At 40.6% G+C, this 60,948-nt stretch overlaps 2 protein-coding genes and 2 pseudogenes across 2 annotated transcripts; 1 reads left to right on the top strand and 3 right to left on the bottom strand.

The window, feature by feature from the left end:
• Positions 1-12,553: 12,553 nt before the first annotated feature.
• On the bottom strand, positions 12,554-13,594 carry LOC123649351 (olfactory receptor 2B11). The gene has a single exon (XM_045567429.1). It carries the CDS (start codon positions 13,575-13,577, stop codon positions 12,621-12,623), a length of 957 nt encoding a protein of 318 aa, XP_045423385.1. The 5' UTR covers positions 13,578-13,594; the 3' UTR covers positions 12,554-12,620.
• An 8,848-nt stretch (positions 13,595-22,442) lies between these two features.
• On the bottom strand, positions 22,443-29,611 carry LOC123649437 (annotated as a pseudogene).
• A 5,742-nt stretch (positions 29,612-35,353) lies between these two features.
• LOC123649436 lies at positions 35,354-36,280 on the bottom strand (annotated as a pseudogene).
• Positions 36,281-57,009: 20,729 nt separating this feature from the next.
• LOC123649435 (putative olfactory receptor 2W6) lies at positions 57,010-57,957 on the top strand. The gene has a single exon (XM_045567574.1). The coding sequence runs from the start codon at positions 57,013-57,015 to the stop codon at positions 57,955-57,957; it is 945 nt and encodes a 314-aa protein (XP_045423530.1). The 5' UTR covers positions 57,010-57,012.
• Positions 57,958-60,948: the final 2,991 nt, after the last annotated feature.

Here is a 60,948-nt window from a genome sequence, read left to right as displayed (position 1 = left end):
TTTTATCTTGCGTGACTAAAAATCTATACCTGCTGAACATAAACTCACCACTTCCTCCTTCCTCCAGCCCCTGGCCAACACCATTTTATTTTCTGCTTCTATGAGTTTAAACTGGGGTTCTTTTTTTAATTTAAGAAAATTTTTTAGAGATGGTGTCTTGCTCTGTCACCTAGGCTAGAATGCAGTGGCACAATCATAGTACATTGCAGCCTCAAACTCCTGGGTTCAAGTAATCATCCTGCCTCAGCCTCCGAAGTAGCTGGGAATACAGGTATGTGCCGCCATACCTGGCTATTTTTTCATTTTTTTTTTTTTTTTAGAGAAAGGGTCTCACTGTGTTGTCCAGGCTGGTCTTGAGCTCTTGGGCTCAAGCAATCCTCCTGTATCAGCCTTTCGAGTATCTGGGACTACAAGCTCTTCTGAACATTGGTTTAGGCACAGAATTTATGACTAAAACCTCAAAAACACAGACAACAAAAACAAAAATAGACAAATGGGACTTAATTAAACCAAAAAGCTTCTGCACAACAAAAGCAATAATCAACAGAGTGAACAGATAACCTGAGGAATGGGAGAAAATATTTGCAAACTATGTATTCAACAGGGGACTAATATTCAGAATCTACAAGACACTCAAGCAACTCAACAAAAAAAACCCCAAATAATGTTATTGAAAAGTGGGCAAAAGACACGAATAGACATTTTTCAAAAGAAGAAACACAAATGCCCCAAAATCATATGTAAAGATGCTCAACATCACTAATCATCAGAGAAATGCAAATTAAAACCACAATGAGATATCATCTTACACCAATCAGAAAGCCTGTTATTAAAATGACAAAAAAAGACAGATGTTGGCGAGGATGTGGAGAAAAGGGAGCACTTATGCACTACTGGTGGGAATGTAAATTAGTACAACCTCTTTGGAAAACTAGAACTATAATTTGATCCAGCAATCCTACTACTGGGTATATACCCAAAGGAAAAGAAATCGTTCTATCAAAAAGATGCCTGCACTCATGTGTTTACAGCAGAGATACGGAATCAACCTAAGTATCCATCAATGGATGATTGGATAAAGAAAATGTGATACATATACAAAATGGAATACTTTTTTAGCCATAAAAAATAAAATCATGTCTTAAGTAAAACAATTTAGAAACAGAAAGACAAATACCACATGTTCTCACTTATAAGCAGGAATTAAATAACGTGTACACGTAGACACAGAATATGGAATGATAGACAATGGAGACACAAGAGTGGTGATGTTGGAGCAGGGTGGATGAGGAGAAATTACTTAATAGGTACAGTGTGTGTTATTCAGGTGATGGATACACTATAAGCCATGTAACAAAATTATACTTGTACTCCATAACTCGATACAAATTAAAAAATTAAAAAATAACTATAGCACTATGTTGTGCAATAGATCTCACAAAACTTATTTTTCCTGTCTAATTGAAACTTTGTCCTCTTTCACTAACATCTTTCCGATCTCCCTGCCCTCGGCCCTTGGTGCCATCATTCTACTCTCTTCCATGAGATCAACTTTTCAAAATTCCATATATGAGTGGGATTATGCAACATTTGTCTTTTTGCATCTGATGTATTTCACTTATCCTAATGTAATCCAGGTTCATCCATGTTGTCGCAAATGACAGGATTTCCTTTTTTGAAAGGCAGAATGGTATTCCATTTTGTATATATACCATGTTTTCTTTATCCATTGATGGACACTCAGGTTGCTTCCATATCTTGGCTATTGTGAATAATGCTGCAATGAACACGAGCATGCCAGTATCTCTTCAACATAGTGATTTATTTTCTTTGGATATATACCCAGTAGTGGAATTGCTGGATCATCTGGTAGTTCTATTTTTAATTTTTTGAGGAACTTCCATACTTATTCTCCATAATGGCTGTACTAACTTACATTTCCACCAACAGTGTACAAGAGTTTCCTTTTTTGTCTATCCTCACCAACATTTATCTTTTACTTTTTTGATTATAGCCCTCTAACAGGTGTGAAATGACATTTTATTGTAGTTTTAATATGCATTTTCCTGATGATTAGTGATGTTGAACTTTTTTTAATATATTCATTGGCCATTTTTATGTCTTCTTTTGAGAAATGTCTATTCAGGTGTTTGCTCATTTTGTAATTGGGTAATTTGTTTTTTATTGTTGTTGAGTTGCCTGAGTTCCTTGTATATGTTAGATATTAACCCATTATTAGATGTGTGTCTTGTAAATATTTTCTCCTCTTCCTTAGGTTGTCTCTTTACTATGGTGATTGTTTGCTTTGCTGTGCAGAAGCTTTTTAGTTTGATGCAATCCCACCTGTCTATTTTTGCTTTTCTTGCCTGTGCTTTTGGGGTCATATCCAAAAAAACCTTGCCCACACCAATGTTATAGAGTTTTTCTCCTATGTTTTCTTCTAGTAGTTTTAAAGTTTCAGGTCCTGTAGTTATGTCTTTAAAACATATATCTTTAAAACTCAGAACTCCATTTTTGATTTTTCTGTATAGTTTGAGATAAGGTCTAGATTCATTCTTCTGCATGTGGATATACAGTTTTCCCAACACTTTATTGAACAGTTTGTTTTCTCCTCTATTGTCTTTTTGGCACCTTTGTCAAAAATCAGTTGACAGGCCGGGTGTGGTGGCTCATGCCTATAATCCTAGCACTCTGGGAGGTTGAGGCAGGTAGATCACTTGAGGTCAGGGGTTCGAGACCAGCCTGAGCAAGAGTGAGACCCCGTCTCTACTAAAAATAGAAAGAAATTATCTGGACAACTAAAAATATATATAAGAAAAATTAGCTGGGCATGGTGGCGCATGCCTGTAGTCCCAGCTACTCGGGACGCTGAGGCAGTAGGATCGCTTAAGCCCAGGAGTTTGAGGTTGCTGTGAGCTAGGCTGACGCCACGGCACTCACTCTAGCCTGGGCAACAAAGCAAGACTCTGTCTCAAAAAAAAAAAAAAAAAAAATCAGTTGACCATAAATGTGTGGATATATTTCTAGGCTCTCTATTTTTTCCTATTGGTCTATGTGTCTGTTTTTATGCCAGTACCATGCTGTTTTGAGTGCTATAGTGTTGTAGTATATTTTGAAGTCAATGTGATGCCTCCAGATTTGTTCTTTTTGCTCAAGATTGCTTTGTATATTCAGAGTCTTTTGTGGTTTCTTATGAATTTTAGAGTTGTTTTTTCCATTTCTGTGGAAAATGTCGTTGGAATTTTGGTAGGGATTGCATTGAATCTGTAGATTGCTTTTGGTAGTATGGACATTTCAATGCTATTAATTCTTCTAATCCATGAATATGGAATACCTTTAGAATTATTTGTGTCTGACACAGGGACAATTTAACTTTCTCCTTTCTAATATGGATGCCTTTTATTTCTTTCTCTTGCCTAATGGCTCTGGCTAGGACTTCCTCCTTTTGCTATTAATTTCTAGTTTTATTTCTCTGTGGTCAGAAAAGACACTTGGAATGGTTTAATCTTCTTAAATATATTTGTGTGTGTGTGACCTAGTGTATCCTGTGTCCTGGAGAATATTCTATGCCACTTGAGAAGAAACTATATTCTTCTGCTGTTGGGTGGAATATTCTGTACTTATATGTATGAACCATGTGGTCTATAGTGTTGTTTAAGTCCTCACTTTCCTATTGATCCTCTGTCTGAATGTTCTATCCACTATTGAAAAATGGAATACTAAAATTCTCTGCTATTACATTATTTCTTCCTTCTGTCCATGTTTGTTTCATGTATTTAGGTACTCTGATGTTGCATGTACATATATTTACAATTATTATATTTTTATGATGAATTTACCCTTTTACCATTATATCATGTCCTTCTTTGTCTCTTGTGAGAGGTTTTCATTTAAAGTCTATTTTTGTAATGTAATTATGGCTACCCATGCTCTCTTTTGGTTACCCTTTTTATAAGATTTCTTTTTCATCCTTTCAGTTTCAGCCTACGTATGTCCTTATTCTAAAGTGAATCTTTTGTAGATCATATGTGTTTGCATCTTGTTTTTATATCCATTAAGATACTATTTTTCTTTTTATTGGATATTTGGCCCATTTACACTTCAGTTAATTATTGATAGGGAAGGACTTACTATTGTCATTTTGTTATAATTGTTTTGTTTCTATTCTGCAGCTCTATTGTCCCTTTTTTCTTCTCTTGCTGCCTTCATTTGTGTTTCATTTATTTTTTGTAGTGACATGCATTGAATCCTTCCTTTTCTGAGGGGATCTTCCATAGGTATTTTCTTTTTGGTTATTGTGGGGATTATATTAACCCTCTTGTCGTTATAACAATCAATTTCAAAGTGCATAGAACCTAACTTGAATTTTATGCAAAAACTATACAAGTTTACTTCCCCAACACTTTATTTTTGATGTCACAAATTACATCTTTAATATTGTTAAACCATTAACATATTTTGTAGTTATAATTATTTTTTATACTTTTATCATTTAACATCTATACCGAATTCAAGTGATTTATATGTAATAGTTAAAATATTACAATAATTTGTATTTTCTATATATTTACCTTTATCAACAATCTTTATACTTTCACAAGCTTTTTTGTTGCTGTGTAGCACCTGTTGGTTTCAATTTGAAGCATTTTTTAAAATATTTCTTATGAGGCAGGTCAAGTGGTGATGAATTTTTTTGGCTTTTGTTCATCTGGGAAAGTCTTTATATCTCATTCATTTTTGAAGGACAATTTTGCCAGATATTGTAATCTTGATTGAGCTTTTTCCCTTTTGGCACTTTGAATATATTATTCCACTCCCTTCTGGCTGCAAAGTTTCTGCTGAGAAGTTGGTTTATAGCCTTAAGTGGCTTCCCTTTTATATGACAAGTCACTTTTTTCTAGCCGCTTTCAAAATTCTCTTTTTGTCTTTGAGTTTTGATAGTTTGATTATAATATGTCTAAGTGTGGACTTTTTGAGATTAATTGTGGCTGAGGTCCATTGGGTTTCTCGAATGTGAATGTCCATTTCCTTCCCCAGATTTTGGAAGTTTTGGCTCTCATTTTTTTCAAATAAGCCTTCCAGCACTTTCTCTCTCCTCCTTTTAATTAATTTTTATTAATTTTATAATGCTTATATGGGTCGTTTTCTGGTGTTCCAAAAGTACCTTAGGCTTTGTTCATTCTTTTTCATTCTTTTCACTCCTCTGACTGTTTACTTTCAAAAGTTTTGTCTTCAAGTTTACTGATTCTTTTCTTGGTGAAGTCTGGTTTTGAATGCCCCAATGAATTTTTTATTTCAGTTATTACATTCTTCAGTTCCAAAATTTCTTTTGCTCTTTTTTATATTTTTAATATCTTTTTTGAAACTCTTAATTTTTCATGCATTGTTTCTCTGTGTTTGTTGAATATTTCTGTGATAGTTATTTTGAAATCTTTGTTAGATAATTTATATGCTTCCTTTCCTTTAGGGTTTGATTTCTGGAGGTTTTTTTTCCACTTTGATTGGGCCATTTCCCCCCATTTCTTCCTGTTCCTTGTAACTTTGTGTTGGTATCCATGCACTTGAAAAAAAAAAAAGCCATCTCTCCAAGTCTTTATGAACTCACTTGGGACACCTTTACCAGTCAGCCTGGCTAGAGATTCTGGGGCACTCTCAATCCTTTTTCTGTGGATGTGTCTTCTCTGGACTCATAAATGTAGACTCCTAATTAAAGGAATTTGCTGGTTCCTTTTTCTTAAGGGATTCATACTTTCTCACTCCCACTGGTATTGGTCAATGGTACCAAAAGTCCTTTGAAGCAGTAGCATGCTGCTCAGCTCTTTTTTTCCCTCAGCAGTCTCTAGGCATCCAGGGTATGTCAGTTCCCATCCACACTCCAAACCAAATGAAATAAGACATATTCCTTAGGCAGCCCCTTGTAAAGCTGGACAAAGGCTCCACTCTTATCTTTCCCCCTGAGGGTGACACCTCCAGGCTGGTTCAGCCTCTGTCAGCTGTCCTATGGGACATCTAGAGTATGCCAGCTCCTATCAGTGCTCCGTGACAGGCAAGATAGGAGCCAAATTCTTGGGCACTCCCTCTGCAAATTCAGAATGTTGAGCACATGGTTCAGTCTTCTCTTTTCCTCCCCAGGGATAAGTCAAAACCTGTGGGTTTCCTCCCACTTGCTTGATGTTATGCCTGGAAGAGAGATTACTGTGAGAGAGTGCCATATATTTTTCTACTGGCTTGAACGTGTTTGGTTCCATACTTACACGTGACGCAAGAGCCTCGTAACTGGTTTCCTGTTTCTTACAAAAAGAATTGCTCTACGTACTGTATGTATTGTTGTTGAATTGGTGTCTCTTTGGGAGGAAGGAGGAACTAGTTCTTCCTATTCTGCCATCTTGCTGGCAGATTGTTATAGATTATTATTTAACTTAGATTTTTATTCTTTTTTTATGGATATATTGTGGTAAGTTACCAACTGTGATGTTTTTCCAGAAGTAGAAATACTGCTTTAAACTATTCCCTTTCCATAATGTGACGGTATTTACCTGAGGAATAGCTGCTATTATTTAATTTGGAAAAGGGTGGCACTGAATTATACTCATGGAGGTAAGAGCAATGATCTAAAATGCGTTAACCAGTATTTGTTTTTGGTTTTCCCACTGACTTACCTTTATGCGTTTGCACTTCACTTAGCATTATTCCCTACAAAGGTCCTGTGCTTTTCATTTTCTAAATTGTCTTCGCCCTGTCTTACTTTCTTGAGCTGTGTTTCCTCTTTGTCCATTGTGATGTCTTCTGTCCTTTTCTTGACCTAATCTACCACGTCTTCCACTGACCCCCAGGGGGACTGGAGTAAGTCTCTTGCCCACAGGGGGCCTCGAGGGGCCAGGCAGTGGTCCTTCATGTTTAAGGAGACCTTTAATCAAGCAGGTCCCCACACCCACCTTTGGCATCTTTCGATGTGTTGCTCTGACATTGACCCAGGAGGCAGTATTTTAGGCATTCTCAGAAAGTCATTCTCCCTTTGAGAAATCCAAGCTCAGTGGGAGTGGTGGTTGTGCCCCTATAGAGGCTCATATTTGCTGTTAATCTTGATTAGCGCAGCTCTCTAAATAGTACTCTTTTATATATGTAAAACAGAGATTACAAAATACATATTTCTTAGTGATTTTTAGAAATAAAGATCGCAAAGCACGGAAGGTACTCAGTAACTACTAGCTCCTTTCTTTTTCACTTTTAACGGCTTTTGTTTTTATTTCCTGCTGCACTAGACCCCGTGCAACAGGTACTGCGTGAAGCACTTTTCATGCATCGCCTCACTCAAAATTGACAGGTGAGGTGCCTGCCGTTCCGGCCATGTCTCACAAAACATGGATCCGTGGACTGAGCCATGGTGAGTAGCGTGCCTTCAATCCTGCAGCAGAGACGTTGCTGCCGGGATCTGAATTTAGTCACTCATTTGATATGAATTTACATTTGCCTGGCACTGCTTTAGATGCAGCATGGGACAAAGCAAACAAACCAAAAAACACAAAAAAGCCTCTGCCATTATGGGATGCATATCTTATGAGGACGAGAAAGCACTAAATAAGATTATAAAGAAAAATCATACCGTATGTTTGAAAGTGATAAGGAATGTGGTGGATTAAAAGGTAGGGACACTTTTAAAGAAGAAAAAAAGCCAGGAGGACTTTCCTTACCAGATATTACAATGTGTACGAAGCCAAAGAATTACAACTTGGTGATATTGTTGCAAAGATAGGGACACAGACCAATGAAACTGAATAGGTCCAGAAAGTGACCCAATTGCCTGGACATTTGGAAGTATAATTGCTATTAACTGCATGGAGACAGGTTGAGGTGGGTGACACTAGGAGTTTGGAGAAAATCAGATGTGTCCATCTAGACAGATTCCCGCCGTTGTTATGCCCAGGTGTGGGTTTCTTTTATCCGAGTGGTGCTGGGGCTCCCACATAGCTGGCACCCGCACTGAGACCTGCCCTGGTCCCCCCAGCCACGCCTGGCCTGGGTCTCCTTCCTCTTGTTATAGCAGGCGCTCAGCTCTCGGCGGCAGCTTGCCCCAGCTTTGTTTCACTTAAAGCACTCATTTGAAACACTTCCTTCTGGCTCTACACTAGAGGGTTGCCATTTTGACTTTCTAAATAAATCTGGCTTCTATTCCTACTTCATGTGGGACAATTTAAGTTCTTACCACCTCACAGGAGGTCTTTGCAGTTTAGGCACATGATAAATGGCCAGTATGATGCCCATGACTTATCTTTCTATGAAGTAAGAAAATCATCAGGGATTGGGAACAGCATGAAGAGTCAGTGATGGAATTGTTTGACTTTTTTTTTTTTTTTAATTCTGCTCTCTTGTTCTCAACATTAACAATCACAATCAAGAGAGACAAGGAGGTGACGTCCCCAAGTTCTGGCATTGAAGACCTTCCAGGAAGGCAGCAGCCCCAGTGTGTGTCCCCTGAACCAGGACCCCCTTCACCTCCCAACCGGAGCAAAAGGGCAGCCGTAAAGCTAAGCAGCCTGAGCCCGAAGGGGCTTTTTGAGACCTCAGGTCTGCCAAGGCCCCTGGAGAAAGTTTGTGTTAGGTATTTCCTTCCCCTCTGTGCCTCGTGGAAGCTTAGAGATAAGGATGGAAGAAGCTGAGCTCCTGGAGTCCTCTGGCTTGTTGGAGGGCTAAGCCCAAGACAGATGTGAACTTCTGCACAGAGACGGTTTCTGTCTGAAATGGATTTATTGTTTGGAGACCTTGGAGTTCCTGGGATTTAATCTGAGCTCCTTACTCGGGTTTGACTTCTGCTCAGCAGAGGCATCTGAGATAAGGTGCTCACGGAAGCTCATGGCCTGCAAGTTGGAGGATGGACCCTCACTTCCCTCTCTCCTCTCTGCTGCGTCGCCTGTGCCACTTTATGTCGGCAGCAGCTTTCACTCACCTGGCAGCTAGAAAGTGAAGTCCTGGGTCCCGCGGGGTGCTCCTTGCTGCCCTTGTGGTGGGATCCTCCCCCACCCTCCGTCTGGTTCTCTTTACTTCAAGATACTGCAGTGGGTAAGACGAGACTTCTGGAGTCAGAGTCTGTGGTCAGTGTCTGTCCCTGGTGCGTGGCACAGAGTATCAAAAACTCTTGGAATTTCCTGAGCGATAGGAGTGTCTTTTGGTACTAGTAAAAACACCGTTTACCATACCCGGGTTTATGCTAACATGACTCATGGTGGACCCTTGACTAGTTTCCAGGGAGCGGCTGGCCACAGCAGAAAGACCAAGCACGTGATTGGGGGTTGGAACTTTCAGCTCCGGCTCCTGTCCTCTGGGGAGGGGAAGGTGGCTGGAGCCTGAGCTGAACCGCGGGTCAGTGAGTCATGCGCGCATGCACAAGTGCAGGGAAGCCCAGGTAAAGTCCCTGGATGTGAGCTCTGTGTCCCCCCCGTATACCCGCCCACCAGACATCGCCCTATACATTGCTTCCATTTCACGCTTTTTAAGTCATATTCTTTATACTGAAATAGTAATTGTATAAGTACACTGCCTTCATTGAGTCTATGAGTCATTTTAGGGAATCATCAAACTTGAAGGGTGGTTTGTGGAAAATACCAAATTTCTGGCCAAATCAGTCAGAAGTGTGGGGGGGTGTCCAAGACTTGTGACTAAGGTCTGAAGTGCGGCATTTTGGTGGCACTGCACCCCTTAAACCTGTGGGATCTGTGCCCACTCCAGGAGTCAGTGTCAGAACTAAATTGAATTATTGGACACTCAGTGTTTGGGATGAAGGGGTCTGGGTTCTGCCCTAGGAAAGAAAGAGTATTAACACTTTGTTCTTTGACTATGAAAGGGCAAACAGTATCTGTTTTCAAGCCTTGTGATATATTGTTTAGCAGTATTCAGAATTGCCTTAATAGACATGTAATGTAAATTTTAGGAATTATTATTCATGCTTCAAATATCAGAATCAATAATGTTTCTGTTGTTGTTCATTCATTTGCATTAAGTATCTTTCTGAGCTTTGAACTATGCTACATATTCTAATTAGGGAGTTTTGAGATAAGAGTCATACTCTTTGGCAATTGGGAATAGTGACATCAACATCTAAGTAATATGCAGGTTTATCAGGCATGGTCGAGTCATATAACAGAAACCAGATAGGGTGCTTTGACAAAGGGAATTTAGCATAATAAATTGCTAATTAGGAATTAGCTATCTGAAAAGAGAGAGAACAAAAACCACGTGGGTTTCATGGAAGTAGTGACCTCACCAAGCAGCTAGGTTGGATTTATTATAGCTTGGACATTTGGAAGAGGGGCCCATGGAGTTAAAACCCGCCTCTGAGAAGCGAGAGCTGCGGGACTGATGTTGACATCCCCGAGGGGTATGACGGGCTGGCTCTGAAGGAGTCGGAAGTGGAGTCAGCTGCCGCTTCTGCAGTGCACAGCGTTTCAGCATGTCACTCCGCCGCCGGAGTGAAGAAGGGTTACTGAGAGGGCACTGAGGCACACGGGAAGAAAACAAGGTGGAGTAAGTCTTTCTGTCCTCTCCACCTGGGCAGGCTGACGCTAGGACTTCCAACAGAAGAGTGACAAGCAGCATGTGACAAGTGGAGGACTTAGAGTCCCGGGTCTGCGGCACAGAGAGGTGAGCTAGATGGCGAGGGACGATAGCTTCATGGCTGGCGCAGTGTTATTCAGTGTGAAGTGTGGATCTCAACAAACGCTCGTGAGAACCTAGTGCGTGCATTAAGAGACGATTAAGTGAGGGTCAGGAGTAGCGAGTGGGGGAATAAGAAACCTGGGAGAATCTTTGAAACTTCTTTTTTAATTAGGCCAGTAGGGCTTCGTGTAGTAGATGGGACTAGGGGTTAAAAGGAAGAAGGTGATAATCTCAAGGGTTTCTTTCTTGCTCTTTGTTTCCCACATTATGGAGCAAACAGATATCCTTAGGGAATGACAAAATGAATACTTATGACGCACTGAGAAGACCGTCTATTCCCAACATCACCTGATACCATTAGCTCAAATGCAGAGAACGTGAAAATGTCCATCTGAGCTATGTTCCATTCTCCTTTTTTTTTTTTTTTTTTAGACAAAGTCTTGCTCTGTTGCCCAGGCTGGAGTGCAGTAGTGTCATTATAGCTCACAGCAACCTCAGACTCCTGGGCTCAAGTGATCCTCTTGCCTCAGCCTCCTGGGTAGCTGGGACTACAGGCATGCGCCACCATGCCCGGCTAATTTTTCCTATTTTGGGGAGAGATGAGGGTCTCACTCTTGCTCAGGCTGGTCTTGAACTCCTGGCCTCAAGTGATCCTCCCGCGTCAGCCTCCCAGAGTGCTAGAATTACAGCACTTGAGCCACTGACCCCGGCCCTCCAAAATATAAAATATTATCCCTGACACTGACAGTAAAATAAATACTTTGAGAAATACTATGAACACTTACCTGCACCTCCACACCCAGAATAAAGTGGAAGTAATTAAACTGACATGTTAATATGAAGAAACTTAAGGTGTTTATGCTCATCCACAAGAATTTGGCTACACTTTAAGTAAAATAAAAAATATAGAGTCTTTTTAGTTCGGTATGGTGGCTTGAAGTACAAGGATTGCTTGATGCCAGGAGTTCAAGACCATCCTGGGAAACATAGTGAAACCATGTTTCTTCAAAAAAATTTAAAAACATTAGCCAAGTGTCGTGACACATGCCATTAGTCCCAGCTACTAGGGAGGCTAAGACAGAAGGATCACTTGAGCCCAGGAGTTTGAGGCTACAATGAGCTATGAATGTGCCACTGTTCTCCAGCCTGGGTGGCGGAGTGAGACGTTGTCTCTAGAAATATATATATGTATATATATAAAATTTCTCATCAACTGGAAAAAAGAAGCTGCATTAGAACTTTATGTTTTGAATGTATCCTTCATTTACATGAGTACAACTGCTTTCATTTTAAATTTTCCTCTATGGACATAGGAGAAAATGCCTAATCATAAGCTTTTAAAAATGTAGAGTTATTTCTTTAAAATATTTTAAGATACACAGAGTTAGAGGTTCTGTCTGTTCTCACAAGTAAGTGGAGAGTGGGAAGTGTATTGAGCAGCTTCCATAAACTGGCAGCATTTTTGACTTCTCCTTAATGACAGCTTCATGTTCTAGATTTTTTTTTAAATCTATGGTGAAGAACGTGCATTTATTATAAGTTAAATAAGATTATGTTTCAGTTTCGTGTTATGTACACTTAGGAACAATGGAAAAGGAAGAAGGAAACTTGCAAAAATACAAATGACAGAAAAATAGAAGAACTACAGAAAGAGGAAAAGGGGAAGGAATCAGGAAATTAGAAATTAAATAATTCAACAAATACTTACTGAATATCGGGTCTGTTGAATCAATTTTGAAAACATATGGCCTCCTAGAATTACACCTGTAGAATTGATTTTATTTGTAGATGGGGGTTTAGGCGTTGCGACTACACAGGAAGCCAGATGTTTTGGATGGGGATTTTGAGGCTTTCACATCTCTCCAAGTCCTTACTGTTTGGTTATGACTCCTTGAGAGAAAGGTGCTCTGAGCACACGATACACTTGCTCAGTGCTCATCAGTCGGTGGAGATTGCCACATCTCAGATCGTCATCTTCTGAAGAGCCCCCAGAGTTTTGCCAGGAGTCTTCTCAGAGCTCCCTTCACATCTTTATTCCTCAGGGTGTAGATGAAGGGATTGAGGGTAGGTGTGATTATGGAATAGAAGAGGGAAATGAACTTGCCCTGCTCTTGGGAGTAGCTAGAAGGGGGCTGCAGGTACATGTAGATGGCCGGTAGGTAGAAAAGGGAGACCACCAGCAAGTGGGAGGAACAGGTCCCAAAGGCCTTGCGCCGCCCCCTGGATGACCGGATCCTGAGCACAGCACGGATGATAAAGCCATAGGAGAGGAGGATGAGAGCTAGGGGGACCAGCACAAAGAAGGCCACCAGCACAGCCAGCGTGGCGTCATTCGCAGCCGTGTCGGCACACGACAACTTGATCATGGCTGGCACCTCGCAGAAGAAGTTGTTCAGCACCTGCCGCCCACAGAAAGGCAACTGCACTGTCAGGACTACCTGAACGAGGGAGTTGCCGAAGCCACTGAGCCAGGCCACAGCCACGAGCCGCTGACAGAGAGCGCGGTGCATGACAACGGCATACCGCAGGGGCTCGCAGATGGCCACGTAGCGGTCCAGGGCCATGGCGGCCAGGACAATGCACTCGGTGCATCCCAGCCAGTGGAAAATGGCGTACTGCACTGTGCAGCCACCGTAGCTGATGGTCTTCCTGGAGCTGCCCAGGTTGACTAGCATCTGAGGGGCTGTGGTGGCCGTGTAACAGAGGTCCAGGAAGGACAGGTGGCTGAGGAAGAGGTACATGGGGCTTTGCAGCTGGGGATCCAGCCGGGACACCAGGATGATGGCCATGTTCCCTAACACGGCCAGAACGTAGAACACCAGGAGGACCACAAAGAGAGGGAGCTCCAGCCATGGCCTGTCCGAAACGCCCAGGAGGATGAAGTGTTTGGGGGGATCCCCCAAGAAGCTCTGGTTGTCACTTTTCATGCTGAGGCATTTTCTGGCACCTGGGACAAATCAGAAAAATTGGAATGGATGGATTACACACGAGAGGGGAATGAAGCGATGTCCTCATTCCGTGTCCACTCTTTCTCCGGTGGTTACGCCTTGTCTGACCTTCCTTACCTCTGCAGAGACACTCCAACGCGGCGGGGACAGAACAGCAGCATCCATGTCTTTGCTTGCCTTCCTGCTCTGTGACCTTAACTAAGGCATGTAATCTTTCTGAACTTCAATTTCTGCATCTGTAAAAGGGGGAGGAAACTCCTGCTTCAACTGCAGAGCCTTGGGGACGTAAGGGGCGTGAAGCATGTGAAAGCGTACTGCATGGATGGCAATTTTATTCCAGTTTGGTCTGAGCCTGCCACAGCTCCCATGGCCATCAGCATGTTCACCTTCTCTCTGCAGACACCTTGGCGGGGGATTGTCCACTTCCTTCGGCTTGGTCATTTCCGGAGGTAGTGGTGGGAGGGAGGCGGGACATGGCACGGAGCAGGCAGAAGGGTTTGTGAGCAGCCAGGGGCCTTATTGATGCGGCCGCACTCCACTCACCTCCTCCTGCTTCCATCCCGCTCCGTCGTCAAGAGGAGGTGCGCCCTGGCTCTCGGGGCCGCACTGGCCTCTCCTGTCACCACTGCTCACACGCCGCCAGCTCTAGCGCTCACTCTGGCAGTAAAAGTAGCATGATTCCAGATGCCCCGAGTCCCTGGAGTTGAGGAGTCAAGTCATACGTTACTTTAGCCCCTGAATTGGTCATAGTACCTAATGAGACCCCGGAGCTTAGAATTTGAGCACAAGGAGAAAACTGTTGACCAGTGTAAGAAACATAGCCCCTGGAGTTGTCTACTGAAAGATCAGACTGTGTCTACAGCTAACTGTAATCTCATAGTGTGAGTGGCCCTGGAATTTCCCGGATAACTTCTTTGCCAGGCAGCTGTGGCCTCTCAGTGAGGGAAAACACAGCCAGTTTGATTTCTGAATGCCGTTGCTGTTCAGCAGCAACTGCGCTGCCACCTGCTGATCCATGGGGCCTTCCCACTGAGCCCAGGCTCCTATGCTCTTCAAACACCTTCCATGTGCTCCATGATAGGACTGAAAAGAAATTAAATCCCGTATGCAGATAATTTATGAAGAATTCACTTTTAGTTCTTGATTTGATGCTTCATGCATAGACTGCAAAATTAATGGATATCTGTTCAGCTTAGATGTTACAACAAGCATGCCACCCGCCCCCCACCATTGATATTCTGAAGAACTCTGCTGTTATTTGAAAACAACTCAAACCCCAGGGTTTGAATGGATGAATAAGTGCAAATTTTCTTTTCTCCTTCTGAAGTTTCAAAAATATATACTGCTTTCTATAAAGTTTCCAATATTCTTGTGAAACAATTATTGCACTTTCTTCCAAGATTCTGTCAACAATACTTATGGGATAAACTTCACAGAATACAGTCTTATTGCTAATGAACTCAGGACCCCGGTTCTGACACAGTGAGCCGTGCCTGGGCAGAGTCAGGCTAGCACATTTTTTAAGCCCACTTTTTAAGATGTAAAGGAATCGTGGGTGACATTTCCCTTTCTTAGATTTCTGATTCCAAGGTTTCTTCTCAGAGTCTAAACTGGGAAAGGAAGGGAGAAGATGCAGGAAAGTGAAGAATGAAGTAAAAGGATAGAGAGAGAAAGAAAGTAAGATAGAGGGGTAAATATGTGCCACATTTAATAATAAATGCAAGTTATGAAGCACTCACTGGGAACTAGGTCCTGGCACAATAGCGTTACGTTGCTGTAACATGGCAGCAGGGTACACATTTTCACCTGCGTCCCACTGCTGAGGACACTGCCTCGGGGGCCACTGTCCACCTTGGATTGGTTACGGGGACCGAGTGGTAAAGACAGGGCTGAAAGTCACGCTTCTGCTCTTAACCACTTTTCTCTCCAGCACTTTGCTTTTACTTTTTATTTTATTCTTAAACATTTACTTATTTTTATTTTTTTAGAGATAGGATCTTGCACTGTCATTCAGGCTGGAGTGCTGCGACATGATCCTAGCTCACTGTAGCCTCAGACTCCTGGGCTCAGATGATCCACCCGCCTTAGCCTGATGAGTGGCTGAGACTACAGGCCCGCAGGACCATGCCCAGATAATTTTTCTTATTTTTTGTAGAGATAATTTTTCTTATTTTTTGTAGAGACAGGGTCTTTCTATGTTACCCAGGCCAGTCTTGAAGTCCTGGCCTCAAGGCTCCTCCCACCTTGGCCTCCCAAAATGCAGGGGCATTACAGGTGTAGCCACTGTGTCTGGTTGAGTTATTAGTGGATGCTGAAACCATTTTTTTTTTTTTTTTTTTTTAAGACAAGGTCTCGCCCTGTCATCCAGGCTGGAGTGCAGGGTGCAATCATAGCTCACTGCTGCCTTGAACTCCTGGCCTCAAGAGATCCTCCCGCCTGAGCCTACCAAAGTGCTGGGACAGCCTAATTTTAAAGATTAAAAAAATTCCTAACAAACACTGAGAGGAGAAGGGAAGTCAGTTAGCACTGAATGAGCACCCACTCCCGCTCAGTCAATATGTGTGCTGTCTTACAGCCTAATTTAATAACTCTGGGGAAACCGAGACATTCATAAATGATGATAGGGTCTGACTCCATGGGGTGAGCTGTTGAAACTTCCAGTGCTGGTTTACACAGAGAAGAAGTTACCTCCTCATAAGCCTCCAGGTGCCACAGCCTCTGACTTTCAAAAGTATCAAACGGCCTCCCTTTTACACGCACAAGTTTGTTAAACACCCAGTGAAGCTGAAAAATATTTAATGTCTTGCCTAATGGAAAATTAAATAGCATGCTATATCATTTGCTAATCATTTCCAATATGTTATTTTTCATTTTTTTGGTGGAGATCACAATTTCTTTAAAAACAAGAACCTGTCTTACATATTATGTCATTTATAGCATGAGGAATGCAATTCATTCACAGAACTGATTTAGTTAGAGAACCAAAGAGAGGACATGGCTTCATACCCCTCAGCATGTGGCAGGGGCAGAGACGGGCTCCTTCTACACACGCCTGCCCCCACCACGCTCCATTGCCCTATGATGCAGTTTGAGTATTTCAATTTGCTGCTAAAATTCAGCCTGAAGCTTGTTTTCTCTGGGAACTGATACTATTTGGCTTTACTCACCCCGTTCCCCTCTTCCCATGGCCGTACTTATCTCCATAAGGCTCCTGTGACCACCATCCAGCATCATCAAAAACATGGAAGACAGTGCTCTGAAATATTGCCAAGGGAATTTGCTCCTGCTGTAATTTCCACATGGTTTCTATTTATACATATGACCAAACTCATAAAAGAGCACCACTAATTCACCTGTCTTCAGCCAAAACTGGTTATGAAGCGCTACTTCTTTTAGGCAGTGAACCTGCAGTAATAGGGTGGCCACAAAAGCCTGCCAGAAATCCATCTGAATAGACAGACACATCAATCCATGACAGCAAAGCATTGGCAATGTAGTAAAGAAAGAAACATGTCAGGAAGCAGCAGGAAAGAGGCAGTGTCCGCCTACACTCAGGGCAACATCCACTTACTTCATGAGTATCGGGTACCTTGTCTACCCGCAAGCCACTGTGGCCTGTCTGTTCTTGCCTGTCCTTGCCAGCTGAAGGTACCCGTTTTCACACCTGCTGCTTAGCACATGACCATTGTCCACTGATCCTTCATCCCACACCCCTTTTCTGTCAGGCATAGACCAGCGTTAATGCAGCCGTAGCGTGAGCTATCTCTAACGCACTGCGCAGGTTTCAGCCACTTACCTCCCGGCTTCCCCGGCTTCTGCAGGGGACCGGGTTTGGGAACGGAGGCTCTGTTGCAGTCTGTGCTGGTCTTAGCTGGGGAAGGAAATTTAAGGATAGAGTCACAGGATGTGCTCTTCCTATTCCAGGAAGACACAGCCCGTCTGCTTTGGGGGTCTGTTGAGACCTTGCCCTCCCCTGGACCTTGCCCTCTGAGAGGTCTAGAAGGATTCAGTCTAGAGGAAGAGCCTGCCTTCCATTGCAACAGGCTGGGGAGACTCAGGGCTTTCTGGATTTTCTTCTGGCAATGAGCGAGGTCTGTGGATCTGCCATAACCTTGGTGCCCCAGAGTTCCTGTAGACACTTTGACAGAGTGGAGGCTATTTCCAAGGATAAAGCTTCTAGGCAACAAACCATCCCCGTGTCCCACTCCCTGCTCATTTCAAAGTTATCCCTCGGGGTAAACTGACCTCATCCTTTCCACTCCCGTCTATGAAGGCTCAACTCTTTCTCCCCAGACATTGGGAGTAAAAACTTGTTCTCTTCCAGCTGGGAAGTTATCCCTGATGTCTTGTTTAATTAGCGTCTAAGGGGTTAGCTGATAATTGCGGTGGCGTGTGAGCTTGGAGTACTTGCAATTAATGGTAAATCCTAGAAGACCAGAAGACCAGAGGAAATGGACCAATAATGGGGAATGAGGACCCTGAGTTGTTTTTTTAAAAAAAACTTCTTGAGGGTTGGGGGTGTGGCTGTGATGCTAGAGTGGAGGAGTAACTTGTACAGTGTGTGGCTCAGTTAGAACACGAGACCTGAACTAGCTTCAGCACCAAGCTCAGTCACCCACGGTCTGTGTGTCTTTGAGCAGGTTACCTAACTTAACTGTGCCTCATTTGTGTCATCTATAAAGCACAGAAAGCACCAGCATTCCCTCCACACCCTGTTAAAAGGGAAGAATGAGCTGGTCTTTGTAAAACCTCAGAACAGTGACCGGCACAGGTTAATGCACTTTGAGGTTTTTCCCTAATATTATATACAGTCTCAGAAGCCTATTCTATTTTTCACATGGAGGAGACAAAAAAGGCTTTTGGAAGAGAGCCAGTATGAAGTAGTACACATTTTAATTCATGAGCTGTAACACGTGTGATTAAAAGCTAGTACTAGAGCCACCATGAATAGTGGCACCTTGGTGCAGTTATCTTTCCTCTCTAGGTTTTGACTTGATTATCTTTGGCCTGTAGCTTTAGATGTGCGAGTGCACATGGGTGAATCATAGCAGTGAGTTAAGGTTCCATTTTTACTTTCTGGGGGTTTAGGAAGCATTTTTGTCTAGGGCTAAAGGGAAGAGAAAGGGCATGTCCCAAACAAAGACAGGGAGATTGTGATTTGGTGATAAAGTGGGAACATTCCTTGACTGTAACATTGCTCTGTTGTGCTCTCTCCCACTGAGAGCCAGGTGAGAGATGAGAGACATCTTAGGATCTGTCCTAACAACCCCCTGAGATAATTTCCAGAGATATAGAGACTTATATATCTGTGTGGTTGGGGAAAAATGATGGAATAGGCAGTTTTGTGCTGAGAAAATGCTGGTTTAATTGTAGATGGAAACTCTCATGACTGAAACTGACACAGAGTCCCACTGGCATTATGCTAGTTGTCTTCTTGGTCATCTCCCTTCAAGTATCCGTTCTCCCATTCTTATTGTCAGCACTCACTTTTGCCAGACAGCCAGGTGCCCTGTGAAGTGGTTATATTTTCCAGCTTCCCTAACAGATAGGGGAATCTAATGAGATGAAATGTTGTGAAAGCTTAGAAAAATATTTGCCCATCTTCTTTTCTCCATTTTTGTGGGTGGAATGCAGACTTGATAGCTGGAGACCAAGCAGCCATGTTGGACCTTGAAGCAACTTTAAAGATGAAAGCCACACACTAAGAATGGTGGAACATTTAGAAGGAGCCAAGGTACCCGATGGTCATAGAGGTGCCATGAGCTGTTGCCCTCTAGTTTCTTTGACATGAAAGTAATAAACTTCCATCTTATTTTCAGTACTGATTTGAGTTTTAATCTTAGGATGCTAAATTTAATTCTGACAAAGCTTTCAGGAAGATTTTCTGAAATTTCTTTTTTTAACATTATTATATTATAAGCTATAATAAAGCTTTGATATTAGTAATCCTAACCTCCGAGAGAATGTGATCTAAAGCAGTCTGTGTTGACATTGATGTAGCAGATTAACAGCTGAAGAAAAAGCAAATGGATAAATTTAATGATCAAATAAATGGTAATGAATATTTAATCCAGCTATAGTCAGTGGAGATTGGAGATGAAGGTAGCCAGGAGTTAAAGATGTTTGATATTTTCAGGCACTCTAGAATGAGAAAAGAGAAATCTTGTTCCGCTTGGTATGAACTGGAGGGTTTCTTAGTGGAGGGGGAAGGGTATGATATGGATCACCTGTAATTCTAGACTGACATGTTATGTCAGCTGTGGTTTGAATAAAGGAGAGAAAGATTTACACTGATACCCACAAGAAACATATCTAGGCCAATATTTATTTAATAGTGATGAAAAATGGACTTTTGCAGTCAAATGACTGCAGATGAACTCAATTCAAACCTCAGGCCTCACTTGTTAAGCATTGGACCTTCAATGAGTTACGTAAATCTTCTGAGGCTCACTTTCCTTACCTGTAAAATAGGAATAATAATTTCTGACCACTAGCTTGTTATAAGAATAACTGAAATAATATATGTAAATATTTTAGTACAGTTCCTGATACAAAACTTAGTAAATGGTGGTTCACACTTTCTTTCTTGCTTTCTTTCCTTCCATTCACCCATCAACACATATTTAAGAAATTCTTACTATGTGTCATGCACTATGAAAAATGGTGAGGAGTAGTTAAAAGAATTATTTGTAGTCTCAAGGAAACTTGGAGTGATGGAAGTGTTTGTTCTACACGTTGAGTGGGACGGTAGTTGCCCAACTGCTTACAATGAGCAAAACTCATCAAACTGTGCATTAAAATGAGTGAATTTTGTTGTATGCAAATTACACATGAATAAAGCTATAAAAAAGCATTTGGGCTCACATGGAGCTACCAGAATGGTGTAGAAAAAGAGATAATAAGCGAATCATTGCATGACTATAGAAATATAGTTGTGAGAAATATTAGGAAGGAAAAACAAGGGCAACCGAGAATGCCTAGAAAAGGACTTAGCCCTGGCTGGGAGAGATGGAAGACAGAGAACAGTCCTCTGGAAGACACATTCAACTTGATCATCATTATTCTCATTAAGTTTAATGCCTTCTGGGCTGTCCATTGGTGAACACTAATCGGGACGAAACATAGCCATACCCCTCAGCTATATCTGCCTTAAGCCCATGAAGATAGTAGCATTGACCCATTTCACCAGGACACACAATCTGTGTGTTGCAGTGAGAGAGTTTTGTTGCCCTTCAGTATCCTCAGCTTGCCCTGATACATGGCGATGTCCATAGTATCCATGTCACATGATTTACTGATTGATACAATAATATCTTTACTAAATTTATGGGCAAGATCTTTGCTCAGGAATAAATAAAAAAGATCAAACTATAATTCAGTAACATCTATGATTTGGTCTCTGACATCTATTCTAATCAGTTATAATAAAAAATAACTGAGATTTCTTTTTCAGATAACAAAATTTGATTTTGGTCTCAATAAAAATCACATAAATAATAAAGTCATTGTACATAGATCAGTAACTAATTGCAGGCTATGTCATGCCAGTCATTCTGGGTGCAAATCAGTGGCCATGCTTTCATTCCTGCAAGATATTATAAATATAAAAATGCAGTTAGCTACCAATGAAGGAAAAATGAAAGATTGCTCCAGTGGGAAAATTTTGCAAAAATTAAATTTGATTTATAAGGTGTGCATTTTTAGGTTAACCAAACAGGACAAACCAAGTGGGGAAAAAAATGTAAGATTTGGGAATGAAGAAATATAAATTAAAATAAGATTTAAAGACACAAGATTTTAAAAAAGGGAAAAGATGAGAATAGGAGGACTAGTAAGGAAGGAACTAGAATGATTAAATAGTATCCTTTATGAGAGTCACAGTGTGACAGATAACTTATCCCAATAGATTTTAATTTGTGTTTATGAAACATTATACTTTACAAAGCATTTTCAGATAATTTGAGAGTATGGCCCTGAATTATAAACTATCAGTGACTTTTTTTTTTTTTTGAGGGCTGACACAGAGTTTATTGGATTAGATTTTTCTGTTTACAGCTGAGATCACACCTACATACCATTTCGCTAGTCTGCACATGCACATTGTTTCTAACAAGTTTGACTTACGACGTGTAGGCTAGATCATACAAAAACACACTGACACACTCACACTAATTGTTTTAAAACAGTAGTGCATACGTTATACTTCTATAAAGCCAGCTTTGATTAAAAACTAGTAGTTTCAAAGATCAGTGTCTGATTTTGAAGATGAATGAAGATACATACTGTAGCCATTTTGTACAGTTGCTACCTTATCTGACTGCAGCGTATAGTTTTTAAAAGGACACTGATGAGGGCACCATCTGGTGTTACCTTTAACCAGACAGCTGGCTTGCTCGCCCTCTCTCCCCGGAAACCTTTGGGTAAGAGCTCTCCCTTGTGAAGACTGAAAGGACCTGGTGATGTTTCAGCGCAAGGCCCATTCCTGCTTGGAGGTAACAGAAGCAGGCCCACATCCTTCTTTAATTCTACCGCACTATGTAACTCACAATGGGTTCTGAAATTAGAACATTTACCATCATACTTAAAAACTTAGGTGCATGAAGAAGTCAACTAGTAGAAGGAAAAGGAGAGTCATAAGTGGGCGGGCACATGGAAAGCCAAGCTGCTCTGGCCAACACCAGTGCCACCAGCGCACGTGTGCTTTAACTAACTGAGCTCAGAAGGCCAACAACAGCAGACCTGCTCCATTCGCCTTCCAAATCAGAGAAAGACCAAAAAGCTAGGGCTTGAGTGATCTACTCTGCGTAGGTCTGGCTAGTGATGAGGGCCTCCTAAGCAGGATCTCTACTCCTGCACAGCATGGTGCACGCACACGGCATGACGCATGCACATGGCATGATGCACGCACAGGGCCTGACGCACGCACAGGGCATGACTGCATGCACAGGGCATGACGCACGCACACGGCATGATGCACGCACAGGGCCTGACGCACACACAGGGCACGACTGCATGCGCACGGCATGATGCACGCACAGGGCATGACGCACGCACAGGGCATGACTGCATGCACAGGGCATGACGCACGCACAGGGCATGACTGCATGCGCACAGCATGATGCACGCACAGGGCATGATGCACGCACAGGGCATGACGCACACGCACGGCATTATGCACACACAGGGCATGACTGCATGCACACGGCATGATGCACGTAGAGTGCATGATGCACGCACAGGGCATGACGCACACGCACGGCATTATGCACACACAGGGCATGACTGCATGCGCACGGCATGATGCATGCGCACAGCATGACGCACGCACAGGGCATGACGCACGCGCAGGGCATGCCCAGCAGCTGAATAGCTGCACGTGCAGAGCTGCCCATATAACAGCATCAGGATTTCTTGTACCTTCTTCAGAGCTAGAGCCTCACATCCCTCTGTGGGGGTCAGAGGGATGGGCCAGCCTGCGGTTACAGCCGCGGGCAGTCTCTCTGCAGCAACTAGGAGGCGCACTGTGGTTTTTGGTTTCTTTGAACGAATCTGCATTTTTCCAGTCTTAGTCGTGAGTTGCACAACAACGCAGTTGTCTCTGCACGTAATCAGCAGCTCTGCTGGCAACATCACGGTTGGTTCCAGCGTCGGTCTTACACACTTTCCGAATGCTGCCATGAACCTCATTTTCCACCTGTCCTGTGTAAATGTATCCCGAAACCACTACAACGACTTCTGTGACAAAAAACAAGAGGATAGTGACAAACATGGCAAGTCCGCAGCGACTTTCCGGGATGTGGCGCAGCAGCCAGTTAAGCCCACAGTGGAAAGCGGGGCCCCGCCGCCGGGCCGCTACGGCGGGATGAGGGCGCGCATCCTCCCAGAAGTGGACGCAGTCCCGGTGAGCGACGCAGGCATAAGCGCCCGCGTAGCGTAACATGCCAGCTGCCCCCGGGATCTCACTAAATGCAGATTCTGATCCAGTAGGTCGGGGGGAGGCCTGGGATACTGCGTTTCTAACTGGTCCCCAGGTGCTGCCCCTGCAGCTGGTTCTTGGAACACACTTTGAGCGACAAGGTGCTAGAGAGCCCGAAGACGAGGCGGAGAAAGGCCAGCGCGCTCTTGGAGGCGGCGATGCCGCACTGGCCCGCGGGGCGCGCTCGCCCGGGAGAGGCGCGGTGGCCGCGGCGTCGCCGGCTGGGAGGGGCGCTCGCCGCTCGTCCAGCCCGAATCCAGCGGCCACCTCAACAACTCTTTGTATTTCCTAATGGCTGATAACTACTAGAGATTTTTTTTTCAGAATAATAAATTTACAATTACTTCCAGCTAGCTGCTATAATTATTCAATAAATGACACAGTCCAATAGGCTGCATAAAGAACAAGTCACATGGTTTATATAAATTCCAAAGAAAAATACAAATAATATTCTTATTAGCTTTAGGATGCATTATAACTGGATCACACCGTTTGTCACTTTTCCCGATTAAAATTAAACAGGGCATTGAATTAAAAAAATTCTAGCTCAATAGTTGGATAAGAAGGGTTTGTTTGTTCGTTTAAGACTAGTCAAGTGCAGTAGTGAGGAGGGGAAAGTAGCAGAACGAGGTGACTGTGAGCAATCAAGCGAGATAACTCACTACCTTCCGACCAGCTGAGAAGGTCTTTAAATAAAAACTCTTATTCTTTTTTAAAAAATAAACTTTATTGTGTATATTTAAGGTATACAACATGATGCTATGAAATACATATAGGTGTAGTAAAATGGTTACAATTGTGAAAAAAATTAACATATCCATTATCTCACAGAGTTACCCATCTCCCTCGCCATGTCGAGAGCTTCTATAATCTACTAACTTAGCAAAAATCCAGAGTACAATACACTATTATTGACAATACTCCTCATGTTGTACCTTCAGATCTTAAGACTTGTCGACTTGTTCATCTTACAACATATCTGCTACTTTGTATCCTTTGGCTTACATCTCCCTGTTCTCCTCGCCCTGGCAACCACTGTTTTATTCTCTTCCTATGTTTGCCATTTTTTTTTTTTTTTTTAGATTCCACATATAAGGGTGATCATGCAATATTTTTCTTTTTGTGTCTGGCTTATTTCACTTAGCATTTCCTCCGGGTCCATCCATGCTGTGGCAAATGGCAGAATTTCCTCCTTTTTAAGGCTGAATCATATTCCATTGCATATATGTCCCACAATTACTTTATCCATTTGTTCATTGACAGACACCTTCATTGTTTCCATATCTGGAGTACCATGAATAATGTTGTGACAAATATGGAAGTGGGGATACCTTTACGAGGTGGTGATTTCATTTCCTTTGGGCATATACACAGAAAAGGGATTACTGGGTCATGTGGTAGTTTTATTTTTAGTTTCTCAGGAAATTACTGTTGTACATAAAGGCTGCACCAATCTGCCTTCCCATCAACGGTGTTCCCTTTTTTTCCATATCCTCACCAATACTTCTTATCTCTTGCTTTTTCATAATACCAGTCCTATCAGGTGTGAGGTGTTGTCATAGTGGTTTGGATTTGCATTTCCCTGATGATTAGTGAACTCGAGCACCTTTTCATATGCATGCTGGCCATTTTTGTGTCTTCTCAAGAGAATTGTCTATTCAGGACCTTTGCCCATTTTCAATTGGGTTTTATGTTTTCTTGCTTTTTTTTTTTTTTGTTGTTGTTCCCCGGGCTAGAGTGCCGTGCCATCAGCCTAGCTCACAGCAACCTCAAACTCCTGGGCTCGAGCAATCCTCCTGCCTCAGCCTCCCGAGTAGCTGGGACTACAGGCATGTGCCACCATACCCGGCTAATTTTTTCTATATACATATATTTTTAGCTGTCCATATAATTTGTTTTTATTTTTAGTAGAGACAAGGTCTCGCTCTTGCTCAGACTGGTCTCGAACTCCTGACCTCAAATGGTCCACCCGCCTCAGCCTCCCAGAGTGCTAGGATTACAGGCGTGAGCCACCACACCCGGCCTATGTTTTCTTGCTATTGAGTTGTAAGAGTTCTTAATAAATTTTGGATGTTAACTCCTTGTCAGATATGTGGTTTGCAAATATTTTTCTGCAATCTGTAGATTGCCTTTTCATTTTGTTGATTGTTTCCTTTGCTGTGCAGAATCTTTTTAGTTTGATGTAGTCCGATTCATTTAAGGGAGATTTATTGTTATGATGTCCCTTTTCTACCATGTTTATGAAGTAGGGCTTTGCAGAGATGCCAGAGGCAGGAAACTGATAAGAGGTGCTATACAGGTGCCAAAAGAGCTTTGAGCAAAATCAGGGTCTCTCCAGATTTCCAGATTTATTTTTCTCCCTCCTTGTTCAACCTCTGTTTCTCCAAAACACTGTTCTCCCCAGCCCTGAGAACATACATGTGCTGGTGGTCTTCAGTAGTGTTCTTTGTGCTCCTAGAATTATGTACATATGTGTATATGCAATGTCTGCTAATTTGTGTGACAAATTACATAATATAACATAAATTATATGTATAACAGTTTAACTTCTATTTCTCATCTCTCTGCAATGTCTGTTTTAGGATTAGCATCCAGACTTGAGAAGAACATCACAGGGATGCATATTTAACAAATTTATTTAGTTAAAAAATTAAGCAGATTTTCAGAGGAAAAGGAAATTATGTAAATTATATAAATTTTGTGTTATATATCAAGGGTCAGTAGTAGCTGTGAACACGTATTTCTGGTTTCACAAAGGAGCTATTTTTTGGGGCTGAAAAACTAACCATAGGTGAACCTACTGATAGGTTTGGGCCTTATTATTAATACTTTGTCAGTTAAGAATGAGACAAATGTTTTTTTTTTTTTTTTCTGAGACGGAATCATTTTCCCCTCAGTATCAAGATTTATCAAGAAATGTTTTATTGCACAGCAAGGTAACTATAGTTAAGAACAATGTATTGCATGTTTCAAACAAAGCTAAAAGGATTTTAAATGTCTCATTACAAAGGAATGATAAATATTTGAGGTGATGGATATGCTAATTACTCAGATATGATCATTCCGTAATGTATACATGTATTGAAATATCACATTGTATTCTATAAATATATATAATTATTATTTGTCAGTTAAAAATAAAACTAGAAAAAGTTACTGTATTTAGCTTAAAAAATAAAAAAAAGAAGTGATATGAGTTGTATGCCATATTAATTATATGTGATATTAATGTATATTATATAATTATATTTACTATAACTATATAATATAGGTTATATATAATAAATGTATAAGTCAATAAAATGGGTAATATTATGTAGTTTCTGTGTACCTCCTTTTATTATTGAACTTGTGGAAATTTCTTTGCATAGGCTGGTTAAGACCTCATTCATTCTTTATAGTGGCTGGACTCTTTCCTCCGCAGTCTGTACAGTGGTAAAGTCCTAGTGAGTTTGCTTTCCCTGGCAGTGACCTTCACGTGAAATGAGCTACCAGCAAATCTTTATGATGCTGCTTCTTGTACGCTGGTTTTACTTCAGGCTCTCTGGTTGCACTACAGTTTCAGTTCTCTGAGTCTGTCCATTGAGATCCCCGTGTGCTGCTGCCTCTGCGGCTTCTTGTTCTTCCTTGTTCTGCTTTGAGGAATATTTCAAATATTCCAGGGCACAGTACTGGCAAGATTTACTAAGTACCCATTTTTCTTTAAAATAACATTGTTTGTTTCAATTTTTAGCTTCAGGGACCAGGTTGCTTCTATCCTGTCTCATCCTTTATTCTATTTTTTTAAAATCTTCTAAATCATTGATTTATTAATCAATTCATCAATCGTCTATGCAAAAGCAAACAAGCAGTGAGTACTTAGTTCATTCTTTATTCTAAAGTGAAATAATTTCTGAAATTCTCAAAGGCTGCATGAGTATTACATAGAACTGAAAGACCACGTTTGAGGGATACTAGAGAAGATATGCTTCCGCTTTCACTTGTTATTTTTCCTATCATGGATCTGCCTGACAGCCCAGAGCCCGACTGCTGGTTCTCCTTCCCACCCCCCTTTCACAATTACTCTTCCCCACTTCACAATAAAAAACATTTCTTTTACCTTTCCCCAATATGTCTAAGAAGCATTGCTCTGTAGTCCCAAATACTCACCAAAAAAAGGGATATTTTTTTAAAGTATCATTTATGACAGAGAGTACTGAAAGAACAGAGAAATCTTAGGTAGGAAATATTGAAGGCAGCATGGCCTGATCCCTGCAGGAGGCAAACATGTTGCGAACTCCAGGACTTCTCTCTGCTCCATTCATGCCTATCAATTTGCACTGGTTTGCCTTTTCTCTATTTCTCATCTCTTTTTTTAACATCTATTTTATAATTGGAATTCAGACTTGAGAAGGATGTCACAGAGAGGCACTTTTATTATTTATTTATTTACTTAGAGACGGGGTCTTTCTTTGTCACCCAGGCTGGAGTGCAGGGGCACAATCATAGCTCACTGCAGCCTCAAATGCATGGGCTGAAGTGATCCTCCTGCCTCAGCGTCCGGGTAGCTGGGACTACAGGCGTGTGCCACCACACCTAGCTAATTTTTAAATTTTTTGTAGTCATTGGGTCTTGCTAGGTTGCCTAGGCTGGGGGATGCATTTTTAACACACTTTTAAAATTTAAAACATTCAGAGGCCTTTTCAGATGCAAAATAAGTCTGATTAGCCTTGTTGGTTTGAAAATGATGACTGGATTTGCTTATGGAGTTAAGTGGGGGACGTTTACCAAAAATTGGATATACCTTTATGATGCTCTCTACTTTCTTAGAATAGTCTCCCTGCTTCCTTTCTCATCCAGAAAATTTCATTGCATCCTGTAAGGTTCAGCCCAGTGTTGTAAGACTCTAAGCATCTGTGGGTGGATGAATCTGCCTTACAGAGCCCCATTTTGTCACTCCATCATGAGCACCGTTAGACTCTAGGGTCTTGAAGAAGCTGAGGGGCTCAGTGGGTTCTCCAAAGCTAGGAACCCTGTGAGGAGAATTGTTTTCACTCCCACCCTCTCTGTTGGAGCTTAAATGTCTCTTGTGTATAATTAGCTTGGGGGCCACAGTGTTTGGAACAGAAAATTTTAGAGTAATTCTTTTAACTGCCTTTGTTAAACCTTTGCCTTTGTGGTAGATTTCAAGACTGGGGTCAAGGGTGATAGAATTGAGCAAAAGCAACTCATATTGACACTGTGGGATTGTGGTGGAATGACTGTGTCAATTTTATTTTGGGGACAATATAAGGACTAAATGTGTGGAATGTGAGGCTGCAGTTACCCACAGAGCAGGTATTTCGGTAAAGATTCTCCAAACCCAAATAAGCTAATGACTTTTAAATGCATGAGCTTATGCACATGTCAGACTGCAGATCATTGCAGGCCACCTTATGATCTGCTGCTCACTGAGACCCTGGGTGATCTGTCACACAGGTGCACCTGTCCTCTCACTTGTTCCTCAAGGATTCACGTGTCCTCTGATGCATTGCTCAGTTCCCAGTGGTTTATTATAAGACTTCGTGTATTACGTCTTGAGACTCCATTTTATCTCCTTGTCTGCTCTGGTGCTGGACTGCTACTGTGGGCAGGAAGTCCTGTCAAACACCCCTCACATCCCAGGATATAGGAGGTTTCATGTTCCAATCCTGAGGAAAAGAGGCATCTGCAGTTTATGTGTAGGGAGTGTCTTAGTCTGCTCTGTTGCCATAACAAATGCCACACACTGGGTGGCTTACACAACAAACATTTATTTCTCACAGTTCTGGAGGCTGAGAAGTCTAAGCTCAAGGTGCTGGCAGATTCAGTTCCTGGTGAGGGCCCGATTCCTGGCTTACAGAAGGCTGCTGCCTTGCTGTATCCTCACATGGCAAAGAGAGAGAGAGAGAAATAGAGATAGAGATGAGAGAGAGAGATTATCTTTTTCAGTTCTCTTTTAAAAAGACCCTAACCCTATCATGAGGATGCCTTTCTCATGACCTAATTACCTCCGAAAGGCCCCACCTCTGGATACCATCACGTTGGGGATTAGAGTTTTAACATGAATTCTGGGGGAGCTAAATATTCAGTCCATAGCAGGGATTCATAGCAAGTCCCCCTAAGACTTTTCGGGTAAAGCAAAGACAAGCTCATCCCGAGAATCATTCGAGCAAAGTCACTCAATGGCTGAAATGAGTCATTCAGAGATATAATCTACTCTTACTGCTATTTATAAACATGTTTCTGTTATCAAGCCCAAGCAGAGTGTCCTGCAGAAACTTTGTATCTAAACAAAAATTTAATAGATGGGCTTAACACAAAATTTGGACTGAAAGAAGGAATCATGAACTTAAAGATAGGTCCATAGAGATTATGCAATCTAAGGAACCAAAAGAAAAAATAATTTAAAAAAATGAACAGAGCCTCAAAGACCTATGAGAAACAATTAGGATACCAACATATGCAAAATAAAAGTTCCAAAAGGAGAGAAAAGAGAAAAAGGAAGAAAAGAAATGAAGATATAGTGACTGAAAATGTCCCAAATTTCTGGAAAATATTAATCTTCATATCAAAACAGTTTAAAGAACTCCAAGTAGTACAAAAATAAAGAGATCCACACCTAAATATATTATAGTCAAACTATCAAAAGTCAAAGAAAAGTAGAAAGTCTTGAAAGCAGCAAGAAAACAAAAAAGATTCATCACATACAAGGGTTACTCAGTAAGATTAACAGCTTACTTCTTATGAGAAACAATGGAGGCCAGAAGTTAGTGAAATGACATATTCAAAGCGATGAAAGAAAAAAGAAACTGCCAACTATGAATTATCCAGAAAAACTAGCCTTCAAAAATCAAGGCAAAGTAAAGACAGTACCATATAAACAAAGACTAAGAGAATTTGTCACTAGCATATGTAACCTACAAGAAATTCTAAAGAAAGTCATTTAGGCTGAAAAGAAATGACAGTAAATGGTATTAACTTGAATCTCTCTGAAGAAATAGTGTCAATAAAGGTAATTTCATAGGTAAATGAAGAGATAGTATAAATGTACTTTTTACCCTTTTCTTCTCTAAATAATTTAAGACAACTGCATAAAATAATAATCAGAAAAGCTTATTTTGGGATTATGACATATAAAAATAGGAATTCTAGAACAATAATAATACAAAGGAGGGGAGAGAAAAAGAAGCTATCCATATTGGAGCAAAGTTTCTATATACTGCTGAAATTAAATTAGTATTAACCAGAACTAAAATGTTTTAAATTAACGTGCATATTGTAACCCCCAGAGCCACCACTAAGAAAATTACTCAAAAAAGTACAGCTAAAACACCAATAAACGAAGTAAAATGGTACACTATAAAATATATATTTAACACAAAAGAAGGCAGTAAGAAGGAATAGAGCAACCAAAAACATTAGACATCTAGAAAACAATAGTAAAATAACAAATATAAATCCAACCATTAATAATTATGTTAACTATAAATGGACTAGACCCTTCAATCAAAGGGTGGTTGCTCTGATACAGTTTTTGGTGGTTACTATGATAAAGAGCAAGTATCATGCAAAAATCCTGTGGAACAGGAAATGAGTGTGGCATTAACTTACAGATTACAGGGTTGGAGAAGTTGTGCAGTGCCCAACAGGTACATACGGTACATACATCTCATTAGTAAGTAACTGCAGTTTTTTAAGAATGAAATTATAATTTTGTTTTGCCTTTTGGTTTATATGTATTTTCTTTTCCAAATGGCTACCAAATTGTTAGCACATTTAGTAGTTGTTTGGACCTACCTAAATAAATAGAACATTTGAGTATTTCTTCTGGCTCAGAGCACAATATAGTTACTGAGACACTAAGAGACACATGCAAGTATGGGAACCTCTGGTTTAGTCTCATGAATGGCCAAAAGTTTGGAAAGAAAAGAAGCTTTCCATTTAAAATTGTAGGCCAGATATTTGTTTTTGGAAAATGCAATATAATGGAAGAAAAAGAGCAAGAACAAGAAGGAAGAAGAGGAGCTGGAGGGGAGGAGGAAGTAGGAGAGTAATGATGGCCGTTAATTGAATGCTTACCAAATGCCAGGCTTTGTGCTAAGCACTTTACCCACAATAATAATTTTCAATACTAAGGCCTGTACCATCATGTATGCTCTGGTGCATAGTGAATTTTCTCTGTTCTTGTTGGTAAACAGCCATTACTCAAAGCTGCAAGTGCTCTCTCACTACCCTGGCAGCCCTGTGCTCCCTCCTGCCAACACCCCTATGGACTTCCATACAAAACAGCAATTTAATGGTCCAAGCAAGGGGCTCCAGGACCTTGCTCTAGCACCATAACCTGTGTTTGTTATGTTTGATCATTGCCTGGCTTTCTTTTTTTTTAATTTCAGCTTATTATGGGGGTACAAAAGCTCAGGTTATATATATTGCCCATGTCCCGCCCATTTCATTTCCAGAGTGGAAAGATTTGAAACCTATTGAGTAAGTAGAATCTACAAGATTTGTTGACAGATCAAATATGTGCAATCGGGCAGATGGAAGAGTGATGGATAATGCCATTGTTCCTAATTTGGAAAGTGAGTAGATGGCATTGAATTTTGAATCATATAATCATAGTCTTGTGACTTTCTCTTGTAGTTCCTGGCAGTCCAGTAACAGGAACAGAAGTAATTGTATAAATTTGTACAGTGGTACAGGTTGGCAGAAATGATGGAAGGTCAAGAAGGCCAAAAATTCTGATGTGGTAGCAAGTGAATAGCTAAAATAATTGACCGGGGGGTCCAGGCTAGTTTCAAGGCAAATGAAGCCAGACTAGAATGTAATCTGAGAGAACTGAGATGTATTGATTGGAGATTACAATAAAGATTAACAGTAAGTTCAATGGAGAGGAAGAGGTAAGGTTGTAAAGGTGCAGAAGATTAAGATTGGAGATTTCAAAAATGGAGATTTTGGAGGTAACATTTTTCAGGGGATATTTAATGTTGAGATATAGCTTAGTTTGAGGATGACTGAGTTACCCTAGGTAAAATGGAGGTCATTGGAATTTAAAAAGGTGTTAAAGACTTGTGAGTCCTGGGTGTTAATGGTTTTTGTCTATGTATATGGAAGACTCTAAAAGTGACTGCAGAAGATAAGACAGAAAAAGATTGAGAGTCAGGTACTACAGTTAGGAAAACACCAGATTTTTGAAGAAAAATTTTGAAAATTGAAAAAATTTGAGCTCATTGATGACAAAAACTGTGTTTCATTCATCTTTGTCTTTTTTGTATGTAGCATATTTTTAACATAGCAAGTGTTCAATAAATATTTGCTGATTAAAAATAAGAAACTTTGTATCTAGATTGTAACCAAGAAAAGCTACAAAATGAATCACAGGTTTTTTTTTTTTTTTTTTAATAGCAGAATACTAACCACTGAAACGCATCTGAAGAGTCAAAAGGCAGAGCTTCATCATCTGAAAAGGAGGAATCCCTGAACTCTCTTCACAGAGCAGACAAACTCTCACGGTACTCAGTGCAGATGGATAAAGCTCTCACCATCGGTGAGCACATCTGTTGAGCCACTGCTGCTTTTGGCTTTTGATTCCTTGTGGACCAGACATTTGATAAGTCAGGGAGGCTTGCTGGACCAGAGAAGGATGATTGACTTGCTGATGGAAGGACTGTACTCTTCTCCCTATTGTCTTTTCCAATCACTTCCTTTCTATAGAAGCTTGTTTCTTGTGGGTTTTAAGAAAGTATTGCACAGACCCTGAGTATATGAGCTGTGCTTTATACTAAAGACGGAAGCATGTTCCTACCAATCTTCTGCAATAGTCTGAGCAGCCAGCTGGCTTTGCTCTTCGATAACTCACTTTGTTAATCAATGCTCCCTAGTTCCAAAGTTTTCCGCCTCAGAAACAAACCTCTGTTCTTGTCAGGCGTCTCTCTAGAATACCTTCTGGAACACTATCGTTCAATTTCCGATTACGGGTCCTGAGGCCCTTACTGCTTTGCCACTCTTTTGGAAAACAAGTTCCGTGTTAATAATCTGACACTGAAAATAGTTTAGAGCAAGATTTTTCTGCACTCTATTTTGAAAGATAAATTTCAAAATTTGCAACAAGTGAAACATGTTATGTTTTCAGAATTTCTGGGAAAAAAGTATACATGCTGCTCTTTGATGTTATAAAGATAAGAGATGAACCTGTCCATCAAATCTGATTCAAATGAGCTAACAGAGGTTTAATTTGGTACCAACCCAGACTGTCTTCTCTGCCACAGGAAAGGTTAGGGAGGGGTCAGAAGTTCAGAGTTGTGACCACTTTGAAGCAGATGCCTCATTAGAAACAAACAATAGAATTTGTTTCTATCCCTAAAATCATGGGCTGGGGAGTAAATTTCTGTTCAGATACATGGAAAAAGGAAGGCATTTCAAAAAGGAGAGACTTGAATCTAGTTTTTGGTAGTAACTGCTTTCAAATGATATTATGGGTACAGAATAAAGTGATAGTATAAAACAAAACAAAACAAAAACTTTTTGCTTTGAGTTTCATAATGAACTAAAATCTTCCTCTCTGTCTTTGTTATGAGAGATCAAAAGAAGGCTTCATCCAAAAACAGGAGTCACCCATGGCATTGGAAGGGACATTATGTGCTTCTCGATCCCCAACAAGTGGGACTTCACTTTGTACTTAATTAACCCTTTTCAAATCTCTGTTCAACCATTGCTCCTTGTCTAGTGTCTTAGGCATTTAGAGCCTAATATTTATTGATCAATACACAGGGGAAGAGGGTTATTTCTAATCTTTAAAAGCATACAGTGAAATAGAGAAATTAGACAAATGCCGCTGATGGTTTATATATACATAACAAATACAAAGACATTTTGAATCATATTTGTCATGAATTAATGGATAGAAGTGAAGTAAATCTGTTATGGTGTGGTTGAAATTATCTGAAATAAATGATCAAAGATGGATTGTGAGGAAGGATGAAGTAAGGATATGACAAACTGCAGAGTGACAAGGTGTTTGAGGAAGGAGAGAGAACATGAGATGATCGGAACAAGAGAGGTTAGAACAGCTTGAGCAGAAGACATGATAAATTCAGTGAAAGTTTTGTTTAAAAATCTTCTTGGGATCTGTTCGAAAGTTTTCCAGCAAAATTTCCTGGAGGGCATCTGTTAAAGGGGAGAATTTAGAGGAAGGAATTTGAAAACAGGTATTGTTTACCCCCACACAGAGGTGTGGACCACATTGCTCATCCTGCCCACTGAGAGCAAGACATTTGGGAAGGGCCGAGAGAAGCATAATGGCTCTATTTGAGATTTCAGAAGGTAGCACTTTCTAATTGAAAGAGTTTCTCTCAACATCAGGGTGGTTGATGTTGAGAGATGGAAACTCTTTCCTTGGAGCTTTTGGACACTAATTTGGAAAACTAGACATGCACATGTGTATGTGTGTGTGTGTGTGTGTGTGTGTGTGTGTGTACAGAGAGAGCGAGAGAGCGAGAGAGAGAGAGAGAGAGAGAGAGAGAGAGCTCACTTTGTCATCCAGGCTAGAGTGCAATGGTGTCAGCCTAGCTCACAGCACCCTCAAACTCCTGGGCTCAAGTGATCTTCCTATTTCAGCCTCCCGAGTAGCTGGGACTACAGGCATGCACCAGCACGCACGGCTAATTTTTCTATTTTATTGTAGAGACAGGGTCTCACTTGTTCTCAGGTTGGCAGACATGCTAACATTAACTGATGTGTGCATGCAATTGTTCCAGGTGACAGGCAGAGATGAACTGGCTTTTTAAGACTTCATCCCACCCCAGGATTGTAGGATCCTCTTCCATGCTCTCTTCACATCCTTATTTCTCAGGGTGTAGATGAGTGGATTGAGCAGCGGAGTGATAACACAGTAGAAGAAGGACATGAACTTGGCCTGGGTACTATTGGCAGGGGGCTGGAGGTACATGTAGATTGCTGGCCCAAAGTACACGATGACGACCACCAAGTGGGAACTGCAGGTGCCGAGAGCCTTATACCTTCCTTCAGCTGACATGACTTCCGTACAGCCCTAGCAATGAAGGCGTAGGAGATGAGCACAAGCAGGGGAGCCACCAGTGCAGAGGGGATGGCTCCCACGGCTGGGACAGGTCATTAGAGTGGTGTCGCTACAGGCCAGCTTGGTCAGAACAGGCACCTTGCAGAAGTGATCCCGGGTGCGGTGACCACAGAGGTGAAGCTGGAGGGTGAGTGTGGCTTGGAGCAGGGAACTGGCCAGGCCACTGGACCAGGCTGCAGCTGCCATCTGTCCACACACCTGGGGACGCATGATGAGGGTGTACTGGAGGGGTCTGCAGATAGCCACGTAGCAATCGAAAGCCATCACTGCCGGCAGGGCACATTCGGTGCCGCCTGTCCAGTGGAAGAGGTAGGCCTGCGTGATGCAGCCCCACGAAGCAATTGTCTTCTCTGGTCCCCAGAGGTTGGCCAGCAGCTGTGGCACAATGGTGCAGGTGACACAGAGGTCAAGCACAGAGAGATTGTCCAGGAAGAAGTCCATGGGGGTCTGGAGTCTGGGACCCAGGGAGAGAAGAATGATGGAGCTGTTGCCTAGCAGCGTGAGGATGCGGGAGACCAGGACCACTCCAAAGAGGGGAATCTGCAGCCAAGGATGCTCAGAGAAGCCCAACAAGACAAACGTGCTGGGAGAACTCACATTTTCTCCTTCCATGGCCTCTACCTTACATATGGCTGGAAGGAAAGAGACAGCTTTGAGGTCAAACATGACTTTTACATTTCAATTACTCCGTGGCAATGTTCCCAAGCCTTCAACTATGTTGGTGGGATAATCCTCATAATTGTTCTTAGAAGCTCTCAAAATATAGGGCAGATTCTAACACTGCCTTAGCAATTGACGTTGAAGTGGGAACAGAGATACAATATCCTAGGCATGATGACAAATTCTACATAGGGCCCCGTCAACTTAGCAGGTGTCTGTTTTATGAGGATCTCTCCCCCTCTCTCGCTCTCCTCCCCCTCCCCCCTCCCCCCGCCTCCATCCCGCTCCCTTTTTCCTCTCTCCCCACCTCTCTCTCCCAGTTCATTCCTGAACCCTACTGCTCTCATGTCGCAAAGAAAGGGACATGCAGTCCTTTGCATGAGGCATATATCTTTCATAAAAACTTTTAAAGGAAACACTACTTAATGCTTCCTTTCAGTGCAGTTAGACAAAGGACACTTGGGTGCTTGGATAGACAAGTTAGAGGTTGAGGGTGCTATCATAGCTACATAACTGTATGAACTCATTCTGCAAAGAAGAGACCATCAAATGGTGGTTTATTTTATGCAATTTCTCTGTTTCTTTTTATTCCTATTTTTTATTATGGTAAAATAAACACAATATAACATAACATTTAGCCTCTCAACCATTTTAAAGTGTTATAGTTCAGTGGTAAACATTCATATTGTTGTGCCACCATCACCATGCTGTGCCACCATCTCCGGAATCTTTTCACCTTGCAAAACTCGAACTATACCTATTAAATAGTAGCTCTCTGTTCTCTCTTTCCCTCAGACCTTGGCAATCAACATTCTACTTTCCATCTCCATGATTTTGACTACTCTAGATACTTTCTATAAATAGCATCATACAATATTTGTAATTTTGTGATTGGTTTATTTCACTTACATAATGTCCTCAAGATTCATCCACATTGTAGCATATGTCAGAATTTCCTACCATTTTTAAGGCTGAATGATATTATATTGTATGTATATACAACATTTTGCATACACATTCACCTGCCAATTAACACTTGGGTTGCTTCCATGCTTTAGCTCTTGTGAAAAATGCTCCTATGAACATGAGTGTACAAATATCTCTGCCTTTAATTCTTTTGAATATATACCCAAAAGAATTTCTGTATCATATGGTAATTTTATTTTTAATTAATGTTTTCTATAGCAGCTATACCATTTTACATTCCCACCAACAATGCATAAGGGTTCCAATTTTTACACATTTTAGTCAACACATTATTTTCTGGTTTTTTTAATGGTAACCATCTTAATGCATGTGGATTGATATCTCATTGTACTTTTGATTTGCATTTCCCTAAGGATTAATGATGTTGAGTATTTTTCATGTGCTTTTTGTCCATTTATATATCTTCTTTGGAGAAATGTCTATTCAAATCTTTTGCCTACTTTTGAATTGGGTTGTTTGGTTGTTTTAGAAGTTCTCTAAGTATTCTGGATAGTAATCCCTTATCAGATAAATGATTTGCAAATATTTTTTCTCATTCTGTGGGTTGCTTATACTCTGGTAATTAGGGTTTTTTGAAGCACAACTTAAAAATTTTCATAAAGTCCAATTTGTCTTCTTTTCTTTTGTTACTTGGGCTTTTGGTGTCATATTCAAGAAATCTTTGTCAAATCTAATGTTGTGAAGATTTTGCCCTCAGTTTTCTTCTAAGAGTTTAGTAGCTGTGGGTGTTAGCTTTAGGTCATGGATTCATTTGAGTTAATCTCTCAATATGCTATTAAGAAAGACCTGACCTCATTCTTTTGCACGTGGATATCCAGATTTTCTACTAAAATTTGTTGAAAAGACTGCTTTCAACATTGAATGGTCTTGGCGCCCCTGTCAAAAATTATTTGACCAAGTATACAAGGGTTTATTTCTGGACTCTATTCTACTCCATTGGTCTGTCTTTATGTCAGTATCACACTGTTTTGATTACTGTAGCTTTGTAACATACTTTGAAATCAGGTAGTGTGATGCCCCCAGCTTTGTTTTTCTTGCTCAACATTTCTTTGGCTATTATCTGGGTCTTTTGTAATTCCATATGAATTTTTGGATTATTTTTTCTATTTTTGTAAAGAATACCATTGGGGTTTTGATACATTGGGATGGATCTCAGTGAATTTGTAGATCACTATAGACATTCTAACAATGTTAATTCCAATCCATTAATATGAGGTTCTTTCCAATTATCTGTGTCTTTAATTTCCTTTATCAATGTTTTATAATTTTCAGTTTGCAGATCGTTTACCTCTTTGGTTAGGTTTATTCCTAAGTATTTATTTATAATAAGTATTTACTTATAATATTTATTTGCTGTTGTGAATGGAGTTGTTTTTTATATTTCCTTTTTGATATTGTTTATTGTTTATATATAGGAATGTGACTGATTTTTTAATGTTGAATTTGTATTTTGCAACTTTACTGAATCCATTTATTTGGTTTTTGGGTTTTTTTTTGTTTGTTTGTTTTTGAGACAAGAGTCTCACTCTGTCACCACAGTGAGAGTGCAGTGGCATCATCGTAGCTCCCTGCAACCACAAACTCCTGGGCTCGAGCAATCCTCCTGCCTCAACCTCCAGAGTAGCTGGGACTACAGGAACATGCCACCACACCCAGCTAATTCTCTCTCTCTCTGTCTCATATATATATATATATGTATACACACACACACATATATATATATTTTTAGTAGAGACAAGGCTGGTCTCGAACTCCTGAGCTCAAGCGATCCTCCTTCCTCAGCCTCCCAGAGTGCTAGGATGATAGTTGTGAGCACCCCTCCCAGCTCTCCCAGCTCATTTATTAGTTTTTTTTTTTTTTTTTTTTTTGAGACAGAGTCTCGCTTTGTTGCCCGGGCTAGAGTGAGTGCCATGGCGTCAGCCTAGCTCACAGCAACCTCAAACTCCTGGGCTTAAGCGATCCTCCTGCCTCAGCCTCCTAAATAGCTGGGACTACAGGCATGTGCCACCATGCCCGGCTCATTTTTTTTTTCTATATATATTTTTAGTTGGCCAGATAATTTCTTTCTATTTTTAGTAGAGACGGGGTCTCGCTCTTGCTCAGGCTGGTCTTGAACTCCTGACCTCTAGCGATCCACCCGCCTCGGCCTCCCAGAGTGCTAGGATTACAGGTGTGAGCCACCGCGCCTGGCCTCATTTATTAGTTTTAAGATTTTTTTGTTGTTGATGTTGAGTCTTTAGGGTTTTCTTCATGTATGATCATGTCATCTACAAACAGATGATTTCATTTTTTTCTTTCTAGTTTGTATGCCTTTTATTCTCTCTCTCTCTTTTTTTTTGCCTAATTGTAGGATTCCCAGTACTCTGTTGAACAGAGGTAGTGAATGTGGGCACCCCTACCTTATTCCTGATCTTACAGGGAAAGCTTTCAGATCTTAGAGGGGGAGGCAAGAGGGACAGATCCTGAGAAAGAGGGGCAGATTTCCTTTCTAGATTTCAAAACCAGAGTGATTGTTATTAGTTGCAACCTGAACTAAACTTTTAATTGCAGTTCAGGCTCAGTATTTAAATAGGAGCTACATACCTAAGCTTAAGACTTCAATATTCTGAAGGACATTAAAACTAACAGAAGCCACTGCGTATGTCTCATACCAGTTTCTCCATTCTCCCAGCCCTAGGTTTTATTTCGGGTGTGACAAATTCACTTTGTTACTCTCTCCCGCTGAACTGTTATGTCACATATTTATGTGTGGATGCCGGCCCCATCTGTTGGGAGCCAGCTTAGCCTTATGCAAAACGCCATCTTATACAAAGCGCCATCTTAAGCTTACATACTTCTTCTTCCTCCCTCTTGCACAAAGAAAGCGCGCGCAAAGCCTGTAACACCCCTCCCACTCCCTCGTCTCATATCACACCACCACCCTTCCTCCTATCAGCAGCTGCCACGAGTCCTTATTCCTACCCTCCCCCGTTACAGTGCATATAAGCAGCCACCCAGCAATAAAATTTTGGGGCTTGATCAGAATCTTGTCTTGCCCCCATTTTGTGTGTCTCTTGTCTCTTTTCTTTCACCAGCAGCAGGTAGTCCTCCTCGCACCCCTGCATTGTATGCCCCGCTGGTCGGGACACCCATCAGCGTTACACTTTTTCCTTTTAAATATATATATTTCAATTATATATATTTCCTTTTAGAAAACTAACTGGCTGACTAATTAAATATAACCTCGCTTTTGGAAGTTTCTTTGGTTCTGTCACTTCTGTGGAGAATAAATATTTTGTGGATCTTAATTAAAACAATTTCCTAAGGAAGTTGCTTTTACTTTCCATACTTAGAAGCAAAGATTGTGTGAACGAACATTTATGGCCAGACAACATTTTATAACAATTATCATTGTCACCACCTGACAGTGGTACTGCTATTGTCATAACTGTGTGGCATTCCCCAGGGTATTCTGGTTTTCCACATGGAAATCAGTCTGACACAACTAATAGATGGACTTTATCTAAATACTACGCTATCATCTGCTAGAGACTGAATTGTGTTCCCCCAAAGTCATATGTGGAAGCCGTAATCCCCAGTGTGACTGTATCTGGAGATTGGATCTTTAAGAGGTAACTGATGTTGGGTGAGAATCCAGCAGGACTGTGGCCTTATAAGAAGAGGAAGTACCTGTGCTCCTACTCCGCGCGCTCTCTCTCTTGCTCTGTCGTTTTTCTTTCTCTCTCTCTACCACGCAAGGACACAGAGAAAAGGGGGTCTTTTGCAAGCCAGGAATAGAGCCCTCACCAGAAACCAAACCCTGACAGAAACTCGATCTTGGACTTTTTAGCCTCCAGAATTGTGAGAAAATAAATTTCTGTTTTCATGCCACGATGATAATTTCTGACAGCAGCCCAAGCAGACTCATTCATCACCTTCATTACATTCTCTCTCCCTCCCTCATTTATTCTTCTATTTTTTTCATTTCATTTTAATTTTTTTTTTTACTATGCAACATAAAGTCTGGATACACAGCAAATATTTTCATATGTTCCACATTTTGAAGAACTGTTTATCTTACAAATGGGAAGAGTGTGCATGAGTTAGTTTCAAAAAACAAATATTATGAATTTAAGAAAATAATATCCTAATGGTCAAAAAGTATGAATTAAGATTTCAAAAAATGCTATAAATAATGTTATTTTTCTTTATGCTTGAAACAAAAACAAATATGAAAGAAATAGAGTCATTGCTAATTGCAATCATTCTTCTTTAGAAAAATGAGTTCAAGAATAGCATTTCAGCGCCATATTGTCAAGCAGTTGGGAATGAGCACTTGGCATTTGGGTACGTGTTTAGTTCTTTAGATTCATAAGTATTACAACACAATATTTGGAATTAACTTGAAAATGTTTACAGTCATGGAAAATTCTTGAGGATCAGAAAAAGTATCACTAGATAACAGGAGCAAATATTATGCAAAATTTCAAAAGGGACAAGGCAGAATCCTGGGATTAAATATTTATGATATTTGGTAATAAACCCTGGGGAAACCTAGAGAAGATTACTAAATAGTTTGTAAGTATTTTGAGAAAGTGTGATCAGTAGTAGCAAATGTTAATGTTAATTCTAACCTGACATGAAAAACAGCATGCTTTGGAGGTGAGGTTTGGGATGTTGGTTGGGGTGGGTACTGTGTACGTGGGTGGAATCGCTGGTACAGGGGGATGAGCGCGCTGTTTGTATCAAGAGTAAACGTCTCTGAATCCGTGTTCCGCCAGCCAGAGGCACAGTGACCATGAGGATTTAGGGCAAGAAATGTCAGCACCTTGAGTCTCAGACCTTTTGCACAAAAATGCAAGAAATAAGGTTCACTTCTCTGAGTTTGAAGAAGATTAAATGCCCTAAAAGCATGCATAGAAATAGAAGGCATGCTGAAATTGATTTCTCCATTCTAAAAATGATTTCCTTTGTAAATAATAAACAAACAAAAAACCAAAGCAAAACCACCGCAGCACACAAGAATCAGTGTGGAAAGGGCAGAAGTTTTGTTCCTGCGGTCAAAATGCCGCTTCCTGCGTTTTTACGGCTGTCAAGCCCCGTGCGGTTTAGTTCCCTTCCAACTGAGCCTTCACTTCCTCATCTCTAGACCTAGCACTGTTACGGTTTACACATTATTTGCACTTAATAAATTGTGCTAAATAAATGGGAAACATATGTAGTAAATGTAGAGGAAATTGAAGCACAAAAAGATTAAGAAAACTGCAAGAGAAAGCAGAGCTGCACCGTGATAAAGCCAGAGTCCACACTCAGGCCCCCATGAAACCCGACCCTTTAATTCCACTGCCACTAAAAGAAAGGCCAGTCTACAGTGATGCAAAACTGGCAGGAGCAGCTAATCTACATGGTCCCAAAGGTCAGGAAACCGATTCTGAATAAAAAAGATAACACTTAAATAGAATTTTGCTTTAAAATTCAATTGCTCCATTAGAGCATGGGAGAAACTTGGTGGGGAAATTGCACATGTGATAAAATTCTGAAAGTTTTCTTTGATCACGTACTTAAAACAGAGAAATGGAGAAATTATGAGAAAATCTAGTGAATGGGCTTCATTAATGGGAATATAGTCCAGATTATGAAAATCCACAGAAACTGTGCATTCTATACTGCCAAACCAGGTCTGGGTTTTTGTTTGTTTTTTGTTTAGACAACATTTGTAAATTGAATTATTTATTTGTTTATTATTGTCCCCAGACAACTCTTATTGGTTTCATTCTGCATCCTCTTTGGGGAGCTGACCCATAGCTTTTTTTCTTTTTTCTTTCTTTCTTTCTTTTTAAAATAAATTTAAGGGATACAAGTTCAGTTTTGTTACATGGATATATTGTATAGGGTAAAATCTGGGCTTTCAGTGCAACCATCACCCAAATAATATGCATTGTACCCATTAAGCAATTTCTCATCCCCCCTCCCTCCAGCCTTCCTGAGTCTCCAGTGTCTATTATTCCACACTCTACGTCCATGCGTCCATGCGTACACATTCTTTAGCTCCCACTTACAAATGAGAACATGCAGTATTTGACTTTGTTTCTGAGTTATAAAATTGGATTTTAAATTGAAACACGGGAGTGCTTGTGAGGGAGATTGAGTTGGAGTCTGGAGACATGCACAATCTCTTTGAAGGATTTGCTGGTATTGGCAGAGCTACTGTTACACAGAAATAATATCATTCCTACAATGGTTCACATTTAGAAGAGAGGGAAATATACTCTGAAATTTTTTCAGTAGGAACAATACATCAAAAAACTATTGAGGGGTCAATTTTGAATACGTATAAGTTACTTTTTTCCCCAAGAATTTTCTCTGTACCATACACCACTGGAATAAATTTGGTTTTGGTTGGGTCACCAACTTTGGGGGATAGCACAAAAAGAAGAATTCTTCATGAAACTTGAGAATGAGTTAAATGCCCCAACAATGGATTCTGTTGTTGCCATAACACCAGACTTATTATTATTAATATCGCTGAGCTCATCCTGTTTTTATAGGCACACAACTTAATCCATGCTTCATGCTAACCTGCCTGAGTAATCTTCAGAAATTGCAATCCTGATTTTGCCATTCCGTTATTTTAAAGCTCATGGGGACTCTCCAAACACAAACATGTGACACCCAGATCCATCTCTGACTTGGCCCCTATGGTATCCCATGCTTCCTCCCTCACCACCTTCATCCTCTCCGTCACTTGCTCCAACTGCATTTAAAAAGTGCACACTAGTTTCAGACAGACAGGAGGAGTAGGTTTTGAGATCTACTGCACAGCGATAATATTATATATTTCAAAATAACTAAGAGGGTAAATGTCAAATGTCTCACTATAAAAAATGATAGGTAAGTGAGGTGCTGAATATCTTAATTAGCTTGATTTAATCATGCCACATTGTATAAATATAGCAAAACATTGTATAATTGTACCCCATAAATGTATATGATTATAATTTCTTAATCAAATATAATAGTAATAATAAATAAATAAAGAATGACTAAAATGAAAGGAAAAGCACACGTTCTAACCTAGTTCCTTTGCACATGGTATTTTCTTTCTCTTCCTCTCACAGTAACTTGCTAGAGTCCTACTTATCCTGTAATGCCTGGACTAAGTATCGTTTCCTCTGTGGAACTTTCCATGATCACCCCATCTTTGTTCTCATACTCTGCATTGTGTTCTTCCATCATTATCGGCATTTTCTGGCCTTCCTTTCTGTCTTGTGAACATTTTAGTAGTTTGATCTACATTTAAGTTCTCCTTGCCTTACCAGCACCTAGGCTGTCCTATAGAAGCTAGTTAATAAATGCATAAATGAATAGCTGGATTCAAGGCTTACTGATCAAAATATCTAATTTGCTTCCCTAATGTCAATCAAATTCCACCCGCAGCTATTGTCCCACGTAAATGCTCATGCTAGGCTATCCTGTCTACTTCTTTAAAGCTCACTACAGTCATTGCTGCCTCAACTCATTCGCAAATATTTCTTTCACCTGTCATACAAACTTCTTCATATTTCTTTTCCTCAGTTCTACCCAATGCTCTAGACTTGGTTCAAATTTGATTTTTTTCTTAAGCCATTTGTCTTTACTGTCAGGCAAGATGACAGACACTTTATGTTCTGTTGTCTTGATGTTTTTATACAATACCCAGGACAATGCTTGATGCCCACTGGAGGCTCAATATATGCTTGGATGACTACTGTTTTTGCTCTCTCCTCTTTGGCTGCTGACTTTTCCTTTGCCATTGACTTCTAAAAATATATCTATTTTTTCAGTCCTAATCTATTCCTTGACCTGAAAGCTACTGTGGCAAAGGTGGGAAGGGGGTCATAATTATTTATGATTATTCACCTTAATGCATTTATTTGGGGTCCTGTGTTTTTACCTCCCATTACCTAAAATAGCCCACCCTCATTGGGCAAGTGAGAGACTCTCCTTCGTGAACCTGGAAATTCGTGGGAAGAGAAACGAGTATTAGCACATGCGCCCAAGCCTAACCTGGCCCTTCCACTCATTTTACCTTGAGGTTGAAGAAGGAAGAGGTGTGGAGAGGTGAGGAGCCAGCGCTGGGAATGTTGAAACCTAGGTTGTGAAGATGCAGATTCTCTTTGGAGGGTCTGGGATTTAATGGAAAAAGGGCAGGACTAACCTGAATTCAGCCAAGAGGGAGAGAACTGGCTGACATAGGAGGGGCCTCCTGAGGTTTCTTCTTTTGGATCCTCTGAGACCTGAGCTACTTCATGTAGATAATTAGTTCAGGGGATAAATTCGTAGAAAGGAACAGTCCTGCTCCTTCTAATTTATTGTCTTTAGAGTGATATTTGCCCTGGAGAATACGACTGACTGCGCTGAAGGCAAGACTCTGAGATGGTAAAATTGTTGTAGGACAGGATTGAGACAGTCTCTGGCCACATCATGTTTCCATGGGCTCCTATCAAAGAATGTGCAGAGGGATGGAATGATGTCTACCATGGGGAATTTTTGTTTAAAAATTTTATGGTTAATTACACATGAAACAGTATGCTTTAAACATAAGCACATCACTTTGGTTAAAAACTGAGATCTTCTTTAGATGCATAGATATTTATTTTCTTGCCATGGGGTCAAATTTATGGAATCTTTATGAAATACTGTGTTTCACAATAGTGTTTTCCTTGGACTGTATTTTTTCCACACTATAACGCTTCTATTTTGTTCCAGTCTTCCAATGTTGCTATTATCACCACCTGTCACAGAACTTCAGAGAAATTAAGTTTCTTCTCTGTTTTCAGCTTTGTTTTTGAACAACTTAATGACGGCAATGATTTTTCGCCACTGTGGAGGGCTGGCGATGGGCTGATACAAGCACATCTTGGAGAGAGAACTGTCACAAAGTTTTTGTAGTTGAGCCTCAGCCCACTTCTAAAAATTCTCCGCTAAACTCCCTCTATACTCACCCTATTTCATTGCAAGGTGACCCAGATTTGACTCACAAAAGAGGCCATTCTTTTCCCATGGCCTGCAGGTCTGCACCACCTTGATAGCATGCTTTGGATCAAGCTCAGTTGGTTGTTTCTGGAGACTGCAAAGGTTTTAAATTTTACATATAGAGGAGTCTAGGCTGCTAGGGGAGTATCACTTATGACAGCTTTAGGCAAGATAGAGTGAGAAAAATAGCAGAGGTTACAAACAGGTTGCTTGAAGGAGATAAAAGAAACAAAAGAAAGCTGTTAATAAAATATGTCATCTTGACAGTGAAGAAGGAATCGTTGCAACAAAAGAATATTTATTTACTTTTATTATTTTCAGCAGTCTGCTGAATTTGCCAAGTCTCTTTAATTATGGACTTCCTTAGGGTCAATATGTAGTTTTTGTAGTATCATAACTCCTCTGTATCCTTAAAATATTAATGTCCCTTGAAAGCAATATTGTATGTTTCAAAATGGAATGTAAGCTGCTTCTAGAAGTATTAAAATGCAAGTTTCTGCCCTGTGTAGATTGCAAGCTGTATACAGGCATTAATTTATTTAGATTTTAAAATTATCAGGAGAGAAAATATTTTGCTCCATTTAAAAAATATTTTATAGGTTACCTGTTTTTTTAAAAAATTTTCCCTAGCTTTATAAAGATGTAATTGACAAATAAATATTGCACATATTTAAGGTGTACAATGTGATGTTTTGACATATGTATACATTGTGAGTGATTACCGTAATCAAGCTAATTAACATATCCATCGCCTTGCAGAGTTACCTTTGTTTTGGTAGTGAGAACACTTAAGATCTACCCTCTTAGCAAATTTCAAGTATATGATAAAATATTATTAATTATAGTCACCATGCTGTACAATAGATCTCCAGAACTTATTCATCCTCCATAACTAAAACTCTGTACTTTTTGACCAACACCTCCTCATTTCTCCCATCCCCTGTCCTGGCAACCACCATTCTACTCTGCTTCCGTGAGTTTGGCTTTTTTATGTTCCACATATGAATGAGACCACGCAGGATTTGTCTTTCTGTGTCTGGCTTACTTCACTTAGCATAATGCCTCCAGGTTTATCCTTGTAGTTGCAAATGACAAGACTTCCTTCATTTTTAAGGCTGAATGATATTCCATTACTTGTATCTCTATATCACCTTTCTTTATCCATTCATCTGTGAAAAGACAGATGAATGGCTAGTTTGTTCCACATCTTAGCTATTGCAAATAATATTGCAATGACATGGGAGTGCAGATATCTATTCAAGATCCTGCTCTCATTTCCTTTAGATATATACTCAAAGTGAGATCACGGGATCATAAGACAGTTCTATTTTTAATTTTTTGATGAAGTGCCACACTGTTTTCTAAAATGTCTGTACTAATTTACATTCACATCAATAGCGTACAAGAGTTCTGTTTTCTCCACATCATCCCAAACACTTCTTATCTTCTGTCTTTTTGATAATAATTCTTTTCTAACAGGTGTAAGTGAAGTGATATTTCACTGTGGTTTTTATTTGCATTCCCCTGATGATTAGTGATGCTGACCACCTTTTCATATAGCTGTTAGCCATTTCTATGTCTATTTTTGAGAAATAACCAGGTTCTTTGCCCATTTTTTAATTAGATGGTTCCTTGCTATTGATTTATGAGTCCCTTTTATATTTTGGATATTAGCCCCTTATCAGATATATGGTCCGCAAATATTTTCTCCCTATCTATAGGTTGTCTTTTCACTCTGTTGACTGTTTTCTTTGCTGCATAGAAGCTTTTTAGTTTGATGCAATCCCACTTGTTTATTTTTGCTTTTGTTGCCTCTGCTTTTGCGGTCATATCCAAAAAATCATTGCCAAGACCAATGTCAAGAAGATTTTTCCTTGTGTTTTCTTATATTAGTTTTACAGTTTCAAGTCTTTTGATTAAGACTTTGTTCTATGTTTAGTTGGCATTTGTATAGGGTGTGAAATAAGGGTCTACATTTATTGTTTTCAGGTGGATACCCAGTTTTCCCAACACCATTTATTGAAGAGACTATGTTTTTTTCATTGTGTGTTCTTGGCATCCTTGTTGAAGAGCTATTGACCATAGATGGGTGAAATTATTTCTGGCTATTGATTCTGTTCTATTCATCTTTTTATGGCAATACCATTATATTTTGATTACTGTAACTGTAGCTGGGACTACAGGCATGTGCCACCATGCCTGGCTAATTTTTTCTGTGTAGTTTTAGTTGTCCAGCTAATTTCTTTCTATTTTTAGTAGAGATGGGGTCTCGCTCTTGCTCAGGCTGGGCTTGAACTCCTGACCTTAAACTGTCCTCCTGCCTTGGCCTGCCAGAGTGCTAGGATTACAGGAGTGAGCCACCCCTCCTGGCCTTATACTTTCAAATTTATTTTTGTTTGATTGCATTTTTAATTTGGTGATCAAGTGTTCTATTATATAGAAATGTAATTGATTTTTAATATTTATCTTTTAATCATCAATGTTATTGAACTTACTAATTAGGAATATTCTTTGTACATTTTTTGAGCTTTTCTTCATAGACAATCATTTCATAGGCAAAAAGGGACAGTTTTATTTTTTCCTTTCCAATATTTCTGCCTTTTATTTCTTTATTTCTTTTTTGTTTGTTTTGCCTATTTTACTGGCTAGAACTTCCAGAACTCTGTTGAATAAGAGTGGTGAGAACAGACATCTTTGTTCCCAATTTCAGAGAAAAAACATTATCTTTCACCATTAAGTATAATGTTATCTGTAGGTATTTTGTAGATGCTCTTTATCCAGTTGAGAAAGTTCCCTTTATTATTAGTTTGTTGAGAGTATTTAGCATGAATGGATGTTCAATTTTGTCAATTTTTTCTTCATAGATTAATATGATCCTGCAATTTTTCTTCTTGCCTATTAATTTGGTGGATTATATTGTTTGATTTTTGAACATTTAGCTAGACTTTCATCCCTCTAATTAACTCATGGATTATTTATAAATGTGTTGTATAATTCTTTCATGTTTGGTGATTTTCATGTTTGATGATTTTCATCTTATGGTCAGAAAACATACTCAGCATAATTTTAATTCTTTTAAATTTGTTGAGATTTGTTTTATTTATTTTTCCTTTCTGTTTCTTATTTTCTCATTTGTTTATTTATATATTTTTTTAAAATCCGTCCAGTTTAGAAGAATGAGGTTCGTTTTGCTCCATCATGGGATGTACTCTGTGGGCTCTTGAAAAGAATGTTTCTTCTATTGCTGGGCGGAGTGTTCTATAAATGTTGATTAGATCCTTTTGGTTGATTGCATCATTGTGTTCTCCTATACCCTTGATGATTATATGTGTAATTATTCTATAAATTGTTGAGAGAGAAGTGTTGAAGTCTCCAACTGTAATTGTGGATTTGTCTATTTCTTCTTTCAATTCTATCAGTTTTTGTTTTATATAGTTGTTTTTCTGATGTTTTTAGGATTGCTATGCCTTCTTGGTGGAGTGACCCTTTTATTAGTATTGTTCCTTTCTATTTTCTGATAATTTTCTTTGCTATGAGGTCTATTTTATCTGATATTAATACAGTTACTCCTCTTTCTTTTGACTCATGTTTGTATTACATATATATTTCCATCTTTTTACCTCAACCTTCCTATATAGTTATATTGGAAGTGAGTTTATTTTAGGTAGCATATAGTGGAGTAAGGCTATGGTTTTTTAACTGCTGCTTTTAAAATCATTTTAAACTTACAGAAAAGTGGCCAGAATAGTAAAGAAACTCCCATATACTCTTCATCCTGATTCTCTAATTTTAATATTTTATTGCATTTGTCTTATTCTCTTTCTCACTTTCCACACTATATACATATTCATTTTGAGAAACAATTTGTTAGGCCGGGCACGGTGGCTCACGCCAGTAATCCTAGCACTCTGGGAGGCCGAGGCGGGTGGATCGCTCGAGGTCAGGAGTTCAAGACCAGCCTCAGCAAGAGTGAGACCCTGTCTCTACTAAAAAAATAGAAAGAAATTATCTGGCCAACTAAAATATATATATATAGAAAAAATTAGCCAGGCATGGTGGCGCATGCCTGTAGTCCCACCGGGGAGGCTGAGGCAGTAGGATCACTTGAGCCCAGGAGTTTGAGGTTGCTGTGAGCTAGGCTGATGCCATGGCACTCACTCTAGCCCAGGCAACAGAGTGAGACTCTGTCTCAAAAAAAAAAAAAAGAGAAACAATTTGTTAAGTTGCAGAAATGTTGCTTCATTAACCCTTAATATTTTATTATGTTTCTCTGTAGTAAAGACAACCTTCTACATTCTACAGCCAACTATCATAATTGTGAAATTAACACTGGTACAATTCTACCACCTGGTCCACAGACCATATTCTCATTTCCCAATTGTCCCAATAGAGGATCCCTTTTAGCATTATACGTTATGTTTAGTTGTAATATCTCTTTAGTCTCCTTCAATCTGGACCAGTTCCTTAATGGAAATTTGCATTTGTGTGTGTTTCCTCGCGATTGCACTGAGGTTCTGCACTTTTGGTTGCTATACTACAGAGTGATGCTGTGTTTTCCACGTGCTTCACACAAGAGAACATGACGTCTATTTGCCCCAATACTGGTGACGTTAATGTTTAGCTCTTGGATTACAAGTGTTTTCACTGTAAAGTTAATAAGTGTTTTGAACTCACTGCATAAAAAGTAACTAATAAGTATTTTGTAGAGAGAAACTTTAAGATCATGTCAATACATTGTTCTCCACCAGACTTTCACACATTAGTGTCAGCATCCATTGATGACTATTGCTTACATTACATACTAATTCAGTGGTTTCCAAATGATTTTCTGATTCATTAGAAAATGGATTTTCTAATTCTACCTCTTCTACATTTATTAGTTGGCATGCTACTATAAGATAAAGCTTTCCATTTTCTCCCATTTATTCACTTTTAACATTTATATTAATATACATTCAGTGTTTTCTATTTTATTCAATGAGTTATAATCTATTACTCTTTATTTTGATCTCAAATTTTAATTTTCACTAGCAGAACTAATTCCATCTGATTCCTGTGTCCAGATAATGGGTCTGTTGCTCTCTCCTCATCATCTCTGCTCTACCCTGAATCCATAGCTATTTATCCCAAGAACTTCTTTTTACTGGAGAAAGGATTTAGAAACCAAAGAATGGGTGTTGGGTGTGGCCACTGCTGGGTGTGGTTACTGCTTTTAGATGTTCTCAGCAAAGAGCTAGTAAACATACATGCACATATACACATTTATACATCTATATATCAATCTCTGTGTATATTTTATTAAAAACAAACTTTTTTTTTAGAGGCAGAATCTTGCTCTGTTGCTCAGGCTGTAGTGCAGTTGCATATAGCTCAGTGCAACCTCAAACTCCTGGGCTCCAGTGATCCTCCCAACCTCAGCCTCCCAAGTAGCTAGGAGTATAAGCACGTGCCACCATGCCTGGACAGTTTTTTTAGTTTTAATAGAGACAGGGTCTTGCTATGTTGCCGAGGCTGGTCTGGAACTCCTGGCCTCAAGAAATCCTCCCACCCTGGCCTCCCAAAGTGCTAGGATTACAGGCGTGAAGTCACTGCACCCAGCTGCTGTGTATATTTTAAAGTCATGAATATATACTAATATTTCCAATAACAATTCAATATGACAGACTGTAGTTTAGTCTTCCCCTTTCTTTATATGAAATCCCCCTTTCCAATAGTGAAAAACTAGGCTCCCAGTAACCTCAATATATTTATTTATTTGCTTGGTCCCTCAGTATGTAACTTCTCTCTGGCAACATGTGCCATGTCTGTGGCCCCGGTCACATTGCTTGTGCCCCTCCAGATGCTGTCTCACACTGTGTTCTTGAAGACATGCTGGCTGAGTCCCTAGCTAACCCTAGCAAGCATACCCAACGAGCGCCTGGCCCTGATCCTGGCCTCAGGGAGCCAGGAGCCAATATTTTAGGAGTTCATATGGAGCTAGAAAATATATAGGGAATGGTTTCTTAAAACATCAGAAACAATATTCATGAAGGAAACCATTAATAAATTGGATTATGTTAAAATTAAGCACAATTAATACATCAAAAGATAACATTAAAATCAGGGAAAAGCAAAACCAAGATTGGAAAAAAGTGTTTGTATTGCACTTACATACAAATTCACAAATCCAACACAAATTTTAGAAAGATGAAGAAGTTTAGCAATATTTGTTATCTGAGTAAAGAATATAGGCTTATTGCCATTCTCAGGGTGGTTAATTGTATGTTAAAAAGCTTTACATAAGTCCTGAAATAGAAAAAGATAATTTAAGAATAAGGGAATTAGGCATATGAACATCAATTCACATCCTTCCTCTGCTGCAGACGTTGTTGTGAACCTATTAATAACAGACTTCACTCCTCTGGTAAAGGGAAATGCTAAAGAAACTAATGCTAACAGAGAAAAGTTGTCATGTTAGGGTCCAAATGCAAAAATTCTCTCCAGTTTTAGAAAGACCTACCTATTTTCAGAATTCTAGAAAAGACAGAATCCTATGCAGCAAAAAAAGCTTTTAGTCTTTGAAAAAAGGATTTAAAATTGTAATTTGCAGCTTTAAAAATCATAGTTTGAATCTATTTACTAATTATCATCCACCTCAATAGATATCAGCTCCATTTTATTTCATTTAATGTAATGGAAGGAGTGTGAGATAAGGTGGGCTGAGAGAGCGAGCTCTTGTTTCGGCAGCCACTAGCCATTAGCTATTGGACCTTGGGTGAGTCACAGTGTAGTTAGAAATGAATTTCTTCATATGTAAAAATAGATGTTAAAAGTTATCTTTCTCAAACTGTGAGATTGTATTTTTTAATCAATAACTGTGAACAGCTGAGATCCAGGAAAAATGGATATATTCTATTTTCTGCTACTTCTCAAGAGATTCCTGTTTTGACTTAATGCAAGTGGTAGCACTAATGCCAATTTAAAAAGCTAAATAAAACCTTGCAATCAAATTATTTCTGGCAGCTGTATGGAAGGCTGACATTCTTATCTTGCATTTCCCTTGCTGCAGGGGCAGGGGGCGTCTTCTGTAGGAGGTGAGACTAGACAGCCTTGGCCCTGGGAAGACACAGGCACAGTGAACATGTGACCAGCCACTTGGACTGGACTGGACTGGCTGCTCACCAGCCTCCCGACGTGGCACTACGCAAGTAGGAGGTAAAGACACGTGGGGTGAGGGAGAGGGAAGAAGTGAAGTTTCTCTTGGCTTCTCGACGTGGCAATGACAGACCCTGGAGGTTCCTGTATCTGTGTCCCCCTTGCCCATTCTCTCCCATGTTGGGAGGTGCAGATTCAACTCTTTGGGGGTGCTTGCCTCCCAGCCCCTTCATGATTTTAATTTTGTGAGTCCAGAACAAAATGCAGAAATTTATCTACTTGTGTTTTGATATACAACCCGGAATTAATTCTCTCTTCAAGAAAGCCTGAGCCTCCATCTTGGGGACTTTCCGTGTTGTATCCCTGGTGAGTTCTGCCTTTGTGTGTGGGGACCTGGGACAGTCTCTAGATGACACCAGGCCCTGAGGTCTCAGCTCTGTAACAGGGCGATGCCAGTTTACCTCAGGACCCCAGGCTCTTCCACATTCCCAAGGTGCCGGGTATTAAAGTTATCTTCCTGTCTACTTAGTGTGAACCAATAAAATGACTTTGTCTGTAGTCTCAAAAGTCTTAGAACTAAGTGTGCTTCCCTTTATCCCTGGGGGGTCCTGCCATCTCCTTAACCCTAAGGTACCTGTATATATAGGTGTGAGATAAAACATGTTGATCTGAAAGGTGGCACTATGTCATATTGCCCACTTAATTGCAAAGATATGCCACCTTTGGTCATTCCACAGTTAATCATTTATCTTCCAAACTCTGCTATTTGAAAGTACATTAACATTTCAATGGGGCAGACATTATTTTTGTACTCAATCTCCTATCAGAATTTTCACTGGAATTTCCTCTGGAAGACCCAGAAACTAAAAGGGACCGGAATTACCTGCCTTGTCCCTGAGAAAACTCCTGGTTGACCTCTGGAATTGAAGTAAGGGGGACTGACAGATGCTTAGGTCTTCTACTTTCCGGGAAGAACAACGGGGAGTGGGGATTTTAATGTGAGATTTATCGTAGCAATGAGTCTTACATCTGTATAATTAGTCCCTTGTATGTGGATATATAATTATCTCTGACAGTTTCTGTTACAGTTGATATTTATTAGGGCACCAGAGTAAGGGGTTTCTCAATGCCAACTGCAATTTGGAACCCCATTTTGGAACAGAAACAATCGAAGGCACCAAATTTTAACCAAGTGAATCTGAGAGATTAGAAGTAACTATGTTCTGTCTCCCCATTCCCAGCTGGGCCCGTCCAAGGGCATCTTCTGAGCCTGGATGCACAGCAATAAGCCAATCTTTTTAATCTTGTGAATAAAATGATAGTCAACTTGAACAGAAGACCTCTGTGTCACTCTGTTTTGGCATTGTGGCAAATCAAGTATGGCAAACCTTCTCTGGGTATTTGAGAATGATCACAAGCTTCTCTCTGGAACTGCTCATAATCATGGGTCTATTGTTAGGCCTGTGGGTGCAGGCTCATGGGTGCAGTAGTGAGTGATCAGCTTTGAGCAACGACAGCCTTAAGTGGGTGAGACGTAGACGGCAACAGGGGAGGGAAGTGGGGTGAGTGGAGCTTTGAGCTCACAGCTGGGACAGGCACTGTGAACTGATACGCAGCTGCACTATTCTTTCGACTCCGCTGTCATTGAGATTGTCCATCTCCAACTGGAGATTCTAATGCTTGGCCTGTTGACCTTGGGGGGCTGTTCCGAGGGTGGCCCCAAACTGTAGGTATAAAGGCTCTGCAAGAAGCTCAATGTGCTGTAAAAATAAAAAGGATGCTGATTGTAGGATGTGCTGTAAACCTGACCCAGACAAAAACAGCTCTACTACTTGGTGTTGTTAAATTCTGTTCAGCAAGCATAGAGAGCCATTCTACAGATTCTCCTCTATGGACTGGTGCAGTTTTGGGTATGACCTTTGGCCAGAGAGTTGGTCCAATTTCAGACCCTAGGGACAAGGTTTTCAAAATTGCCACCTAAACTACCAAAAGTATTTGGGCATCTTCAAAAGCTCTATCCCTTGCAATTTCATGGTTCTGAACTAAAGATATGAGCTAAAATCATGAAAAAACAGGTGTTAGAAGTGATTATTAGAAGTGATTACAAGAGCTTCTGAGTATTTGTCACAAGGCTTAGCACTGGGACTTTTTAGATTGAAAGAATAAAGCATTGTGGAAAAAAATTAGCTTTGAACGAATAGATGACTGCAAAGTAAATTTTCCATTTTGGTTAAGGAATCAGGCCCTAAGTCATAAACATTGATGGACAATTTGTGTAGCTTGTGATTGCTACTCTTAAGGTCTCTTGAACTTGGGTTAAAACTTATGATGGGTCTGCAGATATAGAAGTTCAAGTTGTTCTTCATGACCAACATCTGCAAAATGTTGCATGTGGGTCTCCCGCGTGAGCACGTGGGCAGGCTACATTCTTTGGCCTTGGCTGGCTACTGTGATAGTTCCTCGTGCTCGTTCACCCCTTCGTAGGGCTTTGCTGAGGGTCCTGTGCCTGGACCAGCGAACAGAAACTTACAGAATTCCCTACTGCAGCACTGGCTGGATAGAGTTCATAATTTCTCCACTGTCAGGATGACAGGTGGTGACAGCAGCTGAGTGGAGACACACGTCCTTTAATGTTTCTGTGCTCTCATTCCCACTGCTTCCTTTTTGTGTGTTGCCCAGATGTCATTTGCTACTATCACGGTGGATATAAGCCTAGGTGGACATTGGCACTACAAGACAAAGTGTCCATCAGAGCCCTGGCATAGACTGTGGAAACTGGGAACAGCTGAAAGTGCTCACGGCATATACCTAATGTCACTGGTCACATAGGCATGTGAGGTCTGGGTGGGGACTCAGACAGGACCCAGCCTCTTTTCCATCTTGCACAGGAAAAGCCAAGATATAGGGAGGTAAACTGGATTGCAGGTTAGGCGTTTGCAGACCTACCTCTTATAGAGACAGAATCAAGTCTATCATCTCAACCCTTCTTGCAGGGTCAAAAATTATTGTGTTTCATCTTAATAAAATTACATGCCATTAAGGAGTTGCCTGATATGTACATGCATGGATTCTCTGAGTATCATCCATGATTTCATCCTTCATGCCTCTGCATATACTCCTTCCTCTTCTTGAAACGTATATTGCTCAATCTGCCACGTGTCAAATTCTTGCTTATTATTTGGAACACAACCCAAACCAATTCTCAGGTCTATCAATCTCCCTTAATACAAACTCTCCTCCCTGATAGTTGGGAGTAATTTGTATAACACTCAGCCTTTCAACAAATCTTCTTTTAAAGAACTTTCTCCCTTCTTTGTCATTATTTACATACATTATTTACCAAGGAAGGCAACTCCACAGTAATTTATCCTCTATCTTCCAGGGGCAGCAGGCAGGAGACTTTGCGTGTAATAGGCATTGGTAAGTGTATACTAAAAAAGCAAAGAAAGGGCAAATGACACTCTTAACCTCACATATCTATAAAAGGAAACTGGAGAGCCCCTGGATAATCTCTATGTGCCCTCTTATCCAATTCTTTCGTTGTTTTTCTGTAACAGCTGGTGAAGATTATGGGAAGGGACAATGACAGCTACCTGCAGGCTTTCATCCTGGTGGGCTTTTCCGACCGACCGCGACTGGAGATAATTCTCTTTGCTTTCGTCTTGGCCTTCTACATCCTGACCTTGGTGGGAAACGCTGCCATCATCCTCCTGTCGATCATGGACGCCAGACTCCACACGCCCATGTACTTCTTCCTTGGGAACCTGTCCTTCCTGGACCTCTGCTTCACAACAAGCATTGTCCCTCAGCTGCTGTGGAACCTTTGGGGCCCGGAGAAGACCATCACCTACCACGGCTGTGTGGCCCAACTCTACATCTACATGGTGTTGGGCTCCACGGAGTGCGTCCTCCTGGCTGTCATGTCCTATGACCGCTATGTGGCCGTCTGCCGGCCCCTGCACTACACCGTGGTCATGCACCCACGCCTCTGCCTGCAGCTGGTGACCGTGGCCTGGTGCTGTGGCTTCCTAAACTCCTTTGTCATGTGTCCTCAGACGATGCAACTCTCCCGGTGTGGGCGTCACCGGGTGGAGCACTTCCTGTGTGAGATGCCTGCCCTCATCGCCATGTCCTGTGAAGACACCATGCTGGTGCAGGCGTTCGCCTTTGTCCTGGGGGTTGCCCTCCTCCTGGTGCCCCTCTCCCTTATCCTCCTCTCCTATGGCATGATCACTGTCACCGTGCTGAGGATCAGGTCAGCAGCAGGGCGCAAGAAGGCCTTCAACACCTGCTCTTCTCACCTAACGGTGGTCTCCCTCTTCTACGGCACCATCATCTACATGTACCTGCAGCCAGCGAACAGCTACTCCCAAGACCAGGGGAAGTTCCTCACTCTCTTCTACACCATCGTCACGCCCAGTGTCAACCCCCTCATTTACACTCTGAGGAACAAGAATGTGAAGGGAGCAATGAAGAAACTTCTGGGGTGGGAGAAGGGGGCTGGGGAAGCCTAAGTGAGGGGAACATTTTCCCAGTAGACGCTTTGCTGGAGTTACTCTCTTACATGTGTCTGCATCGCGTGGAGAACTAATACTCGAAGAGTAGAAGGAAAGCAGGCAGGCAAGATGCTTCTGAGTTTGCCCCTGTCCTCCGCCCCTGGATGTGGACAACTTTCCTCCTGTTTGGAGTATCTGCTTTAGGATACCTCTGCGGTATCCTGCACGTTCCTCATCGTTTCCTGTCCTTTACCCACAAGCTCAGGGGACCTATAGAAACAGTTCAACCACACAAAGGCACAGGGCAGTCTGCCGACCGTGTCACGAATGTCAAATAAAAACTAAGACAACACGAGTGGCCTTTCCTCAAAGCTCCCTTATTTATGACAGCGGTAGCTTTTCAGAGACGGAGGAGTCAACACCAGTAAAATCATAATGCTCTTTCCTGGGCATAGGTTGGTTTTCCATGAGTGGGGAGTGTTCTTTGAGTTTCTTTTTGAAAAGGAAGAGTTTTCTCAGAGTCGTTTGCACTTTCTCCTTAACCTCTTCTCGTAGCCAGCATGCTTGTAAGAGAGCTGACTAGGGTCAGGCACGCCAGCCCTGGAAAGAAGGGAGCAAATGGCACACATCTGGGAAGAGATAATAACTCTGTTCCCGGCAGCTGTAGGCAGACCCCAAAAAGAGCTGTCTTGTATTCAGATTTCCACTCCTCCCAAAATAATTGTGATGGCTACTCTTACAAAATCAGTGCATCTTGGAAATGGAAGTTACTAAGCAGTATTTCCAAAACCTGATTGTGTATCAGAATACTTAAGACACAAAGTTTCAAAAACTCCCTAAACTTCCTGAATCAAAAACATACCAGGTGTGGGTCCAGGCATCTCTGTTTTTAAAAAGTTCTCTAGCTGGGTGTGGTGGCTCACACTGTAATCCCAGCTCTATGGGAGGCCGAAGTGGGAGAATTTGCTTGAGGCCAGGAGTTCAAGACCAGCCTGGGCAATATATCAAGACCTCATCTCTACAAAAACTGACTCTATAAAAAAAAAAAAATTAAAAAATAAGAAAAGGCTGCCTACCACACCTATGGCTTTAAAAAATAGTAAACAACAACAAAAAAATAAACAAAAAGCTCTCTAGGGGTTACTGAAGATAGATTTGGATATCATTGTTTTAGAGAGCATCAAAACTCAACTCCTCACACTGCCCAGGAATCTTCCTACAGTGCTCTGAATGTATGGCCACCTTCACTAGGTATGAATGATGCTGTGAACCAGGCATGGGACAGACAATACCACTCATAACCGGGTTTGAAACTGATTTATCTGCTCACCAGTTAGCTCTCAAAGCCTAGCATTTTTTATCTGTATTATGGCAGCAATAATCCTCATCTTAGAGGGTTGTTGTAGAGATTAAGTGAAGTGAGGTATGCTAAGTTTGAGGCAGGCGGTCTCATAAAAATTATATGCCATTTTTACCATGGATCACAGGCATTGGGCAATCTATTCCTTTTGAGGCCTTACATAATTGTTATTCAGATCTTGCTTTTAGTAAAAACTTGCTTTAGTATTTCCCTATTCATTATTTGCAAGGTAAAAAATGTTCTTTCCCAGGTATAAGAAATACGCTTCATTTGTTCCTTTTGTAATTAGGTAAATAGGGTGTCTCATTGGCTTTCAGAGGACTCTGCAGCATACTTTAGTGCTCTAGTATAAATGTAGGGTGGGGGTGCGGTGGTGATTCAGGGGAAGGATGTTGATCGTGCATTATTTGTAGATAATACCATTTCAGACTTTTTGGATTATGCGGCTGAATGAGTCTACAGATTACAATTGAGGCTAAGTCTATGAGATAACAAAATATCCAGATGAAATGGAAAAAATATTTCAACATAAGATGTTTTGGAGATAATAAAAGTATTTCAAAACTTATTTGCTTCTATCATCTTTCTATATTATAAAAATGATCATAGCACATATAGAAGGTGGATAGACTCTACCCTATTGGAAAATAATGTGACAAAAACACAAGGAAGCTGAGGGAGTTGATCAAAAAATTACAAGGCAAGTGAGGACCTAAGATGGCACTCAGTATCTGTCAAACATTTCCCATTGAGTTGTCCATTTCATTAACTGCTGCTTGCAAATTTAGGTCCTAGGTGGTTAAAATTCAGACTATTTAGTAGCCAAATGCTACTTCCTATCTGATAAAAAAAAGAACCTTCAAGTTTTCCTTTTAAGCTCAAGAAATCATCCACAGGACATCATCCTGGATATAAAAGACGGAAGAAATTTTGTCTATTGCCCCAAATACCAGTCCTTTTCGTTATTGAAATTCTCCTGGTTGAGTTTCTAGGCATTATAACTGCTGGCAGCTCATCCTCACATATATGATGAATGTATTTCTAGCTGGTTGGAACAGGGCACTGGCCACAGCTGTGGACAGCATTTTCCAAGTGTTTTTTATTCTTTTACTGAAAACCTCCTATATTCAGGCTATTTCCGTGATAAATTTTCAATGGATCAAGTCAACAAGCATTTATTAAACACAAGTTATACCCTGGAAATTTTAAGGAACTCAAAGAAATTGGTACAGTTGCAGGGTGCCTGCCCACTCCTGGTTCCTAGAGCACACCATCTTGATCTCTGTCATTTGTCCTAGCACTGACACTGCAGCAGGGGACACACTGTACTGCAACAGAACCTTAGTCTTCGATATAGTTAGTGGTGAATGGGAGTTTCAGGGTGTGGAGTGGGGAGTTAATGAGCCCATCTGCAAACTGGCCAGTGGCTTCTGTGCTTTAATTTGATGAACTTGGCTAATTTGATTTCTCTTTAGGGACTTAGGAAACTGACTTAAAGATACTCTCCCCAAATTTCCATCAATTGGAAGTGAATTAGAATAAAATCCTATTATAATAAAATTGGGGAAAGTAATAATGCAACAAAGAATAAAGTGAAGTAGAGAAGAGATAGAACGAGAAAAGATTAGACCAGAAAATTGAGCTATCAT

The sequence above is a fragment of the Lemur catta genome, chromosome 13 (assembly GCF_020740605.2).
Source record: "Lemur catta isolate mLemCat1 chromosome 13, mLemCat1.pri, whole genome shotgun sequence".
NCBI classification, from domain to species: Eukaryota; Metazoa; Chordata; class Mammalia; order Primates; family Lemuridae; genus Lemur; species Lemur catta.
The sequence above is the reverse complement of the archived record's forward strand: the minus strand, read 5'-3'. Positions and strand labels throughout refer to the sequence as shown.

What these genes read in the sequence shown, in the direction of transcription:
- LOC123649351 (XM_045567429.1), bottom strand. Translation starts at nt 13,577, where the DNA reads ATGAAAAGTGACAACCAGAGCTTCTTGGGGGATCCCCCCAAACACTTC.
- LOC123649435 (XM_045567574.1), top strand. Translation starts at nt 57,013, where the DNA reads ATGGGAAGGGACAATGACAGCTACCTGCAGGCTTTCATCCTGGTGGGC.